The sequence below is a fragment of the Anser brachyrhynchus genome, assembly GCF_964034855.1.
Source record: "Anser brachyrhynchus genome assembly, chromosome: 4".
Classification (NCBI taxonomy): Eukaryota; Metazoa; Chordata; class Aves; order Anseriformes; family Anatidae; genus Anser; species Anser brachyrhynchus.
The window spans coordinates 69,102,946-69,168,101 of record NC_137698.1 but is presented as its reverse complement, the minus strand read 5'-3'; the positions used below and the strand labels follow the sequence as shown (position 1 = coordinate 69,168,101).

The 65,156-nt window shown below is 39.0% G+C and overlaps 2 protein-coding genes across 2 annotated transcripts; one reads left to right on the top strand and one right to left on the bottom strand.

Moving 5' to 3' along the window:
- Nucleotides 1-4,829: 4,829 nt before the first annotated feature.
- LRPAP1 (LDL receptor related protein associated protein 1) lies at nt 4,830-14,046 on the bottom strand. Its single transcript, XM_080590266.1, has 8 exons — nt 13,807-14,046; nt 10,680-10,824; nt 10,214-10,338; nt 8,455-8,575; nt 7,381-7,539; nt 6,792-6,874; nt 5,899-6,075; nt 4,830-5,561 (listed from the first exon to the last, which is right to left on the bottom strand). The coding sequence occupies exons 1-8, from the start codon at nt 13,990-13,992 to the stop codon at nt 5,496-5,498; spliced, it is 1,062 nt and encodes a 353-aa protein (XP_080446392.1). The 5' UTR covers nt 13,993-14,046; the 3' UTR covers nt 4,830-5,495.
- A 4,352-nt stretch (nt 14,047-18,398) lies between these two features.
- LOC308194378 (uncharacterized protein) lies at nt 18,399-44,456 on the top strand. The gene is made up of 8 exons (XM_080590267.1): nt 18,399-22,171; nt 22,680-22,767; nt 24,322-24,449; nt 25,712-25,768; nt 25,845-25,894; nt 28,065-28,188; nt 37,878-37,986; nt 43,985-44,456. The coding sequence occupies exons 3-7, from the start codon at nt 24,415-24,417 to the stop codon at nt 37,966-37,968; spliced, it is 357 nt and encodes a 118-aa protein (XP_080446393.1). The 5' UTR covers nt 18,399-22,171; nt 22,680-22,767; nt 24,322-24,414; the 3' UTR covers nt 37,969-37,986; nt 43,985-44,456.
- Nucleotides 44,457-65,156: the final 20,700 nt, after the last annotated feature.

The window sequence follows — 65,156 nt, the reverse complement described above, 5'->3', positions numbered from 1 at the left end:
TTTGGGTATATTGGCTATTTTTTTTTTTTAATTCCAAAAAATCCAGCACAGCTATTTCTACAGATGGCAATAAAATGAGAAGGCAAACAACTGCTAAGAACACCTCTGAAAAAAAAAAAAAATCACAAATGGAGACTTTGCTTTGCAGTTCTGCAAGGCTCATTTCTCCGCTGGGGAATGAGGGTCAGTTTGCACAAGACCTGAAGCAATCGGAACAAGGGATTAGAGACACACCAGCAAACCGTGGCTAATGCAAACATTGCCCAAGATGTATGCATCCTGTATAGATCACGGTTATTAGCTGTTTGAAGAAGGGCTTGGAAAAAGGCAACTTCAGTCTTCCAGGCTATATTTGCCTGTGTGGATGCTATTCAGATTGTTGGCATTTTATTTATTTATTTATTTTTGTGTGTGTGAGAATCTGTGCCTGTTTGGTATGGACTAGGAACAAGGTATAATCTGAAAAATTCCTAACAAAAATCAGGTGAAACTTGCTGCATTTCCCACTGCCAGCAGCCTGCTGTTGAACTGAAACAAGCAGTAACTTGTGATTCCTAATCCAGTAACTCATGATTTCTCTTGCCATGGAAGTCTCTTCTTTCGGAGATGTCTGGTTTTGCACAGAGTTCGTTTCACTCCCCCTTTGGTTTCTTCAGAATGGAACAAATACTAGATTGGCAATGGCCCCACGAACTGGTGCGGATGAAGACTGTTTCACTAGTGGTCTACTGACCACTTGCACATCCAGCAAGGTAAGTGGGAGTCCCAGAGCATGGATCTCAACTGAGGTTGGAGAATGAACTCTTTCCCCATTGAAGGACATTTGGGTAATGGTTCTGATTCAGATGTCTTCCTGAACTAGAAACTAAGAATTTGAATTTGATGCTAGACACCCAGATCCGATGCCAAGCATTGCAAATTATTTGGTTTCATATGTGGGCTTCCAGTTCTCAGCATGTTTCCTAAAATAATGTGGTTCCCTTCCCTCTTTGGAGTAACTGGCCTGGAAAATTGTAACTGCAGAACATTATATATCAATTTGTTTTAGTAAGAGGTTTATTTCAAAGAAATTCAACACACATTTTGCCCTTTAAAAATCACCAGGTTTAAATTATGGTAGATCCATTCTTGACAGGCAATTTTTGAGACTATAAAAAATATTGTTAAAACAGATGTGTGTAGCTTTCTGGTAAGTTAACACATCAGTGAAGTAACAAACTATCTACATGTTATATTAACATACCCATCATTTTTATGTTCACAAGTTAACCATTAATATCTGTGTAGTCTTTTCTTTTTGATTTAGGAAAGCACTCTTGTTGTGTGGTGGGATAATAAAGGTGAGGATTTGGATATGTGAGTGCATTAGGGGGTATTGATAACATTTGAGTTACAATCATTGCTGTGCTAAATATGACTCAACTTGAAGTATTTCCTGAGGATGAAAGTTTATAAATTTATTTTGGCTCAACTGGATGGATTTTTTCTATTTTATGACTGTTGATACTAGCAAAAAATCTTTTTTTTCTGTAGATTAATGACCTGCTTCCTGACATGTGAATGGCCTGAAATTATATGTTAACTGTGTGTTGTATTTGAGAACATTGATTCTGCTATTTAGAGGCTTTTTGTTAGATAACACAGTGTCTACGGAAAATGCAGTCTTAGTCTTTCATAGCTCCCTGTTCTGTGTTACAGGGATAGATCTGTTTTTAAAGTAACACTCTACTCTACGTCTTGACATATTTCATGACTTTCTAATCTAATTAAACACTATGGAAAGAATAATTATATTTTAATATGCATTTAGAGCTGCCTATGTACTACAGGTAGATTTTTGTATGTGAAACAGCACCTTAAAAAAAACCACCACAAAAGCCAACACCAAAACAAAACCCAAACCCAAATATACCTCTGAAAGCAGTAGCAAATGATGACAGGGACGGTCTGTGGACGATGAGTGTGTTGCAAACCAAGCATGAGAGCTGTGTGTTACCTCTGTGTAGGTTACTCCTGAGCTGAATGGCTTACAGCTGAGCTGCCAGTCTGGTTTCTGGGCACTGCAGCATGTTGGATCCCTGGGGCTGGGAGGTGTTGGCACCTCACCTGCAGCTTATGAGATGCAAATGGTCTCTACGTGGTGAATTTAGAAACTCTTGCTATTGCCTGATCTCTTAGGCATGAAAACCCCTTGGGAGGGGAGCGGGGACTTTGTTACAGCATTACATTTGCTGTAGTGGATGTCCATTATTTGTCATGGTTGGATGATGTGATCTGAGCTCCTTTACCAGCACACAGGACATGGTGTTTAAGAAAGGCTTGGTTATTTTTGTTGTATGCAATGCCTTGTGTATTTATTACCTGTTCACTTCCTACCTCCCAACCTGCTTAATAAATAAAATCTGTCCTATATGAAATCACTGACACATTTATTTAATTTGAGGTTCTTTTTCAGGGCAGAGTTTGACAGTCTGTATAAAGGACAAAACGTTCCAATCTTTTTTTTTCCTAATAAATACAGTTCTTTTCCTCCCTCTTCTGCTCCCACTTTTGTATTACAAATTGTTTCTCAGAGTGGTTTGAAAAACTGTAATTTGAATAATTACAAAAGAATCAGATAAAATACCAATTAAGGAAAAGAAGCAGAAAGTTCAACCACTCAGGAAAAGCTGTTAGAGCTTTCCTATTCAGTCGTCTTTTCCAGGCAGTCTCACCTATGAACTCACCTATGAACTCACCCTGCACCAAGCACAGAACTGTATACTTGAACTAGGCAGGATGTAGATCTAAATATTTCATTTATACCTTTTTTTTTTTCTTGGCTTTGAATTTTTGTTACTTTTTACAGAAACACGAGTGGTGATTCAAACTATTTTTAAAACTTCTTACCATCTCAGACTACCCACTCTTGTTATTTTTACCACATGAAATGTTTTGATGGCTTAAAAACTGCAATAATTAACTGATGTACATATGTCAATACGTGGAAGGCACAGACTATAGAAAAAAGGGAAATCAGACTTTATAACTCACTAGCCTGTGCACTGTCTCCAGATCTCAAAAAGTACAGAAAGCATCAAAGAGCCTTGGCAGGAACGGAAACCATTCCTGATGGCTTCTTTGTGCTACTGCACAGCCTGACTCAGCTACAGAGTATTTCAGGAGGAAGTTGGATTTGGGGGCTGCAACAACTGCAGCTTAGTATTTTTTCTCCTCCAGGTTTGTATGAGCAATCTTTGGGTCCAGTGACTCATTTACAGCAGCATTCAATAACTAAAGCGAGGCGACTGTACTAATCCCAATCTCCAACCTGTGCCATTAATCACCTGTGTCATGTTCCTAGTTTTAAATTACAGTGACATGTAAGTATATTGTCAGTCTCTTGTACTTTGAAGCACTTGCCAAGCACTCTCTCTCTCTCTCTCTGCTGGAGCTTACCTGGCCTTTGAGCCTGATCACTGGTGGTACAGCCATCAGCTCTGTTTACAGGGAGTGCCTTCCCACCAGGGCAGCAGCTGCTAGCCTGATGAAGCAGCTGTGCACTCAGAGAGCCATCACCACTGCTGCTCTGACCCCGGTTACACGTTCTGTGAAGCCAGCACCTTCTACTATTCCAAAATTCTTCAGGAACTCTTCAGAAAGCATATTCTATTTCAGGCACACCCCAAAGGTGAAGCCCATCTTTGTGCTATATGTTCTCAGGCAGAGCATACAGCTTCTCTGCCCTCCTTCAGTGCAGGCTGAGATACTGAACATTGCATTTCCCCTCATGCGACGGGTTTCCACCTGCAGGAGCCTCTGAACACACTTCAGTAAAAGCTTTTTCCATTCACATACAACCCAGCTAGCATTTTATCACTTGATCCAAACACAAGCAGGTGTTAAGTCTGAACATAGAACTTTTCAGATTTCGGTGCTTGCTTAGTTCCTTTCCTCTGCTGATGTACATAGTGCATGTGCTCAAATTATTCTATTATTAAGAACTTACTGACTCACTGCTACTATTAATACTAAGCCCGTGTTTCTACTGATGGTATAGTTATATATATATATATATATAGAACTATATGCTATAGTTCTCTGGAATATAAGTAACAGCTTACACTAAAACAAATGGTAAAGAAAAAAAAATTGCTTACTGATGCAACATAAGACATTCAGGATCTCAAAGCAGGACTGCTACCACTGTTTCAGTTCAAGTCACTTGCACATTATAGAATAATCTTTATATGCAGAATCATCTTACTTTTAACCCACCATGGACCCAGGACTTATCTAAGTAACACACACACTGGTTGATTCTGATTGACCATCTTTTTGCTATTTCTCACAGAATAGGTATGGCAAGCAAGTCTTGAAGATAGTCTCCTCATGTGACATGCTACAGCTCCGCAATGTGTGTGACTGAGCTTCTCAACCAAGTAGCTGTAATGATTTACCTACACAGGACCTTTGCCTTAGCCTTGTTGCTGGCACAGCTTCACGTGAAACATTCCTTAGAACAAAAGGGTCAGCATTAGTATTGTAGAAAATTTCAACCCAGGTGGCTAATCTTTACCAACAGAATGAACTGGTCTTGAAAGGCAAAGTGATAATAACCTTTACTGGAGATTTTACTGGAGTATGTACTCAGAGACAAGCTGCTTAAGAAAGCCTACTCTATTCAGAATACGGAAACACATTCTTGTGGCGCAGAACTACTCTTCCTGTCTTAAAAACTAGTGTATGAGTGAACCTTAGTTCCAAGCAATACACATAGATCTCAGAAAAAGGTCTGAATACTTGTCACTGAACAGGAGGGAATTTAAAAAAAACACACCTCACAGGTATCCTGTTTTGATTTTTAATGACTAAATGTAACAAAACCAAGCAACAATGAATGACAATTGTACATATACATTCAGAAACTTCCGATGTGTTAGTCTGTAAGTTGTGTGAATGGACCTCACTACTTTTTTCCTCCTTATTCCTCCTCCCCCTCTCACATTAAAGATTTATATACAATGCAGCTCTGAACCACTGCTCAAGTCAATAGAAATATTTTAATTACCTTCAGTAGGAAAGTCATTAAGTCAAACATGGAAATAAAATACTTCTCTGACCTCTGTTTTAACGTCCCGTACCTCAGTGCTTGCTTTCATTTATCAGAATACCTTAACTGATTATAAGATTAGTATTTTTTTCCACTATCACGAATGTTCTGAAAGTTCACACGTGTTTCCTTTTGAAATGACTACTTATTTCAAACGCTGTTGCTTGATTCATGCGTATGATTTACATGATCCAAGATGTGCAACTTAAATTTATAATGTAATCATTTAATTTAATAGTGCAAATACAAAATTAAGTGGACCAAATAAGAAGTTTTCTTACAGGACAACCCTCTTCAATCCTTAGTATTTCAGAAACACGGCTTTGTGAATCCTGTTCAGAAAGAAAACCCACCATTATTTGTTTTGTGTTCATAGATGGATCCCACGAAGGAGAACAGATGTTTATAATTCATTGTGTTGAAGACCTTGAGAGATTCTGCTGGATAAGTCTTGCAAGTGCTTCTTTACCTAGCAGGGAAACAAAACATAGAAAACAAATTTTAATAAGACCATGAATAATGATGAACAAGTAAATAAATTAATATCATGTATTCAGAGTTTGTTATCAGTATTTGTGATGACAGCTTTCAGGAAGGGCTGAGACCAGGGAGTTTTCAGGCATTTTAGAATTAGGTCTATAAAAACAATCGTGTGTATCTTGTAATAAACATGGAGCACAGGTGTGCCTTAACCTCCTGCTCTTAAAGCCGTTCACATTTTATGAGAAATCAGCACTGGATAATTGGCATTCCCTCTACTACTGAGTTAAATTTTCAACACGTATGTATGCTGGATTTATACATACCTTATACCCAAGCTCTTTTGTTTTTTCTTCCAGCATGGCATATTTCTCTCTATTTCTGTTCAGATGTTCCTTATCTCCAGTTCCCTCTACGTGTTTCAGTTTCTCGTGTGAAATCTCTAGTTGTTTCTGGTAGTGATGGTGTTTCTCGATTTTTGCTTCAAAGTGTTTCAGCTCCTCCTAAGACAACAAATACAAACAGCTTCACAGTATTTTCTTTCCAAGGCTCCCTCTTCCCTTTCTTTTATTGCAAGACATCCCTGAATACTATTCTACTGAATTTGGCACCGAAAGTTTTTCAGCTCTCTGCTTCTTAAGAATGTCTGGACAATACGTTATCACCACCACCCAGACATCCAGTTTTGAAGGAAGATGTTGAAAACAACTTGCTGCGGAGACCTCAGTTGGAGACCGCTGATGTCTCTAAGGTGCTAGGAGATGACAGCAGTGAATATCAAATAAAGGTTTATGTACTCTTACTGTTGGAATAGAGTTCTTCTTTTTGCTGGGGCAGATACGAAGGCAAAATTTACCTCTTATGCTACTGTAAAATTCTGACAAAAACATCTCACTGAGGCTGCAGACTTCAGCAGACCTTCCTCTGACACTTGTAAAAGCAGGGCCAGTGAAATTAGTGTAATTAAAACACAGTCGCTTCTTTTGTAGCCCAAGAGAATTGGGCATTGGGCTACACATGAGTAAGTAAGATGACACTTCCATTTTGCTGATTATAATGGAACCATACATATGACTAGTTTCATATATTTCAAACATTATGATAAAAGATTTTTTTATTTGGTGTCTAAAGAGCAACATAGAAGTGACTGCATTAAGAGTAACATGGAACATTTCTTTAAGTGGGAAAATAGCTTTCCATAGGAGATCTTACTACTTACCCGAAAAGATTCAAGTTCTTTCTCAGTGAAATTGGCTGATTTTGCCATGTCCCACAAATCTATCACCCTTGGTTCTTCAAATTCTAAACAAACACATACCACCAAATGAAAATTCAGACAACGCCTTTATGCCCACCTCCTATGCATGAGTGTTCTTTTGCACACACATACAAAAGGATACACTAAACACTGCATTAGCAACATGGATGAAAAGGGAGAAAAATCCAAGCACTTAATTTAAAACTATAGCATTATAGCAAGTATTTTTTAAAAACCAAAAAAACCCCAAACCCTAGGAACTGAATAATGGTGTTTGCCCTGCATGTTGTCTCATCTGCCCTCCTGGTACAGAAGGCATAATATCCCTTCCCATGTGGGCATGGAATACAGAACTACGCTCTTTGCAGGTTGTTGCTCTCCTTGTATTAGGCTTTTAGTGTCAGCTTGTAAACAGAACAGCCTGGCTCTATCTTTTCAGCTCTTTGTAGCAACACCATGTACTGTGACACTGAATAAATCATTGCTTTCCCACTGATTTTTTAAAAAATGAAATTGATACCAAATAAACATAAAAAATACTGTATCATACCACTGGTTGCGTCGTATCCCTGGTGACTGACTTTTCGCAAACGCTCAAATCCCTGATTGATGCTTCTTAGCTTGTCTTTGAGCTCTCTGTGTTTGTTGTGCAAGATTTCCTCTTTCACCAGGTTCTCTTCAGATGGGTTGATGACATTTTTGTGGATATCTGTTGAAAGAGGAAGTGTTATTGATTGTGGGTCAAATCCTGATAGGTCTAAAGCCCTAGAAATCCTTCAAATCTGGGGAGAATAAAATATGATCAGCATCTGAGCTGAGTATAATAAAGCATTGACACTAGACTCTGAGAAGCAATAACTCCATTTGCAGGTTAATATTATAATCAATGCTCCTCAGTGCTCTGGAGGGTGCTATTACAGAAATGCCTTTTACCTCTTATGACCACCAGCCCCAGTTTTAGTAAGGCAATGTTCTTATTTTCCTAGGCTAGCAATATCCCAAGAAAATGGGATAGATATGGCTGATATGTCCCATGCCCTTCCCCCAGGCATTTCTTGAGCCAGTCGGGATATCCAATGTTGAAATGACTTCCAGCAGCTTCAGCTCTACAATGAAAATGTCAGGCTGCCTGTGAGCTTTAGAAAACTTTGGCTCTAAAAAAATTTTTGCTTGGATAAGTACAGCAAACTGGATTCAGCTCCTCAATGCTTTAACATGTGGCCCAGTGCCAAAGATATATATCCTCTTGGGCTCCCATTAGGGAGATAAAAAAATGCATATTCTGTAGATTTAGGACCACATTTTGCAGCAGCGTACCTATGCTTACTGCACAATTTCTAGTAAACTACAACAGCCATCATTGGTAGTCTGATGATACCGTCCCTGCTTGAAACACAGGCAAGAATCAGAAAACTGAAATGGCAACACTTTCATTAGCTTGCAAGATTTTTGGCAGCTAATGCAGACCTAAACCCAGCAAGTATCTGGGAATGTCAGCATCTGCAAAGCAGTTCTGGCAGAAATGTCACACTTAAGGAGTTTCAAAGAAACTTGGAAACAATGGAGGCAATGGACAGAGAAAGAGTTGTACTGATCTCAAAACATCAGACAAATGTTCAGCCACCTTCTGTTCTGCTCACGGTCTCTAGCAGAATATTGTATTCATGGATCTTTTCTTTGTGGTGCTTAAACTCTCGCCAAAGCTTATCCAATTCCTCGTCAGAGAACTTCCCAGAGGTCTTGGCCTGAAAGAAACATGAACTCATTATATTTCCCTGGCCAAATGCTCTGACATGCAGTCATCTATCAAAACATCCCACCTCCCACGACATTTAGAAAATTATTAAGCCCATCTTTTCTGTAAGATCTTTTGTTTTGAACCCCTGTGTATTAGTATGAGGGCAGGAGATTTAGACATGATGGGGACTTAGTGGCTTTAATCATATCCCAAGGAAGTTTGCTTCAGACCTACAAAGCCAGACTTGCTATGGACTACGCAGTGAAAAGCCTCTGTCATTTCTATTCTGTGGAAAACAGTTTGATCCATAAATAAGGGCTGCGGAGATGCATATGCAACCATAAGGGAACTGTTTGAACGAGGGCTGCAGCATGATATTAAGCACAGTCTTAACTCAAGAAATCTTACTCTACTGGCAAGTGAAGATTTTATCACTACCATGCTCTGCAGTGATTTGTTTCTCACAGGACTACTTTTTAGCAATGAGGGAAGCACTGGTCAGACAGCTGGAGCACCACACACAATTCTGGTGACATACTTCCTGCAATGTATGACCAAAAAGTGAATGTTTTTGATACTTACACAATCCCAACTCTTTTCTTTTTTGCTTAGGGAATACTTGTAAGTGATGCACTTTACTGTTCCCCAGAGCACATGACATCACGTTCCTTGCCAGAGCTGCATGTAGTTACAGTAACATTTTAAAACCCAGCAAATCTCTTTCTCTGCTTTGCTACCACCACACTACCCAAGTCTAAGAATTCTTTGCTGTATCTACTTGTTTCTAAAAACTGCATTATCTCGTTTTTGTAAATTACTTTGCCAGTCTTAAATGCCCAAACAGACCATACACTTTCTGTTTTTATGCATGAATGCAGATCCTGGAAGGTTTCATTTGAATACCACGTTGGTTAAGTCCTTATTTAACACCCCCCAAACACCTTTCTAAAAATTCCATGAATACGTTATATTTTAAATGTATAATTTTTAAAAAAGACCAGAAAGAACAAGAAGAAAAACAGGAAAAAAAAACAAATAACAAAGAGAAATCATGAATTTAGTGAAATTTGAGGAAGAATTGTGTTCATCTTTAATGGAGCCAGGGGTGCAGAGGGGCAGATGCAGATCTCTGCTCTCTGGGGACAGCGACAGGATCCAAGGGAACAGCATGGAGCTGAGACAGGGGAGGGTCAGGCTGGGTGTTACGGAAAGGTTCTGCACCCAGAGGGTGGTCGGGCACTGGGACAGGCTCCCCAGGGCAGTGGTCGTAACACCAAGCTGCTGGAGTTCAAGAAGTGTTTGGATAACACTCTCAGACATGGTTGAATTTTTAGGTAGTCCTGTGTGGAGCCAGCAGTTGGACTCGAGGATCCTAGCAGGTCCCTTCCAACTCTGGATGATTCTATGATCTTATCCTCCATGATTGCTGTGGGTGTTTTTTTTTGGCAAAGAGCACCTGCCACACCTAGTGACCTGGATGCAGGTGGGATGCCCTTAGTGCACAACGATCTGAGCTACAGAGCACAGCAGCTTGGCCAGTACTTAAAAAACAGAGCAGTAAAGCTACCCAGTTCCAAATACGATGGCACTCAGAAGAGAAGAAACACAGATTTTCTACGTGACAATTCCTGGAAATTTTACCCACCTTGCTCCATAATTTTTCCAGTCTTGGGTCATCCAGTGTATCACTTTCTGTACCGTCTTTAATGTAGTTGGTATCGACTAGTTGAGAGTCCTTCTTTCCATTCATTCCATACTTCGTCATAATGACTGCACGGGGAATAGAAGATACATTAAAACCAGCTATGGATGTATGGAAGATGAGAGGCTGGCTGCTACATCCTTAACTTCCAGAGCTGGATTTTGCAGCTTACAGCGGAGAGGCTAACGGTTTAAGACACACAGGCCCCAGGTTTAACAACTTCTTCTGAAAACACCAGGAGCAAAGGAAGCTGTTAGCCACCTGCAGTTCCCTACTGACCTCCAAAGAACTGCTGCATGCTCAGCATCTCGAAAGACAACTTAGTATTTAAGGGTTCAAACACACAGGTGTCTAACCATATATATATTTGATGCAAAGCTTAAACCTCTTCTGCAAAGCTGTACGTTACCATTTAAATTGCGTCTAAGCTTGGCTTCTTTCTCTCCGTCTTCATCTAGCCCTTCAGCCTTCAGTTTTTTCCAGCTTAGCTCATCCTTTTCTTGTATTTTTAGATCACTGTGCAACTCTGCCAGTTTCACAGCAGAGAGATGAAGCTAAGGAGAACAGAGAAAGGTTTGTATTCAGTTATATGGAGTCATCTTTTGCTGCAAAGTTACCTTAGAAGCCGGTACAGCACACGTAGCCAGTACAACACAGCATTTGTTTCTTTTACCCTAATGCTACGCATCCGAGTACGCAGGTCTGAAGGTATGAGCCACAGCATTCATACATCTCTTGCCTGTGAACAGGGCTATGCCCTCTGCATATTAATGTTAACAGACTGTGATAATGTAGCCTTCTCTCTCAGCTCTTCAGCTATGTTGACACGAGTGAAATTGTGCAGGGGTTAAAAAGTTGTATCTTTCTTGCAAGTTCCTTCAAGTAATATTTACATGGGATTTTCCCCCTCTTTTAACAGGACTGCCTTCTGAAAACAACCCTATTGTAAAAATGCCCAGTAACAATAACAAGGAATATGAAAGAAAAAAAAAATTAACCTGTTGTTCCCCTTTCTTATCTTTGTTTAGATTTAAATTTGAGTCAGAGAATTAAATCCATTCTGTTTCACTAATTCACAAAATGCACTTATGACCAAACATCTCAAACAATGTGCCACTGCCACCACACAAGCTTTCTCGTGGACCACTTTCTAACCTCAGCTTTCTAACCTCACAGTTCGATTGAGTTGGTAAATTTTGTCAGTACAGTTTTGCAGACTAGCAGGACATTGAGGATGGCCTTACAGGTCACAGAACTACTTTATCTCAATTTTTACTAGAAACAAAGCACACAGTTTACCCAGATCACTTCTCAACATGGCTTATGCACATTAAAACCATAGAAAACCTGGAGACATTCCCTTCCAACATAACAGAAGAAAAAGAGCAGATACTGAAGGAAAAAAAAAAGAAAAAAAAAGATTTAAATGTATGATATGTCAGCTTGAAATTTTGTGAAATACGCAGAGAAAACAGGAACAAAGACTATGACTAATACACAGTTGGCTAAGCGGCACTGCTGTAAAATGAGCCAAAATGTTCAAATTTGGCACTTCAGTTATTCACTTTAAAACAAAGAAATGACATAAATCATATTAAAGTTTAAAACTTCTTGCATGTGTGTTGATAATGTGAAGGTGGGGTGAAGAAAAGCCCAGAGAAGAGCGGTAATCAAAAACGTGCTAGCAGCATGACTTCCAATGGCGTTCTGCCTGAGCTCTCCCACTTGTTCTACCTCAGGTCCCCGAGCAGCCAGCTCCTGGGAGCTTGGATCCAGCTCTGAAACAGCCAGGCTCATCTGTCCTAGAATAAATGTATTTACTAGTTGGTGTTTTTTTTCCATTAAGATCAAATTGAAGAATACAAAAATTCTAATTTTCTGTGAGAATCCAGGATTTTTAATAAACACAGACTCAGAACTCAGTTTTATTTTTCAACATAAGAAACTGATGTTTAAACTGATGCTACTGAAAAGACAGCCATTCATCTGGCTGTTAGCAGGTTATTTGAAAATAATTCGGAAAAATGTCATAAATGTGTTCCTGCACTACATTCCTTTTGACAGGAATTTAGGAACCTATGCACGTTCTTGTTTCTGGTTTCAGTTTAGTCTGTTCTAGTACATTCAGCGTCACAAGACAACTTAATTATTGCAATTTTTAAACCAAGTTTTTCTCTGTATCTTGCACTTAGCTTACTGAAATAACTTACCAAGATTTAGAGTGGCTAGAATCACAGATAAATATAAAATTTATAGAACATACTAAAACTTCTGAACCCTCCACTACTAAAGCCTCTCTATACTCTAATTTACCGTCTACTTTTGGAGAACTGTTTGATAAAAGCTAAGCACTTAGCAGAAACCAATTTAGTTATTATTTTTTATGTGCTAAAAACAAACAAGCGAACAAACAACCCTAAACTTTAGTCAGGTACTCATTTACTTTTCCAGAGCAGGCTGACCTGGACAGCCAGAGCGTCAGTGCTGCGGTGGTCACAAGTAACACTGCTTTGCTCAGCAGAATTGTGTCCTGATGTTCTGGGAGGAAAAGTGAGTAAAAAGTTTGCTATTAATTGTAAAGGAAATGACTAATCATCTCACTAGTTCTGTACTCTAATGTCAGCAGTCAACTAGCGTGGACTTAATATGCTCTGTTTTTTGGCTAACCCTTATGAGATGCCAAACACAGCCCAACAAGGAATACCCTGCCTTCAATCCAGTAACTTAGGCTAGGGAATGCCCATCCAGGATTAATTCCTTTGCTTGAAAGAACTGAGCTCTTACCAGCCACTACCCTTTTCTGCATGCTCCACAATACTGAGGGCAGGAATACGGGTGTAACTAAATACTTTTTTTTTTTTTTTTAGCTCAGAGTGAAAGAAACTCTAGTACTAAACAGTCACAGTTAAGGCTCTCACCTGAGAACAATGATACCCATTTGCTGGTCCACCTGCATGTGATTTGGTGTAAACGAAATATAGGTGATATAACCAGCTAGGTGAGAGGTTTCTACCCTCCAGTGAGCTCCTGTCCTGTGCAAAGCAGGGACAAATGCCACTACCTTCAAGCAGGGCAGAGTGAGCGCATCATGGCCATTAAAAGAGGTAATACATTCAAGGTGCAGGTGTAGGGGACATCTGAGATCCTCCCTGGTACCTGAGGGACTTCACTCTCCATCTTCCTCTTGCTAGCATGACCCTGGATATAATGATGGGCTGACACGCTTCTATAACACAGGTATGCACAACAGAAAAGAGAAACGAGACACCTGAGAGAAAACCGCGGGGTCGGTTTAGGGACGGGGCGCTGCGGCTCCTGCTCCGAGGTAGCCACCAGAGGCAGCCAGGCCTAAAACCCGGGCACAAAGCACAGCACCCCGAGGTCTCACCTGACGGCGAGGGTCCGGTGAAGCACGGCCAGATTTTTTCCGGGAGGCCCCGGGTTTTCTCCTCCGGCCGAATCGCCCTGCTCCAGCCGCCGCGGCCGGCCCCGGCCCCCGCCATCCCTCCCCTCGCACCGCCGCGGGCCCCACTCACCCGCTGCGCCTTCTCCCAGACCTGGTTCAGCCTCACCACACGGAACTCCCCGGTCTCCCGCCGCTTGGCCCCGGCGGCGGCGGCGGTCAGCCCCTCGTTGGCCTCCCGGGAGTATTTGCTGGCCCGGGAGCTGGCAGCGAGGAGGAACGCGGCGACCAAACCTACCAGCGCCCGCAGAGCCGCCATGTCGCGCAGCGCGGGGAACTACAAGTCCCGAAATGCCGGGCGGCCCCTGAGGGGCGGCCTCCGCCGCTGGGTGGGGGGCGTTTACGTCGGAAAAAGGGGCTGGAAACTCATTTTTGTGGTTTTTTATTTTCCATGTAGTAGTTTCAGAGAGCACTTTCCTTTGCCCAATTCGTACAGTGGCCGTGTTGTCCTTCGCTCAGCGAGGTGTCATTATCAGCTGTGTGAGGCAAAGGGGACAATGGCAGGTTTATGCACTGCACATTTGCTTGAACAAAGTTTTCTGCTATTAGCACAGTATTCAAGAGTGTACAGAAAAAAGAATAGGCCGCTGAGGAAGTGTGGAAACCAAGAACAGCGACAGCTCCTGAATATCCCCGTGAGGGGGAAGGACTTAGTCCTCCCTTGGAGGTGATAGCAGAGGGCAGCCCTGACTAGCACAGCCCTTTGGCTTTGGTGTGGGGAGAAGGAGCGTGGTTGGAAACATAATAACGAGTAGATTGTTTTTTTTAGCAAAGGGGATCAACTATGAGAACCACCCCCAGGTTGGTGGTGCTTGTTGAGGGCAGCTCTGGGGCAGGAGCGCCTGTTGCATGGCACTTGCCTCCCATCACAGCACTTCCTGTACACTGCAAGCAACCAAGAGGTATAGAAGGCCATTAAACATTTTTGGAGGGGATTAAGTCTCACAAAGTATGTAATGCTGGGAAGATATCCAATAACTAATCCAGGATGGGTATAAATCCTTCCCTGGTTATTAAAAAAAATCCACTAAAATTGAACATTGCTATGACGGAAGCCCAGGGGATGTGCACTGAGATGCAGGACACACTTCATGTGGATGTTTTTGGGGGGAAGGTGGTGAAGAAAGCTTTTTCTTCTCTTGTCTTCTCTTTTTGATAAATCCTCTGCACACTGCAAAGCTTACGTATTATAGGGTCTTTGGTATAGCTGGACATTTCTGTATTGAGTTTTGTTTAGAATGGTACCAGAGCCTGGCTGGTGGTGGAAGCAAGGTTCACTTCATTAAGTGGACCTCGTGTGTGACCTTGAGCAAAGCAAAGCATAGCGCTGTAGTACTGTCAGCACCAAGCCTTCATGCATTATAAATCAGTACTGTGAAAACAAATAGATTGCGTGAACTATAATGAGATTTCTGAGAACGATGCCCTGAGGAGGAATTTTACTGGACTTATTTTTGCCTCATAAGCAATATAAATCATCTTTCTTCTCTTCCACATTTTCTTAAGTTAATTCTCAGTTATATGGACCTAGAAGCTGTTGCTGTAAAACTGAATTGCAGAAGCAGGCAAAAGTACCACAGGCTTGCCTCATTTATAAAATGAAGAATATGTTGTTTTCTTGAACATTGTAGTATGTTATTGAAACGATGGTGGGAAAACACGCCCATCAGATTTATCCAAATGTTCTAGGCTGCTCCACATCAGTTTTAGGTTCTAGAGCTTGTTTTAGTCTCATTATTACAGCATATCTACATATTGTTGAGTCATTTTGGAACAGATGGTTTCGTATTGTCTGTCATTTGAAGTATTGATTGAATTTGTAGTCTCTCTGCAAAGAAATTAGACCTCAATGCTCTATAAACTTTTATAGATTCCCACTATTTTTCTTGTATTAAGCTTAGCTATGGGTAGCTTTGTGCATTTGTTTGCTTGAAGTTTTGAACTACAATGGGAAAAATTTTAGGAGTAAGGAGTGCAGCAGTGCAGCACTGTTATTTTGGTTATGATAGCCTGTAAGGGCACTGGACAGTCAGATACAACATCTGTGTAAATTGAGTATTTAGTACCATCACTTTGTATTGTTGTGTATGTGTTGGCCCAAGTGCTTCACTCCCGCAAGTAAAAAGCCAAAATGATTCCACTGACTTCTGTTTAGAGACTTGGGATTTGTTGGTATAGATGAGGCCAAACTCATCACAGAGTGCACCTTAGGGTAAATAAAAAACACAGTGGGAGGTAATGGAAAATCAGCTCTATTATAGTTTCCCTTCCTTGTGCACTTCGGGTTAAATTCTCCCTTCATTTTTTCCCTTGCATAATAGAAAAGCAGCTCAGCTGAATCCCTGGGACTGTGCCAAAACTGATACAAGCAGTGGAAGTGTTAAGCCTATTGTCTAGGAGTCTATTGATTGCATTGTCCCAAAGGACCATTTCTGAGTTGACAGACCATAGCTTTTTTTATTATTATTTGTTCTTTATTATCCTTATTAAAAAAAAAAAGAATAACAAAACATGATGTAGACCACACTCAGAAGTCCTCCTTCTGCCCTCTGCTCACTTGAAAAACAAAATTAGAGAAATTTGGAATGAGGATGACACTGCAAAGCAGTAGAAAGATCAGAGAAAGTTTTGGTTAAAAGAAAGTCTCATGGCACTTATGGAACAGTTCAGAGCTCCTGGTAGAATAACAGAGAGGAGGGCTTTTAAGCCTTATGTTCAGAGGCTTGAAGGTGATCTAAATTGCATTCTTCTGAGTACAGTGTTGGGGGAGATCTTTACCTTTAAGATTCAGTTTAAGAGCTGGATCTGTTGGTCCTGGTTTCAGTTTTACCAAAATCAGTTTACCACAGAATTTGCCCATTCACATGTTCTGTGTACATCTAAAAATATAAATAAAAAATAAAAACTGCCTGGCATTTCAAATACTCTGTTGCTGAAGTCAGGGAAAAAAAAATACAAAAAACTGTTGTGGCATTTCTCATCTCCATCTTCTATTCAGTCTGCTGGCCTGCATGCTGAGCCTAGCAAGCTAAGATGCAGAGAAGGTAGGGTAAGTGTTGTGGGTTTGCAAAGGTGCTGTTTTTTCCAAATACGCCTTTCCTCAGCCTTCCCAGGACCCTGTCGAGGGTGTACTGAAGTGATGTCTGGGAACATTTTGCAAATGTTAACCTTAGCCAAAAGTCTTCCCCAGCTGGAAAACAACATGCTTTTTCCTCTGGAAGACCACAGATATTTCAGTGTGGTAACGTGGGCCCTACAACAAGTTTTTAGACTTCTTTTTCATTGCCACACTCCTACCCAAGTTAAATTTTAGCAAAAAAACCAGTACTGTTGCATCCTTTTTTTCCACCCACGTAAGATTGATGTGAAATATAAAAGCTTGTTTTATGCCTCTCAGTCCTCTCTGTAATGAATGATTTTCTTATTCTTGAGAGTTAATAAAATTCTACCAAATGCATTGCTTCTTCCCAACCACAGCCCTCATCACATGCATGGCAAAACAGTTCTTCTGGCAGTGGGCTTGCCTTTTCTACCTTTCATTTTTTCAACCCTGGTCCTTTCTACCTTTGCCAAAAGCAGCACTCTGTATGGTTCATTCTCCTGTAACAAATGCACTTCGACCCCTCAGTTCTCCAAAATCTAGCCCAAATCTTAACTTTGCTAATATCCAGGGCAACGGGAGACTTACCTCTCCCAGAGTTCTTCTATGTTGTTGTCCCACTGCATTTAATCTTTCAAAGCCCACTCTGATCAGTAATAAATATAACTATTTGGAGAAAGTCCTTGTTCTCCAAAACTTAAGCTGTTTGTCCATCCTGCCAGAACATAAACCAAGACAGATATATCTATATTAAAACAACAACAATAACAAAGAAAACACAGCATGTGTTGAACTACCTTCCTCATTCTAGTCATCTGTGCAGCCTGCAATAAACATTTTTTGAGACTACTTCTAGAAGTGTTAGCCTAACCATAACAACAGTACATGCAAATAGACCAAAGTTATATTTTCCATTTTTTTAAAGGTTAGTATGTCTTCTAAGCCATATTTCTCACTCTGCTTCTCCAGACATCACAACTTAAGAGTTTCAAGGTTGTAGTACACACTGAAGACTGGTTTGTACCTGAAAACTCTGAAAAACAATATTTTCACAATTTCATTGTCGTTCTAAGTTTCTGAGGTATGCAGCATCCATAAACTTAAATACATAAAGGTCTAATTTCCCAAACCCGTTGTTCCTAGTCTGAGCTCAAATTATGATTTATTATTCTATTAGATTTTTAAAGTAATTACTAGCTCTTATTATCACTCCCTCTCCTTTGTTTCTGAGGGTTAGAAGATCCAGCAATAAACTGACTTCTACTTTTCTAATTCTCTTTGTTTCTACTCCTGTCTTTAAACCTAACCCTCACTGTAGACATAAACACAACCCCAGGCTAAACATATCCATTATCCCTCCTCAGTGATCTTTAGTTTTTCAAGTATGCATCATACACCAGTGAAATTTCACTAGGGAAGTTTAATTTCCCAATGTATAATATACTACAATGAAAGTCCTAGGTTGCAAACCTCCATCTATTGAAAAGTAATTCCATCAGAATATTTTATCATCGATACTCTAGTCTGTGCTCTTGTGATCCGAGTAACTTGAATTCAACTAACTTTCTGCTTCTTACTTCTCTATACTTAAAAACATGGAAAGGTCTTACACGGATTTAACAGAACCTTAAACATAATCTCAGGATCTCTATAAAGACCAAAAATGAATGTAGCTTTAGTGTCTGCAGACCCAGACATCACCATTTATCATAATTTTTCCTGTGCAACGTGCTCTAGGTGATCTTGCTTGGCAGGGGTGTTGGACTAGATGATCTTCAGAGGTCCCTTCTAACCTTGGCCATTCTGTGGTTCTGTGATCACTTTTGTAAGAGGGCAGTATCTGACAATATATCTATTAAAATCATGAACTCTTATTTTTCTAGATGCCTATCCAGTCAGTAGTGCAAGATTAAGCCTGAGCTAGACTTAGTCAGTAACAGTTATAAAATTGATTTAATTACTTTAATATCATATACCGTTGTCTCTGCTGAGAAGACTCATCAGTGCACTGGGCAACAAATTATGTCCTACTGCTCCTCTTTAACCTAACTCCTTTAACACGTCCTTTCTTGTATCTGTCTTGGTAAAAAGGGCATGTACACTTGTCTTTCACTTCTAATTTAAATGATCTTAGGAAATTCGTATCTAGGAAAGGCAAATAATTTTGTAATTGTATTATTAAGTGGTTGAGTCACCATCCCTGGAGGTCTTTAGAAGACGTTTAGATGTAGAGCTTAGAGATACAGTTTAGTGGAGGACTTGTTAGTGTTAGGTCAGAGGTTGGACTAGGTGATCTTAGAGGTCTCTTCCAACCTAGATGATTCAGTGATTCTGTGATCTTTTTTTTTTGAGGCCATTCTCCTTTTTAGTAAAAATAGAAACTGCCTTTTGACAGACCTTTTATCTTCTTTGAGCTAATATAATAAATAGATCCTTTGTGTTCATATAAATTTGACAAGTGTGTCCAAACTGTAAAGCGAATGATAATTGGCTCTTGTCTATATGTATATCTATATAGTTTTAGTCCCATTCAGAAAGATGCACTACAAAAGTCAATGAAAGATTTGGGGATGACAAGCAATTGTGAATCCTACATTTCTTGACTAAGAATAGTTATCAGGCCTTTATTATATCTGTGCTATAAATGCTCTTTTCCTCATTTACAAGAAGATTAATCTAGATGTCCAACACTGTTTAGTGGTTTCGTAAATTAACCACATCATAACAGATATCTTTGACAGATTCTCAACTAACTTTTTGTTCCTACCCATTTGGAAGAGAAACAATAGTGTTACACATTTCTAGAGAATGTAGTACCAACCTAGAAAAATAAGGTCAGGTAATGTCTAATTCAAAAGTTTACCCAGTTATAGATTTCTATACAGTTGTTCTCATCTATGAAATCTAGCATTTTATACTATTTAGGCAGCTTTTTTTGAGTAGTCTGCTTTATATCTGTAGTAACTTCACAGTTCCCTGATTATTAAATATTACAGAATAAAAATATGAGAATATATGAATGGGTCTCCAAATAGTCAAGCTTACCTGTAACTTCATCTGTGATACTATAGTACCTTTACACATACCAAGATAAGTCCTGGTGTATTGGGGTATTACAGTGGGTAATAATACAGTTTTGGTGGTAACCACTGTAGATCTCACCCCCCTGAGCGTCTTGAATTTTTCTCTTGGTTTTGTGTGTTAATTAATAGAGTTTATCCAAGGCCTGATATAACTAAAGATCCATCCAAATGTGAAAATCAGCTGTTATTCTGCAGGAGAGTGTACGTGCTCTTTAAATGACTAGATTCAGTCCCAGAGCAGTGTAAGAAATGTGATAGAAGGGTAAAACTGGCTCAAAAGTATCTGTCTATCCTATTCTAATGATGGCTGCAAACCAAAGCTCCCCGCGGTACACATCACAGCAGTTAGCTATAGACTGATCTTGTGAAGAAAACCACAAGTGTACCTTAATACCACTGCAGTCTTGCTGGCTCTGCTTGGCTCTGCAGGATTTTATTTGTATTTAGGATTAGGTCTTAACAGTTCAAAAGCTTTTTGGCCATATAAAGATCCAGGTCTATGCTGGTAAAACACACTTGAGTTAATATTGGGTTTTAATAGCACAGGAACCTTTCAAATCAAGACGGCTTTGGAGTTTCCCGATTGTCTTTGTTCAGTGACCCAAAACAACATCTATGTCTGGTGTTTGCTTCTCAGTATAGATCTGCAAGCACAGAGGGATCCTATTTCTTGTTTTACTTTCTTTTAGTAACAGAAGAGAGAGCATCTTTCTGGACCTTACACACGCTTTTTCATAGAGATGTATAGTTCCTTATATACTCATTTGCTTTACATTAAAGAGCACTTATTCAGATTTGCTTTAGGTTTTACAGGGCTGGAAAACCTAAATCATATCTGGACTAACTGAGCTGAAATCTCTCATTGAAGATACAATCCTGTTTGTCAAGGGATTAAGCCTGTTCCTTCACTGGGTTCTGTTCTGTAAGTCTCTGACTTATGGAAGATTCTGTAAGAATATATATTCTGGTAAGATTCAGCTTCTAGACATAAATTTTGACTACTTCAGCCAGGTTACCAGTAGCTGGATTCTTTTGATGTTCCCTTCAGGAGTCTGCAACAGCTCACAGTGATAGGACGTCACAGCTGTCTGAAATGCATTCATTCCACAGAAGGCCTGAAGGCTTACATCTGTACCTACAAGAGCATTGTAAACCTTCCTTCTCTTTGCAAACTCCATTTGACGAGCAGCCCTCATCACAGCATCTGTCTCTCTGATTCTCTGCATGGGTGACTCTCAACTCCCTGTCTAAGCAAACCCAGATAATGTGTCCTTTTCCAGTCTCTGACGTTTTGGGTCTGCTTTGTTCCATGTCTGAATCATAGGAAAACTGTTGTGTGAATGAAGCTTTTTTTTTTTTACTTGATCCATTAAAGTTAAATTAAGCTATGCAACTGTTTTCTTTTTCTGAAACAACTTCTTTTATTTTCCTTGGATTTAATTCTGTGCATTCAAGCAGGAAGTTAAACAATGTCAACCTGAAGAAAATGAATCCTATAACACGCAGAAAAAATAGACAGGGGAAATGGTTGTTATTACATTAACATCTTACCTATGTCTTTCATGGAATTACTGGAACATCAAGGAGAATTAACCAGCTTGAAATTTATTTTTAAATGTGCTTTCTCATAAAGTGTATCATTTCTCCCATGCATTTAATTTTAGTGATAGAAGAAAACAAGTGTTGGGATAATGTTATTGTAAAACATCTCTCTGGAGTAGGTAATTCTTTTATGTGTTAACAGTTTTCTATCACTATTATCTTGTTGAAATTGCTTCCTTAGCTAAACTGTTTAGGGCTGTTGCTAAAGATGAACGTATCAAAACCAGGTTATGAATTCTGCCCTTCTAGAAGAGATCATTCTGTCTGAATCAAGTGAACCTCGAGTTGTTTTGGGAAGAAATCTACTACTTATTGGCATTCTTATCTGTTTGTGTTAGTCCTCCTTACTACAGCTCTAGATGACTTCAGGCTGCTGTGGTGGATTCAACTTTCCTTTTTATCCAATTCCCAATGAATGCTTTTAGGGGCTCTTTCTTCATGACTGCTGAGGTGATAATATGGATCTTGTAGTTGGAATCTTGACTTGTTTTAATGAGTGGGAGTTTAGGGACTGAATAAGCTTGAGATCTGGAGTGAGAGACATTTTCTCAAGCACTCATATCAGAATCCTGGAAACCCTCATTGTTTCGTGATCCTTTTGGTACCACCATGGACTTTACTATTCTGTTGTGTGACTGCTTCAATTTTTAATAGTAAGTATATAGGTAAGTTTTTTAAATAGAGATTGTGCTGTAAATTATTAGTATAAAATAAACAGTAAGTGCACAAAAACCCACCCCACAATCAAACTAATTGCTGACAGGTGTCTCACCTGCCAGTGAAATGCAGCTGCTCTCTGAGGTGGAGCCTGTCAGTGCAACTCGTGTTTTGGTGTAGTGCAATAGAAAATGCAAGAACAGTTTAATGAAAGAGAACATGGAATAACAGAAAGGATTCTGAAAAATGCCAGGTGTCATGTCCTTGAATACCAAGTGCTGCATTATTCTCTCATAAAACTATAACAAATAATTGACTGGAACTCTGTTCCTTCTGAATGATCCTTTGGGGAATTCAGCAGTGCAGAATAGAAACAAACCTGACAGATGTGCTCCTTTACTTCAGGTTTCTGTCAGAGCAACTGTATCTTTTTTATTGGGAACTTAGTCAAGGGCTCCTTAAAGGTATTTTTGCCGTTTAACTTGATCCTTCTTTTTCCTGCAGAAATGTAGGACAGGAATCCTGATGGCTTCTATGTTGCTGACTGTCACTATGAAGCGTGACAACAGGAGGTCTTCAGTATTGAGCAAACGTATGTGTTTTTATTTGGCTATGTTGCCACCTTGAATAGTTTCTGTCTCTTGCTTCTTTTGCTTTTTCTTCCTCTTCCCATCTAACTTTGGCTATATCATTCCTTGTTTAGATATGTTCATGAGCTTCCTTCAAATTCTGTTATTGTCACAACACAACTTTTCAAGTATAGCTGCATAATGCATGCCTTCATCCCTTTATTTTCCTCCCATTCCCCCTTCATTGCCTATATACTTTTCAAATTTTAGCAAGCAATAGCTATACCTTTCAAAGCTTATTTGAACTGCCACACTCTTCTGAGATGCAGAAGGAAGAGTTGTATGTCACAGTTCTGCATTATTCAGATGTAGCTCGACATCTTTTTAGTATCTGTTGAACCATACAATAAACATTTTATTTTCTGGGTATTTGTTGTCAGACCTCCCACAGTGGGGCAGCAGTAATTTTCAAGTTACTGTTATGTGGGGGTTGAATTTTTGGTGAGCAGCCTTCAAAGCTGGCTTGCCATTTCAGAGTGTTATGAGCTCTGGCATGAGCACTCAAGAGTGTAAAAGGAGTAGTTTTCATTCTAATTACTGTTCCTGAAGTTTCAGCTGTTTAGGCAGAAGAAGGGTCATGGGAGCTGTAGAAAAATGAGCCAACTAAACAGATGGGATCTTCTAGTCCAGCTGAAAGAAATACTCTTCCTCCAGAAAAGACAAAAGATTTTAGAGCTAAAAAAAATTCTACATCACCTGCTATGTTTGAGATCTTAGTGCTTCACAATAAGCATCAGAGAAATTCTGCAAGGAAGGAAAAAACACAGTTCAGTTAGGATTTCACAAGCCAAACACCGATTTTTAGGGTGTCTTGTTGTCCATATTGGCTATGAGGCATTCAAATGAAAAATATCTAAGTAGCAGTGGCTGGATGTTTGCTTGGGCGGAATGAAACAAGAGGACAATAATTGTAGAGGGAGATGAGATTACACCAGTCCCAAGAATGAGAACACTTCTAATCTTTTTTTTAGTTTATAGTGCTATGACAGCCTGAAAAATAATGTACAAGCCAGAGAAAAAGACTTGTTTCTTGCCTGATATATATGCGGTCCAAGTAGAGACATGCTGTGGAGGAGTGCAGGTAGAGTTGCACTACAGAGCAAGAAGTACTGAACAAATACAAGATAACTGATCAGTGTGAGCTATGAGAGGGATGACAAAGTGACTTTCTTTGCTATAGTCTGAGTCAAAAAGCAGGAAGGGAGGCAGACAAACCTGCACAAGCTGGAGGCATCCTGCTGTTGTACCCTGTTGTTTCAGTTGGATTCTCCTGCTTCTGCAAGATGGACTAACAACAAAGAAATCAGTGTAATTGTCAAGAAAATTATTTTTGGTGGAAAAGTGCTTAAATGAAAAGAATAGTTCTGCATAGTGTTAAATGTAGCATAACTAATATTAAACACTACAGATGACATATTTACCAGCCAAAAATATAAATAAATGGAAATCTAAATGTGAGCCACTTAATCATTTCTATTTGTTGTTTTTTTCCTCTTTTTCTTTTTTTTTTCTCCTAGATAACATCCAAATAAAAACTGATCAGGAAAGATGGAAAAGTAAAGTGAACAATCCAAAATGTGCTGACCTTGGGAGCGAGAAGGAAAATCCAAATGTGCCTGTTCACTGGTACAAGGTTAGGAACAAGGTACACAAAAGGAAATGGAAGAAGTCTTCAGGGTTCCCAGAATGAAATTTGAATGTCTGTCTATTTCCATCTGTACTAGAGGATGTTGCTGGAAGATGTGGCCACTAATCATCTTTGCTGTAACACAGCAGTGGAGCCTGAGCTGGAAAAATGCTGTTGTTTTTATACCTCCATTTAGAAGACATTGGTTATCTGCCCAATTAAACCAAATGCTAATAAACCTAATTTCTCTAGCGTTGTCTTAAGTGGCACATATCTATAAACATTTATTACACTGAATTAAGTGTAATAAGTGGGCAATGTTCACTGTGACCTCGATAAAACCTTTTCAAACATTCTGCTTCCAGGCTGCAGTTCTGCATGCTTGGTCTGCACAAAATGTTTTTGGAAGGGAAGCATAGGTAAAAGACCATTTAGTATACTTCCAAGAGAATAGGAGTTATTCATTATCCTGCCCTCTCTCTAAATATACCCAGCTGGGTATATAATCCTTATTTTCCCATCATGTACTATAGACTCTTCTGGAATCTAATACTAGCAGATACCATTTCTCTTAAGATTAACAGTAAAGTTCATTTATCAGAAATAAATATTGAGCAGCTAGGAAAATTTGCAGTCAATACTTATCCAAAAGGAAAGTAGATTTTATTTTAATTGGAACAAAATTTTGTTATAGATTGTGCATTGTTAAATACCTTGCAGTACATAGACTATTTACAGCCAAGGCAGAGTAATTAGGTCATGGCCCAGGGTTCCTATTCGTCCTCTGTTTTGGGTAGTATGTTCTCCAGAAACATCCTGTTATTTATTTTATTTTTTTTTGAGGAATTTTGAATTCAGATGTATTTATTGACTTTCCTTGGTTGTATGGATTATTTGCAAGTGAGTCTCCAACTTCAATGGAGAATACAAGAATCATGGAGCAGGAAATACTGAAATACATGTATAAATTGAAGCCAGACTTGATTGACTCCTTGTCTTCTTGGAGTTGATTTTAACCTATTAAAATTCATAGGGGACTTCCTTGCTATCACCGTATCATAAATCAGTTTCAGAAAATAGGTCTTTGCACCCTTCTTAAAATTAGAGTTAGTGATAAGATTTGACTCTTATTTTGCTGTAACAGAGCATTTGATCACATGGGATTATTTCTGTTCCATGCCACAGAAGAGCCATGAGGGTCAGGCATGAGTAGTCGTGGTTTAAAGTTTAAAGTAAAATCACCATAATTACTTTTAATAATCTCTTTACACTTGTTGCAGCACTGACAATATCAGCGAGGAGACTGTCAGAAAAATACCGTCTGTGAGAAAGAAAAGGTAAGTTATTTTTGCACGTCATAGCTGGCAACTATAAAAGAAAGGTAGAAATCCTTATCTTTTTTTTTTTTCTCAGCCCTGACAGCTGGACAGAAAAGCTGAGTCATATTAACTGGCTATTGGCAGGTAAAACAGATCAGGTCAAGCACATTCCATGAACTACATCAAATGCAATTAATCTTCACAGAAACTGTAACTTGATTTTTAAGAGCATTTGGACTTAATAGTGAAAAATTTAGACTGCTTTAATCTACACCCATCCTGTCATTTATATATATGGGTCCTTTGTTGCAACAATTTTCTCTCCAGGCGTATGGCTGATCCAATACTTAAGAAGTTCAATTCCTATGTTTTTTACCTGTGAAAGTGCAAGTTCATTTCGATAAGTTGTACTGGTTGCCTAAATTATGGGGATCTCAGAATGCTGTTTGTATTCATGGGTGGGATGTTCTCTTCTGCTCTGCATGCTAATTCTGTAGCCTGGTTTTCCTTCCTTTTGCTGTAGGGAGCCTTGTGTTGCTCCCTGACCTGCGTGTGTCTACACTGCGTTCTAGTCTCCGTCGTCAGGCTTTGTGTGTATGTGTGACTCTAGGGACCTAATCCAAAGACATTAAAGTCAGATGGAATCTGCTTGCTTAGATGGATTTGCGGTAAGGTCTGGAAGGCCCATGCTTACTCCCAGGGAAGGGTTAAACAGCTGTCTCTTAGTCTGAAAGTGGGCAGGATATACTTCTACTCTGGATTAATAAAAAAGCAAATGAATCTAATGTAGAAGAGGACTGAATAATCGATGGTGCACAGAAAGACATGCTGGTGCTATTAAACATGACCACCAAAGATGACAAAGATAATCATAACATTTTATGTGAATAACATCATCAGGAGAAATGTAGAGCCAGAGGGACTGGCATCATATCTACTTCTTACTCTTTGTGTTCAGCTGCTACGCCATAACATGCCAAACACAGCTCTGGATCTACATTTTGGAGTGGCTTGGAGGTGAGCTTCCCAGTTCTGAGTTCTTTTCAAAAAGATTGCCTGTTGTTTCTGGGGTGATGCACAAGAAGCAAGCAAATAAATAAATAAAGGGGAAGTGAATCTCTTAAGATTTATTTCTTCAGAATAGTCTTTGGCCACAGGAGGGCAATACTGTTCTATAATAAATTTGACATGCTTTACTCACTGAAAATCTAATTTGCAAACAGGTAGCTGAGAGGAGAATAGGATTGATCGTGTTTAACAGTCATTGAAGTCATATTGATCAAAAAGCGGATTTACGCCTTAAGCTATGTTTATAAGTGTCGACCAGCTAGTGCTCCCAACACGGCTGTGAATTTCATCTTTTCAGGAGAGCAAATTGCAGCACAGACACTGAGAGCTGCAATAAGATTTAAGGAACTGCTGCTTCCCTTTCCTTGGTTTAAATTGCTGCTGGTGTATGCCCTCCTTCCTACCACACTGTGAACTGGAGACCAGACCAAGAGGTGGCACAGGCAATGCAATAGTAAGTATGGCAGCCCCTCATGGCGCTGGTGGAGGGTTCTTTGCCCCTTGTCCTGCAGCTGTTTCAAAATGCCCTAGAGACTTTAACTGAGCACAGTAAGAGTGTGTGACTCTTGCTAATACTGGTAGAACTATTTAGCTGAGAAGCATGGGTCTCATTTTTCTTTCTTTGCTTAAGAAAGTTTGAAAATTCTTTGTTTTGCCCAGAGGCCGAGGGCATGTTCTTCTGTATTAAGATCCAGACATAGGAACAGGACTCTAACTTGTTAGGTTATTAGGGATAGGATTAGTTGGTTTACACTGTCTGAGAGTTTAGTGTGAGGATGATGTTTGTCAGAGAAATTAGATGTTTCTGTGAGTACCTTTGGGCACTTAATACATTACTTAAGTACCATACATTACTTCAAATACTTAAACATTAACATGAACATAATTTGTAGAGTTTGGTTATCTCCTGAATTTGTCTGGGTTTCTCCTGAGTCTGGAGACAGTCAAACTCCCAAACTAATAGAAAAGAACAAGAAGGCTTCTCAGGGCAAACTCTCTCATCTATGTTATTAGTATGTCAGGAAAGGTCTTCAAGAAAAGTTGAAATCATATTAAAAGTTAGAAAAGCATATTTATGAAGGATAGATTGCCAGCTTCCAAGCTAACCTTTTAGGTCAACTGGAAATGAAAATGTTTCACGGAATGAATGATCTACTACCCTTTTAGCTTCTGTTTCTGAATAAAGGCTCAACGAGGTCCTGTTTGGAAGGACAATTCTTCTGAGTTTTTTTCTTCTGTTTTTCAGTTTGCAGTTTACACAGTATGTCTGACATGCCTGCAAAAGTGGAGACCCTTGCCCTTACCTTCTCTTTAAAAGTTGTTATATTTCCTCTGAATGTTTTTAAGGAAAGAATGAACAGTTGTGTAAGGTATGTCCTAAATGCAAATTTCTTTTTTGTGGTATTTTAATTTTTTAACTTTTTTTTTGTTGGTTTGTTTCATAATCCAGAACATTGTCTTTTGTTTTGCTAGAATAAATTTTATTGCTTTTATTTTTAATCTCATCTAACAGGAACCAAAGCAAAACTGACATTTTTGATACATTTGCATTGGCAAAGGGGTAAGGAACCCAATAAAAATTGTAAGTTCTTTGCAATGCTTGTAACCCAATTTGGCAATTATCTTCCAAATTGTTGAAATCATTTTGGGAGCTGGTATTGTCAAGTGCTGAGAAAAAGAATGGAATTCCTTCTGGAGAACAACCACCACTCTCCTTCAGACAAAGGGCAGGCAGTGATGAAGAAGGCCATGAGGTGATGAAATTAAGTTTTACCAGTTGAGTAAGAGGTTTTTTGGGGTGGGCGTGGGGGGGCTTAGGGGGGAGAATCTACATTTTGCAGTTGAGACACTTAGATAAGACTACTTTTATTCTTTTAACATGTCACTTATTTTGTATATACGGTGAAGATAAAACAGCTGGAGTCAGTCACCCACCCAAGTCAGTGGTGGCATTTTTGTATGTACTTGGGTAAATCCCTTTCTCAGTTACCTTCACAGTCCCTTTTTCTACTTGAATCACTGTATTCAAAGTCCCCTACACGACTTTAAAATCTCACCCTTAAATATTGAAGATGAATTAGATTAGCGCTTCTTTGAGTCACTGAGTGTCAGTTTTCTAACACTCAAAATGTGTGAAAATGGTCTTGTTAAAGATGATTTTTGTTACTTTCTGAGATTTTGTCTACTCTCTGCTACACATACATTGTATTCCTAGATAGATCTACACATATTGACTCTTGGAGGAGTCAAGTGTCAACTGAATGTCAGAGAAATTGCCTTTACAACCAAATCTGTTAAGGTGTGGAATAACCTCATGAAGAAAGCAAGATACTTTGTGAACTTTAGTGTGAACCAACCAAAACAACAACGAAAACCACGGATAATGTTGTCCTCCACGGGGATGAAGAAAGTGGCTAAGCATTGATAGTACTTTTCTACTTAATTAGTGTTTATCATTTTCTTCTGCTTTTTAAATAATTCACAATGAATATTACTTCAAAGGCTGATTTCTATCCCACTTCTGAATGTTAATAGGCAAAACCAACTTCTTTCATTCTTTTTACTCTTTTGCTTTAATAGTATCAACTTATTTTTCTGGCTCATCATGGAAATATTTACTGATTTAGAGGCTAAAAGAGACCATTAAGATGGGCTCATCTGACCTCTTGTGCAAACCAGACCAGAGAACTGAACTCCATAATCTGAGCATCAATTTTTCTTGAGATGAAGAATGTGTCTTTTAGAAAGACAGTACATTTTATTTCAAGACTTTCAGTGACAACAAACTCACTATATTATCTGGTAAGTCTTTGGAATGCCTAATTAGCTTCACTTCAAAATTGTCTTCTGTCTAGCATGGATGTAATTAGCATCAGATAGCTGCTATGGAATCTAGATGTGTCTGTTTGGTTGCTCAGGAGAGAGCACCTGAGAACAACAAAGAATAGTTTGTCTTGTTTCTCCTGGATCCTGATGCCTTTAGCAATCTAGTTGAACTATCCACAAACATTTTTGGTGTAAGCTTGGAAAAACCACACCCAACGTTATAGTCTGGTGTTTGGGGGTCTATGTTATGAAGGTAAGTAGGTCAGAAGTGTGAGAGGTGGCAGAATTCACAAAGGCTAACGTTAGCCAAGACGGTCCAAGTCTCTCTCTGTCATCAGTGAAAATAGAATGGTAATTCCTTCCAAGCATCCAAGTTAGAATATTTAAAGACCTTGCAGGAGACTCTATAAATATTCCATAGTTCCATAGTGTCCATATTGTACACTTCTTTTCTGAGAGGTTTAATTTCTTGCATCTTTTATTTATTTATTTTTTTGGAGTCCTTTGGCTATATGTGGGGGGACTGTTTGAAGAAAATGTCCTTCTGAAGAGAATGGATTGACTTTCATTGGAGAATCTGTCAATAAAGAAAAAAATGATTCAAACATGAGTTAAGAGTAGCTTTCTTGTCTTTGCCAGATGAATTCCTAGGTGGGGGTGCATAGGTTCTTGTTTACAGTTGTACATTAGAGGATAGTTGTGTTGATGTATGTCAAGGACATTGAAAGTGTGTAATAATCAATTACATGAACTAAAATTTCCTCTGACCTCAATCTGGAGGGATGCTGTGTACCGTTTAGTAAGGCTATTGTTTAGTGAATATTTTTTTTTTCAGTTTTATTGTTGTGTTCGTTTTTGTCTTATGCTTTCATGTCATTTGATGATGGAAAAGCACAGTATGTGTGGGACTGTTCCTGAGCTTTAGAAAGCACAGTCACATTTCACTCACAAAAAACATTGTGACATTCAATCTGAAGAAAAATATTGTTCCTAAACACTGGGGCACGTGAATTACAGATTTTTGTTGTTACAAAGAAGAGTGTGCTCTAATCAGTTAACTGTTCAACACAACCCAACAGCTTAAAGGAGCAGAGAGGTTTTCAACAACACTGCCAGCGCACACTGGAGGGACATGATTTTTCTTTTGCTTCCAGCTTTCCCAGAACTGCTGATATTTTACACCAAAAACTTCTCATGTCTCCTATTCATTATTTAACAGGATGCTTTTTAAATCTTACGTAGTCGCTAAAAGTTCCAGAGCAGTGATGCCTTTGGCTATCTAATGTATAGCTCTTAATTTGGTTCTCGTTTTGGATCACACATAGAACCATACAGGCTGACAACTGCTGTCACCCCAGATAGATCACAGAATCATAGATGAGAAGAACCCCTGAAATCTGAAGTGGAGGAAAGTTATCATAGAATATCCGAGTTGGAAGGGACCCATGAGGATTATCAAGTCCAACTCCTGCGTCCCCAAAGGACCACCTGAAAAATCAGACCATGTGTCTGTGAGTGTTGTCCAAATGCTTCTTGAACTCCAGCAGGCTCAGTGCTGTGACCACTGCCCTGGGGAGCCTGTCCCAGTGCCCGACCACCCTCTGGGTGCAGAACCTTTCCCTAACACCCAGCCTGACCCTCCCCTGTCCCAGCTCCATGCCGTTCCCTCGGGTCCTGTCGCTGTCCCCAGAGAGCAGAGCTCAGCGCCTGCCCCTCCACTCCCCCCGTGAGGGAGCTGCAGGCCGCCATGAGGCCTCCCCTCGGCCTGCTCTGCTCTGGGCTGAACAAGGCAGCTCTGGGCTGCCTCAGAGCCTTGCAGGGATGTCACAAGAGTCCTGGAATAATGGGTGCTTCAATATGAGACACAATTAAGGAGAAATAAATAAAATTGACCATTTGAATTGGTATAGATATTGAAGGATGCGTGTTCAGTTGCCAGCTCTGTGACAGACCTGCTATATACCTTTATCAATGCCTTTCCTAAGTTTTTCTCTTACCCGCGGTTGTCTGTTTAAAGGATGAAACTTTTGGGATTGGAGCCCTCTGATGTGATTTGGTCAGGCCTACTCTTTGTTTGTGGCTTCTAGGTCTGTCTATAAAATAAATACTAACAGGTTGCTCTGAGGCTTTAGAGAGACACAACTCTGTATACTCTTGTACAATTGATTTTTTTTCCAGGTGTTATTGTCATCACAAAATGATGCAGCTAATCCACCGCTGTGTGAAAGGCTGCTCCTTGGTGATATACTGCAATAAGGGGTGCTTATTTCTATTTGTTAGTTATACTAGGAAAGCCAAAAAAAAAAAGAGGAAAAGCAGCTTAAGTTTTTAAACCTATTATGCAGTATTCCAAAAGGTCAAGTTGCTTTTCTTTTAAAATACAATTTAATTGAAAATGGACAGTAGCCTGGATCTTCTTCAGGCGTAATGAAGCAGGCTATTGATATGCACCATGAGTCCCTGATTAAAATCAGAAGGCTAGGAATGTTCAGCCAATTAGGCAATTTGTGAGACATTGGCCCAATTAGTTTGGGACCATGGAGAAGCAGGTACACAGTAAGATACTTTGTGTATTCCCTGTAAACAAACAAACAAAAAAAACTCTACAAGGTGCTGAATGATGTCCAGGCTAATAAAGCCAATTAATTGGCTGAACTCTCTTACTGCTCTTTATTTTGCCTCCAGAAACATTTCTCTGTAATAGAAATTTACCAAGTAGGTAAACATAACATTAGGGAAGCACAAAGTGGTTTTTGTTTGTTTGTTTTATTTTTTTATTTTTTATTTTTTACCTCATAAAAGGAGATAATTCTTCAACTGTTTTATATATTAGGATTTTGCAAAGAACTGTTTCAGAACATGCCTTAAAAATGAAAAAATCCAAAGACGCTGGTGAAATTCCTTGAATGAGATTATCAGTAGAATTCACTTTATAGCTTTTCTATGAATTACAGGAATGATATGAGCAAGAAATTCCTTTTCTTGCTCTCCATTGTTGTTTTCTGGTTGTGCTGCATATGCTGTATCTGCAGACAAAGTAGAAGTTACTCATTTTTGCCTACTGAAAATAAGCGAAAAGGGACAAAGTTACGTTTTCTGCAGAACATAATATGAATACGTATTTTGCCTATTAAATATGCCATAGGATGTCTGAGACCATTAAAACTTTCCTGTCTGGAGACAAGCGGAAGTTTTAGAAATGTGAGGGTTTTTTATGTGGGGAAAACACAAAGGCATCCCAGCACAAACAGTTTAGGAAGAGGTCTACATCATCTCCAAGATTATGTTGGCTTTATTGACACCTGAATTATTGCTGTGAGATATTAATGAAAAGACTAGAAACCGAGAGCTTAGTTTAATATCTGGAAAATCCTCTAATTCTGTGTTGTGAATATAGCAGTTTCTGAACACCTCCTTTTACAAATCCCTGGTTAAAAAAATGACTTTCTTAAAGGAGTACAGAAGCTGAAGGACTTTTGGATCATCTTAAGCAGGAAATATTCACTGTAGAATATGATTACAATTACATACAGATAACTCTCCATGCATTTCAGGTTCCAGTTTTGTCATGTACAGATCCTTGTGAAGTACAAAGACACATCCAATGATGTATTATTTGGTAAGAATATGCCTTATCATAGATCTACCCAAAGTACAGAAAAATCTATCATTAAGTTTGCAATGCTGGAACTATTTATTTACTTAGTTATATTTAAATAGATGTATTTTATTAGGGAGGAAGGAAATGATTAATTAGCTCTCAGCTAGGAGACATGCACAGGGTATTCATCAGATTTGCCAAATTGGTCACAGCTGCAATTGTTTCTAAACTGAAGAAAATATTGTTTGACACTGGCAAGTAAAGATAGAAAAGTTTCCTTAACTTTGTTAGCAATTCAGTCTCCCTGAAGGAAAAAAGTACATTGCAGAGGCTTTAACCAAAAATCAAAGCTTCGCATTGTTTGGTTGGCTGCTGTTACAAAACACGTGCTTCACAGCTCTTGAGTGTTTGAAAAACAGGTTGATTTAATCATTGACTCAGGGGCTTTATTCACATGAAAAAGGGAATTAAAGTTCAGCTACTTTGTTGTGGACTAAATATTAATCCCAAGGTGACTGGTACTGAGGTGCCTAAGAGATAGCACTCAATTACTGAAGGTGTTGAAGGTTTTTTGGCAGCCTGGTGCCTATTCATTGCACTTGTGCTGAACAAGGAAGCAACTGGAACAAAAAAATAACAACCACAAATCCTTCAGGGAATGTATCAAGTCAGAATTAAGTTTACTTCTTTTGCCAGCCAAAAATTTCTGGTGGAAAGTGTGATTTCCGTAAGTAATGCAGCTGCACAGTGAAGTCTGACGTTGCCTATGAGGTGTTTATGTTACTAGCAGCGGCAGTAAATTAAGGAACATTTACCTACGGCCCAGTCAGCTGGAGCCATTGGCAGTCTGTACAGAGAACAGCATGGCTTTGCTGCAGCTAGCTTTGTGCTGGAAAGTTTCCCTTCAGCTGTAGTCCATGAGAAAAGGCAGTTTGCAAGGAGAACAGAAACGTTCGCTTTGCAGAGGTGTCCCGGCCTGAATACAGGGCACAGCTCTCAATTCCTCCTGTTGCACTTCACTGTATTTAAAGTAATGAAATGCTTTCTAGGCAAATAAGTGTGAGAATGAGTTTATAGCCTCCAAGCAATGGTATTCCCCTGAGAAAGGTCAGTGCTAGACTCCAGTCACTGAATACCTAATAGAAAATACTGAGAGCATGTGTTGAGGAAGGGGCTCCTTTTTCTAAATTTTCAATTATTCCTTCAAAAGCCTAGACTTAGTAAGAAGATCTGAGGAAGCCCTTCTTTTCTAAAGAAATTGTAAGCGAGCAGTGCCTTAGGGTATCTTCCTGCAGAATTAGGAAGGGAAGACAGATTACTTACAGCTTAGGTGTGTACTGACAGAGCAGTGAGCAAACAGGATCATGAGAGAGTGCACCCTTCTCTGGTTCAGCTTTGTGATTTGACTGGTTTTATTTGGGAGTCTCGGCCATACTGCAAGTGGGACAGGGAGTGGGCTGTGCTACCTTGTGACCTGAGTGGGGCTAAGACCTGGGATGGGTATGTGGAGAGAGTCCTGGCCATTTTGGGCACCCTCGGGGTTAGATGGAAGCCGAACGTGAGTTTTGAGGGGCCAAATTTTGGAAGGAGGCACCTCACTGATGCAGTCCCAAAGGAGATACAGGGAGCCTGTCACAGATTGGGTGAATTGCTCCACAATCAATAATAATTACTATTTTTTTTTTTCTTCTACCACATATATACCAACTAATTTCAAACTTATTATTCTCTTTTTATATTGTCTGCAGCTCAGAAAATTTTGGAAATTTTTGTTGTTGTTCAGAAAATCAGAATCTGTCTATTTGTAGAGTTAAATTTGTATTTTGACCAATTTTTATTGCTTATTTCCTAAAGGTCATGCTGTTCTCACATGATGTACTGATTCTCTTCAGTATAGTGTCCAAATTTTGGGTCACCAGGAGACTTCATTGACATATTTTTCTTTTAGTTGGTATCCTTTATGAAAACATTATCTGACATCAGTCCCAAGACTGATTCTTTAAAAATTCCAAGAAGTAGAGAGCTGCCTTCACTGTCAGCACTTGGCTTTCTCCAGTTCCTTACTTAGAATTTTTGCCTGAATCCTTAACTCTTGATTTTAAGTCAGTACTACTGGCTTTACACCATATACAGTGCTTTACTGAAAGATCATATCTATTCTATATCTTATTTTGTAATTTTTGGGTCTTAACTTTCAAGCCCATATAATCTCTTTTTCTTTAAAAGACACCTGACACTTACCAAGTACTTTATGCTTTACCTTGATTGTAGTCATAAGCTGCAAAAGAATGCCTGTGATTATTTATCGAAGCTAAAGTGTTCTTCAAAGCAGAAACTGCATCTTTTTCATGTAAAAACTGTGAGTTCAATCAACCAGATAATCATGTTTAGGGTTATGATAACAGATGCATAGCGTCTATGAGTCACTCATATTTTTTTTTCTGTCAGATCCAAAATTATAGCTCACTTTTGATAATTTGTACTCCAGAGTCATGCCTCCAGATGAAAAAGGTGAAGGAACAGCATCTGAAAATGAAATACCATGTGGAGAACATGACAATTCGCTTTTCCTGTCTTGGAATTAGAGTTTAATTACAATCAAAGAACTCTTCAACGTAAATTGCAGTTGCAGATTTTACAGCCACATGTGATGGTTTATGTCTTGCAAGTAGTTTCATGGAATGATTCGCATCAGTATATACTCAATTTGGTAATAATGCTTGTCTAAGAAAGGGCTCTGACTGAGATGATGGGCAATGTTTTTGAAATCTCTAGGGCTCTGCTAGTTCTGAATTTGTTTTTCCTCCAGTTTTCAGATGTGTTATTGTCCCACAGCTGTGCAAGTCTGGGAGCAAATGTCGGCTTTTCACATTTCTCAATCAACCTCAGTGGAAAAATCAGAAAGTGCAGCTTTAATGAATTGTCATGGCAAACAGTGCAGTTTCTCTAGTCGAGTAGTTCACAAAATTTGCACACTGTGTCCATAAGAAATCTCCATGCTTCTCTGGACAAAATGATATTGAGGTATACAGATAATTGTGTTACACTGATAGTAATCTTGTCCTACTTCAATATCACATAGTTTTACATTTCTGTGATAAGAGAGTTGTTTAGGATACACTAGTTTCAACTGCTTGGCCAGCTGGAAATGTTCCAGCTGTGGATTTAGGGTCTTAACTATGCCAGATGATGGGTACATCTGAAAATGTCCTCTTTTCGAAAAGCCAAGCTCCTTTCAGTATAGTAAAGAAAATAATCTAAGCCAGAGAAGGCTAAGGAACAAGAGGGAAAGCATAAGCAGATGCAGGTAAGATTAAAAATAAAATGCAAGTATAATAACCCTGATGGATTGGTTGCATGTAGCAATAAAGGTATAAATTAATACATTTTGTTTCAGTCTCAGATACAAAGGAAAAGTAAATTTTCATTTGCATGTTTTACAAAATGAATTGTAACTAATTTCATCTGGTCAATTTGAAGCTCCTTTCCCCCCCTCTCCCAGTTATGGGACAGAAATCCAGGACTAAATGTTTTGTTTCCACTGTGCTTTTGATTTCATCTGAATCTGTGCTTGCATAATATCATTAATAAAGAGCTATCCTATGTATATGAAAGGCATTGTCTTCCTATTAAATTCATTATACACCTGTATTGGTGAAATTGTATATATAAAGCCTAACGTTTGTCTTTACCTCATCTTCAAAAATGGGCTAATACTTAATTCTTTTTGTAAGGTTTGGTGAATAATAATTTAAGGGTACTCACTTGTGGATCCTCAACAAAAAAGCATAAAAGTTGGTTAGCCCCTGTGCTGCATTTAAATTTCCTCTGTTGTTTAAAAATCTCAAAGCTTTTTATAAACATTGTCAGTTGAATGTTCAGAATGTGGGGAATTGCAGCCTGTTTGCCTGAAGGCTATTTCAAGGGAGAGCTCGTGCCCAGCATCTTGTCTCATTCCCTCCAAGCTGGGAAAACACCCAGATACCCCAAATTCTACCCCTCTGCTGCCTATCATAAAGCGGTGTTTTCTTCACGTGCCTTCAGAATAGGTGTGCTCTGTGGTCCACCTGGTCAGTTTTAAAGTTGAATAATTTTGCTTGGTCTCTCCTTTCAATGAACATCTCCAAAAGGACTAGTATCATCAAGATTGCCCTAAATAACTCCAAACCGATAAGCACAAACATAACGTGATTTGGAAGCTCCAATTTAAAGATTGCTTTAATAGCTTCAAGCTGATCACAGCCTTTTGCAACTACTTGTTGTATGTTAGTGTACAACAAATATAAGTGCTTTCCTATTTCTTCACCCACCTGTTTTACGTGAATGCCTCTTTACAGCAATTATCTTTTATACAAAAGCAATGCATTTCAATGCCCTTACTTCAGCATGAAAGAAAGAGAAAACATGCCAGTATGAACGCTTACATTGTCACAGGAGATGCTGGAATAAGGAGTTTGATTTAAGCCTATCAAACAAATCTTGTTTTAAATAAATCTTTTTTTTTTTTTTTTAATTCCTTGCAGACTTTATGCTCACTTCAATTTACTTCAGAGCAGGCTGTTTAGTAGTAAGTGACATCATGTCGGAGAGGTCCTCATACAAACATAAATGATTGTTCTCTGTCTGCCACAGGATTTTGAAAATACCTGTGAAAAATTTGAAGGGCATCAGCAGCATTTTTGAGAAGAGAAGGGTGTTAATCACGCATAGCAAATCCAACTAGAAGCTCTCTTCTGTCTAGGTAAGTGACCAGCCTCGAATTGGAGGGGAGGACCAGAAAATGTACTGATATCATGAAACTACAGGGTTTCTTCAGGAAGGTGAAAATGCCATACAGACAGCTTTTAAAACACTATATTGGCTTTTTAAAGAGGATTCAACAGTGTTGAAAATGAGATATGTGAATGGATTGCTTTTCCTGTGATGCTTCAAAACCACAGTTTTCAACCCTTTGACTGGAACAAACCTGCAATCATTTTGCTTCCTTGTTGGGTCTATGACTGTCAGATGTTCTTTAAAAAGACTATTTGGCAGATTTATGAAACAACACATATAAAAAAATCCTAAAGGTTTCAGTGTAGTGTCAGATTGCTATGTAAGCTACTGATCAAATGGGCTATTGCAAGCATTTCATGGCACATTGTGCTGTCTTCCATGGTATCTTTCTGAGTCTAAAACTAGACCCTTGGGGAAAGATTCAGGTATGTGTGTTAATATTCTCTGCTCATACAACAGAAGTTTCAGCAGTCGGGCTGAACCTGCTTCCATAGCAGGTTTCAGAGCCTGTGTTCAATGTGGCAAAAATAGGTTGCTGACACTTTGTATGCACTAAGAGATGTTGATTTTACAGAAATATTAAGTGAATCCATTAATCTGTTATGAGCAATTGCCCTCCTGGTAAGTCATACATTTTCCCATTTATTGTATTGTGTCCTAGCCAACTATTGCCCTTTCAGAATAACGTGCCAAAAATCAGCTCAGGCAGAAGTTTACAACTCACAGAAATGGGGCCTATTAAATTCATAAGAGCTTTGGAAACCAACCTATACAATTCTAAGTACATCAGAATTCCAGAAAGGGAACAATCATTATAATTTATGTTATTACTATTCAACCAGACAATAAATGAGGCCTCAGATATATTTTAACTCTTCATAAGGTTTTAGACTGTATTCTCTTTTAGATAATAGGCTTTACGGAAGATCAATATGAAAACAAATGTGCCAATTATTTACACCAAATAATTTGACTTCTGGGAATATTCAGAGATTTCAGAAGAGAAAAGTCACAGCAATAGCACATTAGATCACAAATGCTGTTCTGTGTGTAATGAAACGTTTTGTTATCATTTAAGTGTTAATGTAATTCACAGAAACGTGCTTCAATGCTTAAAATATGTACATTGTTATAGTTGCTTTTAACCAATTCAAAAAGGAAAATGAGGAATGCTTATGTCCATTAATAACTATGCAAATATGATTATAATAAAGATGTAGTTTCTAAAGATGTAATTTATTTCTTCTGACTTGGTATGACAAAGATCAAAATATATATGTATTGTTTTGAGTTTTAAATAAATAGCCCTTTTGTTGTCGTTAGGTAGAATGCAGTTGTCAAATGCATAAGGTTTAAAGCAACATAGACATTTCATGAGGTCATGCTGTCTAGTAATGTAATTTTTATCAATTCTACTAGGCAGAGTTAACAAATTAGAAAATCTCTGTGCAATATAAAATTCTTCACTCCTGTCAGTAGTTATTAATGTAATTCTGTTTACTCTTTCTCTTAGGCTTTTGAACCTCTAGCAGGGGTATACACTTTTTGCCATCTTGAGATTCAGTCAATAAATTCCCAGTGAACATCGTTATACTGTTAATGCATTTAATTATCAGTTATTTGTTATTTCTTTGCCTAAAAAGAATAGCTTATGACAGTACATTTCATTTTTTGAGATGAGCATAAAGATTTTGGATTTTAGTGGATTACACAGTGCTTTTAAAGTAAGTATTCATATAGTTTAGAGCAGTTATGAAGCTTACACTGTTTTTGGTGCACGCTACTCTATTAAGAGTGGACATATATTTTGACTCATATACTCAATCCTTTAGTTCTTCAACCTATATAAAAAAAAAAAGAAAATAGAATGTCTATGTAGATGCCAAAGCCACTTCTTACCATGAGAGACCTCTGCACTCCCTGGCAATGTGTGCTGGGTCTGGCATCAGAAGGCAAAGAAGAGGATATTTTCTATAACATGACTCTGTCCTCTCAAGAAGAAATGCACTATAGATCCACAGTGTAGAATTCACCCATTACCATTTTATTTTGTCTTGCAGAAGGCAGCAAAAGAGAAACGGACTCTATTCTGTGAGTCACAGTGGCTGCTATGCACTATTGTACTTATTCTATCACTTCTACTCAAACACTGTTGACTGTAACCAGGACTCTTCTGTCAAGCAGGCAAATAACACCGACAGGCCTGAAGCCTGGATGTTTGAGTCTAATTCCACTTAGGCTAGGTATGAGGACCACTGCTATATTTGTATGAGTATGTATTTGTTTTTTACTAAAACAACTGAAGACAAATACTGAGTAGAGTAATTTATGAATTGCTTGATGGAGTCTCCATCACTGGCAATCGTAAGTGAAGAATGGAGATTTTTTCTAAAGGGCTCTGCTTTAGGCATGGTTACATTGAGGTAAGTTTGATAGTCTACCTTATGCAGAAAGTTAGAAATGGATTTCACAAAGGTCCTTTCTGGTCTTTCAGAGTAGGAGCACCCTTTTTTTTTTTTTTTAAATCATTAAAAGCAAAACCAACTCTGCATCACTAATGAAATGATTGCTTATAATGTTAATGACTTTGGCTTGATGTCTAATAAACTCTGCCATTTTCAAACTCATTACTGATTTGCCATTTGTAACAATTTGCAACAATGAGTAACAGCATTGTCCAGGACTCCATTTTTTTTGGCTTTCTCCTGTAAGCATCCTTATGTCCTGGTGACTCCATTAACCATAATTTGAATGTTTTCAATCTGTCTGATAGAGACAACATTAATTTTTAGGTAGTGCTGAATTTTTTAAATCAAGCTGTTATACGGCATAAAATGAAATGCTTTTTAGCAATCTGAACATATCATGTCAACACAATTACAAGATTGAAATCTTGTCAGGGACCCTGCCTTCTATCAGATTTACAGTTTCTAGCTTTAGTGAAGAGAAAAAAAATTCTAGATAGCATTTCAGTGTAATGCTTGAAGTCAACTAAAGGATTATCCATCCTTCCCAAAGGGTAGACTTTCATTTGCATACCTATATCCATGCAATGTTCATTTTCAGCAAGAGCTTTGACCTTTCCTACTCTACTGACAGATGAACTGGGAGTTAGGTTTCATTCCTCATACTTTAGTTGTATCACAGCGACAGGACCGTCCAGGTTCCTAGCTGATGCAGAAGAATGTTGCAGGCTGTCGTATATACCTGTCAGAAGTTTTAATTTCGTAGTGCTCCTTTGAGTGAAGACAGATTTAGCAAAAAAAGTCCCGATTCAGAAACATCCTGCTTGATTCTTAAGAGCTGTAGGGCATGAAGTCTTCCCAAAGCTGCTACAAGTGTGTCTGTTTCAGAGCTAATACCTTTTCTGTGAACAATTTCTGCATTGATAATGGAGACAGCACAATACAAAAGGTTTGTGTTCTGAGAATATTCTAGACCAGCATCTCTGCTTTTGCAAGTTGTCAGAGCTTAAATGACTCCAGCGGCACTGTTCCAGCTTCAACAGCCTGGAGCTTTGGCTTTGTTTCTGATTACACTTTATTTATTTATTTATTTATGTTTCCCTCATCTAAACCCCCCATCTAAAAGATTTTGCCCCTTCCCAGAACCTGCAGGTGTTCAAATGTAGCTATTACAAACATTCAGCTATTTACTTCTTTACACTGAATCCTAATCTCTGAGAGGAATTCACTGCATCTTGTGGCACCCTATGTGTAGTGCAGAGATACTCTGCTGCATTTTGTTTACGGCAATGTCTAAAATTTACAGGTATTTTTTTACTCTTCATTATCACATAAACATACAAATATCCCGGTGAGTGTCTGCATGTATCTGGGATATTCAGAGCAGAAGTAATTGTATTTTCCTGCCTTTGTACTGACAAGTGTTTTGGAGGCACAGAGATTTTCAGTCCGTGTTTAGTTACCATTCAGCACAATCAGCATGTTTTCCATTTAGCATTATTTATGTAATACACCCACAAAGGCAGATATATCCTTGCTATCTGCTTCCCCACACCACAGACAGTAGTGATTAGTGAAAAAGAAAGCTACCTTCTCTTCTTAAGGGACTTTATATTCTACATTTCAGACAGGATAAAAAAGTAATAAAAACACCTCTCCAAAACAAAGAAAGAGACACAAAGACTCACTACAACCCCATTCTGTCTCAGGAACAAAACCTTGGAAAATACTCTTTTTTACCCAACCCAAAATACCACATCAGCCAAAGGCTAAAATTTTCCTGTGTCTGTCTCACAGGTAAAGTGAGTTGCCTGTTTCATGGAATCACAGAATTGCCTGGGTTGGAAGGGACCCACAAAGATTGAGTCATTGAGTCTGACTCCTGGCTCCAGTTGTGTAGAGAAAAATAATTCCTGTGTAGCTGATGGTTGAATCAGGTTTAGGTAGACCTGGAGTCAGTGGAACAAGTCCAGGGTGCCAAAGACTGGGAATACCTACATGTTTTCTATTAGCTAGTGAAATTTGAAGGAGTTCAGCAGCTCTGAAAACCAAATCATGTTTATTAAGGGCTTAAGTCCTTCTGTTAACCAAGGAAATTAGAACACTTCGCCATATTTCCTCACTAGGAAGCTTGCTTGTTTAACCCTATTCCATCTGCGACCCCAAGCTTATGTGAAAAATACAGCTCCGCTTTTTCTTAGCAGATACTTTTCTAAGTTTTTTGAAAAACCTCCAGTGATGTAAAGTCCACGGTTTTCCAGGCAGCCTCTTCCAGTGTTTAATTATCCTGAATGATAAAGCATTTTCTCCTCTGCAGCAATTTAAGCTCATTACTCCCTGTCCTATCCTCAGTGGACTTGAATAACAGTTTGCTGTCTTCCTCTTTGTTGTAGTTTTAACATGCTAGAAGACCATTAAGTTTTCTCACTCTTGCCTTCTCTATACACGACCACCCCAGTCCTTTCAGGTTTTCTTTTTTATACCTTATACACAATTCTCCTCTTTATACGATATGCTATTTACATAACATCATGTTTGCCTATGTGGTGGCAACGGGCAAATAAAGTCAAGTGCATGGAATTATTAGGAGAAATCTTGCCATTTGCCTTGTGATGTTCACGGTATGTTAAAACTGAGAGCCAACCCAAGCTGTGTCCTTTATGCATGCCCCCCATTATCCTACTTGTATCTCTTATTCTCATCACCTGGAAAAGGGCATGAACAACATGGGCACCAAGTTTGGAGAGGTATTCATGATAGTTCATACTGAAGTGCTAGGTGACTGTGAGGAATGGCAGAAAGAACAAAGAAGTGATTCAGTCAAAGAATGTCAGATAGAATTAGGTGCAGATAAATTGATGAACATAGAAAAAAGTTGTATGAACTTCACATAATGGGCTCCAAACTGGCATTAACACTCAGTGGGAAGATCAGAGTTTGTCGTGATGGAGTTCAGGGAAGGCAAATAAGAATCAAAGGCGTAATCTGACTAGAATAGAGAAGGTAAGGCTGAAAGCCACAAAATCGCAGCAGGCTTGGAGAAATAAGATGGAGACTCTTCTCTGGCTCTTTATACAAGAAGTAGGAAGCCTGAATGAAAATTATGAGAACTGTGTTCTAATCAGAGAGGAAGAAGTGATTCTTCACAGGTCTGGTTGAAGACCTTTGAACATCATTGTCCAGGATGTTGTGGCTCCTTTAGCATGAATTCAAAGGGCTTGAATATATCATAGGCACAGAGGGAGACTGGACAATTTCATGGAAGCTTCACTGACACTAAGTAAACACACAGAAAAACATGTATAGCCCAGGAATCCCCTAAACTGGATAGTTGGAACCTGGAAAATGAGGGAAAAACATCCCTGCACTGAATTTTGTATCTGTCTGCTGTGGAAACAGAATACTATGCCACGCAGATCTTTGATCTCATTCAATACTACGTTTCGTACTACCTTGATCTCATTCAAAATTTTTTTTTCTTTTTTCTTTTTTTTTTAGGTGCAACCAATATTTCTTCTTCAGAGGAGATGAATATGAAATTCTGGTCTTGATGAAGACTGTGGCAACTTTCTCACTGGTGTTAATAGATGGTCATTTAGATGGTCATTTCATTCCAGGATTTTCAGCCACAATAAATTATCCTGGAAGCAAACGCTGTAGCAGAGGAACCTGCCACGATGTTGAAATATCTGAGAAGATAAAGCAAACATCAAGATACAGCACAGTATTAGTCAGATAATCCCAAATGCATAGAACAAACATACAGAATGACAGTCACAGAGAAGGACTTAACTAGAGTAATATTTTCATTTATCAGGTTTGAAGTTGGAGGTTTTATACTTTCTCCCAAAAGTCTAGAAACATTATTCTGGAAATAACAGTTTTCAGAAAATAAAATTACTGTGACTGTACCGTGGTAATATTATCTTGTTCCTGGTTTGAATTAGACCACTTGAAATAGTCTTTCAATAGTCAATAGTCAATAGTTTTGACTCAAGTCAAAAGTGAAAGGTTTAGGGCAGAGAATAACAGATGATTCTGGAAATGATTTTCAGAGAGCTGTCACTGCTGACCTGTTAATGGTTTTATTGTGGAAGGCAGATATAGCGTTACATATGGAGAAACTCAATTAGAAGTTTAACTTTATTTTTCTCTAAAAGCCCTTTCCCTGTTCCTGAGGTGTGACAGCCTCGTATGTTTGTTCTGATTCTGACATTGATCTCTGCAGTTTCATCTATAATCTCCTGCAGAGCTGTAACCAAGTTTCCCTGTAAGGAAGATTCAACATTCATGTATAACCGTATGGCACAAACACTGTCTCTCCCATCCTGTGGGTATATCACTGGGGAACAAATATTGTACAAAATTACTTGAATTGTCACAAATGGTACTAAATACAAGAAAATGCTGACTCACAACTGCTGTTTGGATGCTTTGTAAAAATCTAAAGTTTTATGAAATCATAATGAGATCACATCAGTTCCCAAATAGGGCTCTGGCTCTACAAGAAAATATATGAGTATTTGAGTGCTTAGACTGGGACTTTAATTTTCCAGTTAATCCTTTGCACAGCACCATAAAACTGTGAGTTATATAGTTAGGTGTATAAAGTGAAAATACATGCAGAGATATGGAAAGTAAGCTGCTGGTGTTATTTATTGCTTGTTCTATAGCAATGTTTAGTACTACAGTCAAGGGACAGGGCCTGGTTTGTGAGATGCACTGTATTCACAAGTAACAGGAAGTTTGACTACTTGGAAGACAGTAAATATTCTCCAATAAGATTTTCAGATTAAATTGTTCTCTATCTGTATCTGGAAATGTAGTCGCCCATTTAAAATAAGACAGAAACATCAGTTAAAAAAATAAAACACTCATCTATTCCTAGCTGAAAAGTTTTGAAGGGAATGGAAATATTAGTAAAAGAAAAGCCTTCTTTAAATAACTTAGCAGTATTTTTGTTAGGAAGCTTAGGAATTCTACTTTTCAGTATAGACAGTGATCTGCATTCTTTCCCATTTGGCTTGGTTTTCAGTTCCTTGGGGATTCACATTCTTCTTGGGGATTCACATTCTTCTTCCTTCCCTTCCCTTCCCTTCCTTTCCCTTCCCTTCCCTTCCCTTCCCTTCCCTTCCCTTCCCTTCCTTCCCTTCCCTTCCCTTCCCTTCCCTTCCCTTCCTCCTTCCCTTCCCTTCCCTTCCTTCCCTTCCCTTCCCTTCCCTTCCCCTTCCCTTCCCTTCCCTTCCCTTCCTTCCCTTCCTTCCTTCCCTTCCCTTCCCTTCCCTTCCCTTCCCTTCCCTTCCTTCCCTTCCCTTCCCTTCCCTTCCTTCCCTTCCCTTCCTTCCCTTCCCTTCCCTTCCCTTCCCTTCCCTTCCCTTCCCTTCCCTTCCCTTCCCTTCCTTCCCTTCCCTTCCCTTCCCTTCCCTTCCCTTCCCCTTCCTTCCCTTCCCTTCCCTTCCCTTCCCTTCCTTCCCTTCCCTTCCCTTCCCTTCCCTTCCCTTCCCTTCCCCTTCCCTTCCCTTCCCTTCCCTTCCCTTCCCTTCCCTTCCCTTCCCTTCCCTTCCCTTCCCTTCCCTCCCCTCCCCTCCCCTCCCCTCCCCTCCCCTCCCCTCCCCTCCCCTCCCCTCCCCTCCCCTCCCCTCCCCTCCCCTCCCCTCCCCTCCCCTCCCCTCCCCTCCCCTCCCCTCCCCTCCCTCCCCTTTTTCTCTTTTTTCTTTTTTTCTCTTTTTCTCTTTTTTCTCTCTTCTCTCTTCTCTCTTCTCTCTTCTCTTCTCTTCTCTTCTCTTCTCTTCTCTTCTCTTCTCTTCTCTTCTCTCTTCTCTTCTCTTCTCTTCTCTTCTCTTCTCTTCTCTTCTCTTCTCTTCTCTTCTCTTCTCTTCTCTTCTCTTCTCTTCTCTTCTCTTCTCTTCTCTTCTCTTCTCTTCTCTTCTCTTCTCTTCTCTTCTCTTCTCTTCTCTTCTCTTCTCTTCTCTTCTCTTCTCTTCTCTTCTTGTTGGGTAATGTTGGCTTGTGTTAATATGAATTCAAGAGAATGTGACTCCAGGTCAAAGTGCACAAAACCTAATACTGTTATGAGATCTGTCAAATATAAAAGACTCTTTCTGTTGATTTTAGTGGGAGATGAAGGGTCTTATATGGCACACTAACGTGTTATCCATACAGATGTGCTTTATATATAAACTTGAAGAAGTGGTGTGATACATGGTTCTGTGACTGCTGAGCAACCAAGGTGATGCTCCTTTCTTATGATATATTTTGTATATCAGGTATGATGCAAACTGACATTCCTTGGGCATTTTGTCCAATACTGCAAATACTTCTGTACATTAATATGCTTTACATCTCCAGTAGTATTTATCACACATTTCTCACAAGCAAGGAATTATTTGCTGTTGTGGTGTGTCAGCAGTTTATGAAGAAACCAGAGGGGGGCCCATCAGCCTATGTTTGGAGATAGGTTACAGCCAAAGCAAGCTTTACTGGGAGTGGGGCAGAAGAGAGCTATGCAGATATGGCCACGTCAGTGAACTGGGACCGAGTATTTTACACCAACACAGGACTAATGATGAAAGAAGCAGCTCCTGTTTCCTTACAAAACATTAACCTCTGATCTTCAGAAATCACCTTTCACTTATCTTCTTTTCCAGCTTCACCTTATCCCTCCACAATATATTGATTCACAACAGATGACTGTGAAAAGATGCAAAAGTTCATCTATTCAGTTTATCCAGAAGAAGGTTAAAGTCAATATGTACCTATGTGAGAGAAACTGTCTGATTGTAGGTGACTGTAATCTAGCAGAGAAAGACATAACAAGATCCAAGGTTTGAAGGATAAAACCAGAGAATTTCAAGAGAGAAATAAAATTTTATTTATTTATTTATTTGAACCAGTGAACAATGTAGTTCCAAGAACATTTTATGTAAGAAGTATTTCTTTTAACCATAAAATTACTAGCTTTGAAACTTAAGTCAGGTAGCTACACAGAATAGGTCACTCTTTTGTCTTCTTAGATTTCATTGTAGATTGTTCTTTGTATTACATTTAAAACATATTACAGCAAAAATTAAAGTCTGTCACGATGTCCTATCAGTTCGAATTTCTTTCTATTTAATCTTTCCAGGGCAATGACCTGTCTCAGCTATTTGTTTTTTGATATTAATTTTGAAAATGTACACACAGCTGCCAAGTAGAAATACTGGTAAACACGCTCTAGTATGGATAAATAAGATAGATGCATTAGAACACATTTTTTTTTTTTGAGTAAATACATACTTCAGAGGGCTTTAATTAGAAAAACATGATCAGAGGGCACTGGCAGAGATGCAGCAGAGTTTTACATAGGTCAAGAGAAGGAGTCAATGGGAGAAATGGCCACAAAGCAGTGGTGATTGGTAGTGCTTTACATGGTTAAGTGTCTTGAGATCATGTAGCTAATGTGTAGAAATGTAGTGTGGAAGAGCTAGAACAGAGGCTCACCCAATGGCCATGACTACCCAAGCAATGCGAGTGGTTCCAGTAGTTCTGAACGCTTCCATTCACCTTTTCCTGCAGCCCAGGACATCACTGTTGCTCTGTCAGTCAAAGCCTTATGGTTCTCTCTGCATGTCATGGCCTCTGACAGATTCTTGCCCATGTTGGCCATCTTCATGGAAATCTTAAGGCTTAGCACTGTCCTAGCTGGCTGCTAATTAGAATAATCAGTCTTCCTTCACTCCCCCTTATTTTTCTTATACAAAATTTAACTCCTGTTGGAGTCTGTAATGGAATATCCCACAGAAGGAGGTTGTACAAATGTTTGGGAGGAGATAAACCCTCGGGGCTGGCTAGCTACTTGCTGCAGATAGATATCTATCTGCTGCCTGTATTTCAGTATATCACTTTATGTCTAGATATCTAACTATAACAGTATAAATTTATCACTCATATATATCAACTAGGTCTAGCATTACAGTAGAGCATCTGGGTAAATCACACTGTAGATATAGTTTAATCTGAAGACTCTGAAACTGTTTAATTTGAAGGCTCTGAAACTAGTTCCTTTCAGAGCAGTGATGCTGGAAGAGATTGATAAATTGTATGGCAGTTCCTAAATTCTTTTTCTTTTTTATATTTTTCTGAATTCTTTTGCAATAAGTGTTTTCTAGCAGACCAAGGTGCATTCACCACTGTTATTTTTTATCCTATTAAAATGCACATTCAAGTGTCTCATTACGTAATAAGTTTGCTAATCTTCCAAGAAAATCATATTTGAATGCAATACATATTTTTTATTTTGTAGCTGTGAAGAGGAGTTCATCCTTCATTCTGTTGTAGCATAGCAGTGTCTTGCAGTCTGCCACCCCCACAAATAAATGATGAGACTCACAAGGCTCTCACTCCTTCAAAGTCATTTACCTAAGTTAACATGTACTGTTTAAAAGAAATGTTATAGCTGGTAGGGTTAAAATTGTTTGTCTTTCATGTTTTTCACTTTTCATAAGAGGCACCAAGCTCTTTGTTATGCAAATCAGTGTCTATGCCAGTGATGCACTGCATATCTCTCTGTACCACTCTTCCTTCTTACCTTTGTTCCTACCTTCATATAAGCTGTTTTATGTGGGAATAGAAATTTCCAGGTGGTATCTCTGAGTGGTAAGCTAGCTTCAATTGCTACAAGCAATTGAAGATATACTGGATGTATAAAAAGGTGCCTGACAAATTTAGGGCCACATTTATATGTACCTTGGGGCAGCTAGCAGGAAATAGTAGCACCTATATGGCACCTATATTTTATCCAGTGCTTTTTGAGGGCAATGCACGTTACAAAGGTGGTTAGCAAAGCTGTAATGAAAACTGCAGCTGCTTTTTTTGCCTCAGTAACTTGTCCACCCAGGAAGCTACTAATGGAGCAGTTCTCCTGCACTTAATCTTGTCCCTTGAGGTCTCTCCCTCCCTGTAGGGAACTTCCTTCATTTCACCTGGAAGAAAACTGTAGGAGGGAGAAAAGAGTAAGATATGAAAGATGACAGAACTGAAGAGGCAGCTGTAACTGGCTCACCTAGATCTTTATCTTAGCCTGGCTGAAGTGTACCACTTACATGCTGCTTTGAGAGAGCACCAAACCTAGATCTCATGGTCAAATTATACAGGTGATCAGAAAGATGTTATTCTGCCATGGAAAGTGGGCACATGACTGAGGTATTGCAGAAGGAGGCACTTTTTCCAGAGCATGGTAGATATTGGCTTTATGTAGTTACGAAGTGCCTGGTCACTCAGGAAAATCAAATATGGCTGGGGACCCAGAGCAGAGTTGGTACCCAGTCTACCATACCTTCCTGGGGCGAGGAAATACTGGTTTTGCCAAAGCCTCCACTTCTGCCTGGACAACTCAGGATATCTAATTTATTATTCTGACCATTGATTTTCCTGGAAAATAATAATAGGCATGGGATTAGCATCCCACTTGAAACCACTGCAGCCCAAAGACAGGCAAGCTTTTGCTAATGAATAATGCATAAGTAAGTAAAATATGTATTTCTAAACCAGTGAAATTTTCCTTTTTTTTTTTCTTTTTCTCCCAGATATCACTTTTCAACTCTTAATACTGCAGGCACTTAAAATAGGTATACTCCATGCCATAGACTCTTTTCACTAGGAGAAATCTTTCAGAACAAAATGAAAGATGTATCAGGAAGTAATTTTTTTCTGGTTGGCTTTTTTTAATATTATTATATATATATATATATAATTTTGTTAATTGTCCTCCCCACTGCTTTTCTTCTGCATAAAAAAAAAACAAAAAAACAAAACCCAACAAGATTAAAATACATTTGCATACAACCTCTTTACATATCTTTTTATTCCTGTTTGAGTTGACATTTCTTCCCGCATGTTTTGCAGCATCATTCATTACTTCCAGCAGCCTCTGAGGTGATGCACAGTCTCTAACTCTGCATGTATTTTTTGAGAGCTCCAGTGATAATAAAATTTCATTGAAGGTGGTGATTCTATTTTCTTAAGAGAATTTGCTTCCAAATGTTTAATTCCCTTCCTCTTTCCTGTTTTCATTACTTCAAGGTGGGCATGAATGTGAATAATCTTCAGCTGGTGTGCAATGGGATGCTGTTGGCAGTGTCTGTACAGTAGGTTGAGGACGAAGGGTGCAAGCACAGTGCTCAGCATCCTTCCCCATGGTCTGGAAAATCCTCTTTCAATACACATTGTGCTGTGGGGCTTATGGGAGAGAGTCTGCTCTCCACGGTCCCCATGATAATTTTCTTTGCACCTACCTTCACTGTTACACAAAGCTTTCCAAAAAAAGCAACAGTTTATTTTATAAAACAAGACCAAAGGGAGCAAAGGGAGGGGAAAGTGCTTTCTAGGACTTTTTTCCTCCTCTGCAGAATAGGAAGCTGCTGCTGTGAGTGCTTAAGTCAAAGAAGCATTGATCCGTTCTTGGATCCTCAGTTGTGGTGTTGTGGAGATGCAGGCTAATTTAGGCCTGTTTCAGTGACCCAAGGATTTGAAATATGGGAGGAATGCCCAATTTCTTCAGTGAGCACTTCCTGTAGTGGTTACCGTTTTCCCAACTGCAAGCATGCCATTCTGCAGTTAATAAGAGGATAAAGAGTCTCAATCATGGTCAAAGGAGACCTTTACGCAGCAGAGATTTTGGAAAGTGCTGAGCAGAGTTTGCTGGCTTGTAAAATGTGTTCTTCCCAATGCACTCATGGCAACATTATTTCCAGGATTGTAGCGGATGATGTATTATTCCCATAACAGCAAAAATAATACCTAATTGAGTGAATCATGATGATGCAATTAAGGTATTAAAATACACTACAATAACAAAGTGGATGGAGAGTGATGCTGAAGCATTTGCCAGGTATTTAAGATAAGTTATTTCTATATGTACAGCTGTTCCCCAATTTATTGATCATTGGACTTGCATAGTGATGCACATATGCCTTTTGCCATAGGGAAAAATTGCATTAAATCTTCATCCCTCAAGCAGACAGCAAGACTAGAATAGAAATGTTAGCCTGCTTTTTCCTATCAGCTGAGAAAACAGCTGTTCACATTTCATAACATATTTCTTGCAGGGATAAAAAATACTATTCTTCTGGAAGGCAGAGATGCATCTATTGACTGCATGTTAACACAGGAGCTTGTGAAGCCCTACAGCCAGTGACACTAAAAATGACCTTCTACCACCCCAGGTATTGGTCAGAGAAAATCTATTATATATCAGATTCCATGGCCGCCTCATTTTTTATCATTAAATATATATTATCTTTAATCTCCCCTTTTCACAAAGGATGTTGTGAAATATATATATATATATATATTTGTTCTTCTTTAGGTTCATGATCATATGGTGTGGTAAATTCTTTATTTTTCAGCTACAGTAATACCTTCAGCAAGAAAGTCTTAAAATGAATATGTGTGATTTGGAGAGCCAGAAGTGTCAAGAGCAACATCTGTACTTGCTCTAACCATAGTAATATAATATGACTCATACTGGACAAACTAAAATGCTAAGGACGGGTCAAATAATTATGTAAAGAAGGAAAATAGGTCAGAGTAAGCAGCAACGTATTTTCTGTTTATGGATTGTAGATGAACATATCATTGGCCTCAATATAAATACAAAATTATATGCTGAATATTGTCTCTACCCAGAGGCAGCTAATAAATGTTTTCTGATTTCTTAATACAATTTTTATGTTATCAGACATATCTCAAACTTTTTCTCCACATTCTCTAATTAAAAGGAATACATTTTTAGTATTAAAATTGAGTACCTGTGGAACATATATTACAGATTTGCAATTTGCTTTCTTTGAATATTTTCTTACCCCATTTTTCAGTCATAGAATAGCTAGAATATTTGTAGCAGATAAACACAAGAACAGGCACACAGAACAAATTCATTTAGTGCCTCATGGCAAGGCTACTAAAGGAAATGGCAGTCTTTCATATCCACCTTGATGGGCTTTGATTAGGCCATTCAGGAACTTATTTCTGTAGGTTTCATTCAGCTCTGCAATTTCTCTTTCGGATTAATAAACAGATCCAGAGGGACAGCATTCACACATCACCCACAAAACATCTCATTCAGCTGTTTCTGGAAGCTGCTACATAGCTTTTTGTTTCAGATTTGTTGTTGAAATCTTTTAAAATGTCATTGCCTTCTGTGGCACTAAGAATTCTGCAGTAAGCAAAATGTTATGGAGTAGGTATGCTAATTCCCTCACATTCCTGCTTTCATGCCACTGATGTAGGCGAGTTCACCCTTTCCGTGTCGACCATAGTTTTTGTTTCAATTAGCAAGACAGTTAACTATCAGAGCATATAATCCCCAAATGTATTTTTTTTTCCATGTGGCTCATTGCCTCTCTGTTATCTGCTAATTAGAAAGGTTAAGCAAGGGTTTTGTTGATGAAATGCAGCCACTGCATTTCCTTCTGCCATTTCAGAGAAGTGTCTCCCAAATTCAATTTATTGAATTCAATTCAATTTATGTTTTGTAGTCATTTACATTAGTCAAGCCTGCAAACTCATTTCTCACCAATGAACCAAACCTTATGATCCTTGGGAGCTTGAGAAGCTATCTGTGGTGAACAGTTCTGTGATGACAGCTTGCTTTAATCCGTCATTCCTCCTGTGCAGGTTTTAATACTAAGCTACTCACAGCTGTTTTTGCTGGACATTTTTTTTTTTTTTTTCATAAAGGCCTTCCTTACCCATGTCATCATTTTTGCAAATGATTGCCATGTATTTGGCAGTATGGTAGTTTTCTTCCCTGTGTTTGTAACATAGCGTTCAGAATTCAGTGTTTATGCTGAGCTATTGGTGAGTTAAGCAGTGTAAGCCACCCCTAGTTATGTGATGCCCAGGGACCTTTCACGAACACATCTCAGCTGTTTATTCCTGAAACCCACTGAGGGTTGGACCACTGACAGGCAGAAGCTGCCATCTCATTTGCTGACTGTATTGTTTTATTGTTTTCAAATGTCTGCACCAGGCATGTTTTTGTCTTTCATCCCTTATGTAACACAATGGTTCTAAATTCCTGGGGCAGTGACCATCTCTTTTTTTTTTTTGTTTTAAGTGGAAGTCCTAGAAACGAGGAGACCCAACTCATCACCAAGGCTACTATGTGCAAGATGATAGATTCATAAAATCATAGAATGGTTGCAATTGTAAGGGAACTTAAAAACCACCCAGTTCCCACCCCCCTGCCATGGGCAGGGACACCTCCCACCAGCCCAGGCTGCCCAAAGCCCCGTCCAGCCTGGCCTCGGGCACTTCCAGGGATGGGGTATCCACAGCCTCTCTGGGCAACCTGTTCCAGCGCCTCACCACCCTCTGGGAGAAGAATTTCCTCCTAACATCTAGTCTAAATCTCCCCTCTTTAGTTTAAAGTCATTTCCCCCTTGTCCTATCACTGCACCCCCTGAAAAAGAGTCCCTCTCCAGCTTTCCTGTAGCCCCCTTAAGGCACCGTAAGGTCTCTCTGGAGCCTTCTCTTCTCCAGGCTGAACAACCCCAGCTCCCTCAGCCTGTCTTCATAGGAGAGGTGCTCCAGCCCTTTGCTTGTCCTTGTGGCCCTCTTCTGGACACTCTCTAATACATCCAAGTCCTTCTTGTGCTGGGGGACCCACAGCTGATCGCAGGGCTCCAGGTGGGGTCTGACGAGAGCAGAGCAGAGGTGGACAATCCCCTCCCTCACCCTGCTGGCCATGCTGCTTTTGATGCAGCCCAGGACAGGGTTGGCTTTCTGGGCTGCTAGTGCACATTGCACAGAATTGAAGTATTTCAGTTAAAACCTCTCTTGCTCAAACAGTGTTATGGACAGAAGATCTGGGAAATTCAAGTGGAATGTTTCAGCAAAACAAGATCAGTGGGATCCTGGGGTTGTTCTTGCTCTCATTCCTGTCTTCAGTAGGAGCTAGGCATGGTCCAAAAATTGCTGAGAAGTTTGCACTTGCCAACTTGCCAGACCCATGATTCCCCTCAAAGTGGTTCTACTTATTTATTTATTTATTTATTTTAGCAAGGTTTCAGCTTCTGCTCCACTGATCTTTCTTTAGGAGGAGCTGGAGAAACCCAGCCTTGTATCAGGCAAGGGGCAGCTGTACACCACCTCAGTGGCCCTGAGGTTGGGACCTTCCTGCTCCATCCATGGGGTCCTGCGGCCATGTGAGCTGCAAGGTAATTCCCAGCAGACTGGAGAGGTGTCAGGTTTGCAAGGAGACAGTCCTGGTCTTCCTTCTGTTCTACACAAATAAGTGTTGGTTATCAAACTGCATAGCCCTGCTTGTCTTGTGGCCAGGAAGTCTACTTGTTTCTTCCACTGAAGCTGACATAACATTTGCAGTCAGGGTTTTAGAGCTACTCTGTATATGTTCAGCATACAGTACAAAGACAGTGGAGCACTGGCTGACAGCACATCATAAAAATAACATAATAAGTCACCTATTAGGTCTTAATTTGTGGTATATTTTATCATATACTCTTGTCATACACAGTTCCTTTTTACTTGAATGAATTGATTCTTGTTGTAAATACTTCTATATTAGAATGGAGGGTATGTTAGATACACTTAATTTTTTTTTCCTCTGTGGTATTTTGCTCTGACTTTAAAAGTTCTTGGCATGAAACCAAAAGAGAAAACAAAACTCATAGGCAATATAATCCCAATGAGAAAGATAAAACTCTCTCCTTAGGAAATCTCTATTAAGAAGCTACTTTGGCCATATGGAGAAATTGTTATTACTCCCTCAGCACAGAAATAACAAGGTGTAATAGCTAAACAAAATGACAAATTCTTTCTATTTATTAGGAGAGAGATATTCTGCATTGACAGTATCTCCCTTACTGTTCCATTAAAATGGAGCAGAGAATAACATAAAAAAAAGAGATACCAAACACCCAAAATGAGAGAGATAAAGAACAGTAATTCTCATAGGAAAGAGACCCTAATGTTTTGTAGAAAGAAGAGTTGCTCCACTTGACTTCAGAGAAGGCTGCACTGTACTGGATGATGGAAAGATGCCAGTGCACTGTATTATAAAGAAGACTGTGACCTTTTTAAATCACTACAAAACTGCAGAAGATTAACAAAATGCCTTAGCACTTAGAAGGGAAAAATGTTTTTAATATTTTATGTGCCCTGACTTACAGCAGAAAATAAATCATTATCTCGTGTTGTAATAAAGAGTAGCTTTGTTTTCTAGAAGCAACCTACATCAAAGAAACTATATCTTTAATGGTGATATTGAGTAAAAATTAGAGAACGTTATTAAAGCTGTGTGTGAATGGCCAAACAGGACATTCCTGACTTCCTTTCTATTTGTCTTCCTGGGAGGATGATATTGTAGCAATAACAGATTTAAAGCAATAATGGATAAAAGCCAAGTAGAAATATTCAGAGAACAAAAGAGCTCATAAATCTAACAATATTGAGGAAATTATGAGTCTGATTCTGATTTTTTTTCTTATATTTGTGAGCAAAAATCAGAAGTGTCTTCTTAGCTACCAGTGGAGTCACCTGGGAATAAGTGATAGAAAAGCATTTATCTTGTAGGGAAAATAGGAGACTAAAATATCTCATGTGTTAGTTCAAATGTGAACAGAATAATGAATTATACTGCAAAATGAAGAAGATTGTTAACCAAAATGAGCACATTTTATAAGAGAGGGTGAAGCCACATTTGAAGTACTGCTGGGGGGCTGCACGATGTGGGGAGGGTTTACCAGGGTAATCTATTTCTTGTTTCCCATTTCTGTAGTTGTCACTGTGAAGGGGAGAGAACTTGTTCTTAGAAATTACATTTCACAAATGTTCTTCCTTTGACTGAACTAAAAAACTCATTTGTGAAATAGAAGAGATCTTTAGGACAGATGCAGACAGATCAGATATTTTCTGAATAGATATTATCCATCATGAGTACTGCATACACCAGACAGATTAGGAGAGGGAGAATAGACCCATTTTCTGGCCTCTTGGTCATGCTGAATCTTTTAAAATATCACAGCCTGTCGCCAGCCAAAGATTATCTTTGTTGCTTTGTTATTCTAATAAACAGCTTTAGTGGTTGGTTAAATTACTTGAGCCATTTCAATCAAATCACATCTGCTGTTTAATTTACAGAGCTGTTAGGATCATCCTCTAAACCCGTGGGCTTTTGAGCAAAATAAGCAAGTGTGAACAGTTCCCCTCTTCCAGGTATCATTCAGTAAATATTGCTGCATTATAGCTTTCAGACAAAGTCAGTAAGACACATTTAAGCAAGTCAGTTTATAGGGTTACATATAGAGGCATATGTGTCTGACCTTCACAAGGCCCTTTTTCTCTCAAGATGTTAAGACTAAAATGGGTGCAGTGCAGCTTTGCAGTCGCACTATGTTCTGACAAGGCAATGACATTTGTGATTACCTGCTTTTTGTTATTACTTTGATACATCCATTCACAGAAGGTGCTGTAGGATGTAAGAGAGGCCAGCTGAGACTGGTTTTAAATCTTCAAATGATGGACTGATGGGTAAATATCTTATTTATTTCAAATACTACTACTCTAGGACTGTACTGTCCACAGACATAATCCCTGCTGATACACTGCACCAGAGAACTGAGCAAGTGCAGCTCTTATACAGACTTTTTCACCTAAATGTTTGTCCTGTTGTTTGACCATCAGCTGGGGAAGTGCAAGAAATCATAGAATCATTAAGGTTGGAAAAGACCTCCAAGATCATCTGGTCCAACCGTCTCTCTACCACCAATATTACCCACTAAACCATATCCCCAAATACCACATCCAACCCTTCCTTAAACACCCCCAGGGATGGTGACTCCACCACCTCCCTGGGCAACCCGTTCCAAAGCCTAACCAAATGTATGGATGGAGCCCAGGGAGGTACCAGTTCTTGGGATCGGACCTTGCGTTGGTTGCTCACTGGACACTAAAGTGTTGCTATGCTGATTCCACTCCTTTTGGCTGTATATTTGAGATGAGCATGTGAGGGCTGTATTTCCAAATTATCAGGGCACCCGCAGCATCAAGGGAACTGAGGGGGTGACACGGGATCTGAGCACTGCATAGAGGCAGGCCTTGGTGTCCCTTGCAGTGCAGAAGTGAGTTTCAAAATCACAGAATCACAGAATCACAGAATGGTTGAGGTTGGAAGGGACCTCTGGAGATCATCTAGTCCAACCTCCCTTCTCAGGCAGGGTCCCTTAGAGCACATTACTCGAGACTGTGTCCAGAGAGCTTTTGAATATCTCCAGGGAGGGAGACTCCACAACCTCTCTGGGCAATCTGTTCCAGTGCTCTGTCATCCTCACAGTAAAGAAGATTTTCCCGTATGTTCAGACAGAAGCCTGCACTTCCTGACCTTACCTTTGAGGATATCATGGAAGACAGTGTCAAAAACCTTGCTGAAGTCCAGGTAGACAACATCCACTGCTCTCCCCTCAACTGTCCAACCAGCTGTCCCATCATAGAGGGCAATCAGGTTGGTTAAGCATGATTTCTCTTTGGCGAATCCATGCTGACTACTCCTGATCACCTTCTTCTCCTCCACATGTTTAGAGATGGCCTCCAGAATGAGCTGTTCCATCATCTTTCCAGAGACTGAGGTGATGTTGACTGGCCCTGGGTGCTCCTTCTTACCCATTTTGAATACTGGGATGACATTTGCTTTTTTCCATTCCTCGGGCACCTCTCCTGATTAGCCACGACCTTTCAAAGATGATTGAGAGTGGCCTAGCAATGATGTCCACCAGCTTCCTCAGCACCTGTGGGTACATCCCATCAATACCCGTGGACTTGTGGATGTTAAGTTTGCCTAAATGATTTCTAACCTGATCCTCCTCTACCTAGAGAAAAATATTCCTTTCTCCAGGCTTTCTCCCTGGTCTCCTTGGTCAGGGATTCCTGAGGGCTGGCTTTAGCAGTGAAGACTGCAGAAAGAAGGCATCTTACTTTTAGTATCTGTTAGTTTGTATATTTAAATGATTTATTTATTTATTTAGATTTAATTACCAGAACAACTGTTGTATTGAGATCCAGCCATTGCTTCTTATGAGGATATGAGTGATTAATTTGCTAATACTGATTAGTATTTGTGAAGTCAGAAAGGACTGAAAACTAAAATTATTTTCACATATAGGGTTGCAAAAGATTATACAATAGCAGTTTCCTCTATGGCAAGGAGATCTTCCTCCTGAAGAGGAACAGAATACTAGTTCCGTAATACTGGCATTCACCTTACATACGCAGTAGAGAGTGAACCCTGAATAAGTGACAAGATCATATATTCAGCATTGACTTTCAGTGATAAATCCCTTCGGTAACTCTGAAGTGCAAGTATTACATAATCCACTGTGTTTTGCCATGAGAAATTTGTTCAGCAAGTATTTCAGTATCTTTATTTTGGAGCTCTTGTCCAGCAATATTAAGCCATAGTCTTCACAGAATTGGACAATAGCATTCTATCACAGGAAGATCATTCCAGCTGGTCAGGCATGACTTATATGAAGAAAAAGAGTACTGTAGGCATGTGAGATGTACAGTGTTACTGATTATCTGATGTACAATAAGGTAAAGTTGCTATTTACAAGGCATCCCTCTCTTCTCCTATAACTTTGCTAGCAGACTCAGATATGCTTGTCTAAATGTATGCTTAGTTCATTTTTTTTTTTAAATTTAAAATGGATGTTACTGATTTCATACCTGAAGAGCAACTTAAAAACTAAAAGGCAATTAAATTTGATTATGTGATATCTTTACATTCTTGTGTCAATGGAGATGAAACATTTTGGTATTTTTCTTAAACCTTTAGGTCAAATATATTCTGAGAATAGTTACATTTCCTCCTTCTGAAAGAATTTTGCTCTTCATACTCAGTTAAACATGAGCATCCTGGCAAGCTTCACGAACCTGTGTGAAGATGGAAGATATTTTCTTTCAAGATGTCATTTCATCTATGTTGCTGTAAGTCTTAGAAGCTATAAACCTTCTATTGGCAATGGCCATTCAGCAGTCTTGCAGTCTGGTCATGTTTTTACATTCAATAATTTCAGTTGACCATATCACGTCTAATATAAAAGAAGATTGATTTTATTTCCTATATTAATACTTGTTAAAATCCCTGCATTTAAAAATACTTTTAAACCCATAAAGCATGAAATGCTCTCCAATTTCACTTCATTTGTATTGCTCCACTCAGTTCAGAGAGAGCACGGATCTCCCAGAACTCCACAAATTAGGATTTCAGTGCCTTCACTGTCATGTTTTGAAGACCTTTGTAATCACCTTATTTTTTCTTAAGTAAGTGATACCGAAACGTTGAGGGGTGCCCTACATATGGAGGTCACTCAGAAAATAATATTAATTGTTTGATGGATAACTATAAATGAAAGTATTATTTTGCTTTAAAATAAAAAACATTAAAAGAGTTTGAAGATGGCAAAGAGAAGCACAAAAACCTAGGACATTCCCGAATTAAAACTACTCATAAAAGCTTCATTTCACTAATGCATGTATATGTATTGTGATACCACTTCAATTACCATAGTTATGTTCTTCCCCACAAGACATCTCCAGTTTCAACATCTATTTGGCATGTTGTTTCATCTTCATCCTACCTGTAGAAATTCCAGTTTCTGTGCTTATTGGATGTATTGGCCAAGGGTTTTATGGTTGGATTTTTGGGTAGTTGTGGACAGTGAGTTGGAAGATTCAGAACAAGACTGTCACAGATGTAAAAAATCACCTGGGTCTTCCAACCCAGACAGAACCTTTCTTCCCAGTGCTGTGGGATCTGTCCCTTTGCAGGGACTCTGGTTAGACTGGGACATCTAATTCTGGAAAGGTTGAGTATTTTTCTTTCTTGCTTGCTTGCTTGCTTGCTTTCTTCTCCCCTCTGTCCCCAGATTTCCTTTCAATTATGGTTGTACCAAGTTTTATACTGCAGTGGGTCCCATAGTGCAAGATCAGGGCTCTAATGTCTAAAATGAGCAATCACTGGGATGCTACCTGAAGGTGCAGCATTGCCTCTGCTACAGTAGAGAGCTAAATGGATGCGCAGTTTGATGCATTTAATACCTTCCAGTGGGGAGGACAGAATGGTGGCTTCCCTCAAACAAGCTTATGCTCATCATTTGCTCAATAAACAATTTTTTACAGTGCTTTCTTTGTTTACATCCATGTTAACCGAGCATTCAATTCTGATGTGACAATGGCTTATCTTATGATTTCAAGTAACATATTCCAGAGGTCAGCACACTGTCACAGCTGTATACCTCTGGTGACCTCTCAATGCTCATTTTCTCTTGATATTAATATCAAGACATTTTAGATCCTCCGTGGCATTTTAAATGGGCCTTGGTGAGGGAAGTCAGATTATAAATGTAAGATAACTATCATGATCAAACAACCCTACAAAGTTCACATTCTGCTTGGAGCAATTTAAAATCTTTCCCAGTATATTCAGGTATGTTGGCCTTAGAGAATCTTTTGAAATCATTTATAATTCCTTTATATTTAAACTGATTAATTCAGCTTCAACCCGATTCAAAATGAGGAACTTAGCCGTGAGATGCTGCATCAAATGGTCATTAATATACCATTGGGACAGCAGAGTGGCAATTTTTTCATAGCCCATTTCAGCATTTTCACTTGTGTAGTTTTCTGGTTATTTTTTCTCTTTTTATAGCTGCTACAGAGACAGACTATCTGGATTTCAACCTGAAATCCTCTAGTCCAGTGCTGACAAATAGGAAGGAAGACAGCCTGCAGTAAGACGAGGTACTATGGGATACCAGGCTGGCAAGTCAGGAGACAAGGACACATTTCTCAGCCACTGACCTGCCATGTCTCCTAGTCTCTTAGAGCAATTTCTCCTTCCACTGTGTCTCATCTATTTTGTAAACTCTTGGAGCAAGACATAACCTTGTTTAGCATTTACTCAGGGTGTAGAAAAAGACAGGCCTCAATATAAAATATTCCCTGTCCAAACTGCTTGGAATAGAAATAAATATGATCAAAAAATGATGACAACAAAAGGGCAAGTACAGATAATAACTTTACTCCCAACTATTTGAGAAGGATGGGCTATTATCGTGTTCTGATTTTGCAAGACAGCCTGGCCATTTGATGCCATATCCCTGGAGAATAATAGTTTATGCCTTTCATAGTAAAATGTAGTATGGTTATATAACTGATGAACACAATGAATTTTAAGTGATTTATTTATGCTCTTAATAGAGGCAGAATCACAGAATTTCAGAATCACAGAATCACAGAAACACCGAATGGTTGGGGTTGGAAGGGACCTTTGGTGGTCACCTGGTCCAACCCCCCTGCTCAAACACGAGTGAAATTCAATATAAAGAATGATATTGTTTTTTAGGAGTAATAGATTCAAATAAAAACTGGGCTGTAGGGAGAGAAATAAGCTGCTTTTCCAGTTCAGATTCTATCTGATAAATATTTTTGGCCACAAAAAGTGAAGGAAAATATTAAAATATCTGAACATGACATCTCAGCGAATTTGAATTCAACTTTGGCTTTTTTTCAAGATGGCATTTTATAATTTAAATAAATAACCCAAATTAAATGTACAGATCTACCGCCATATCCTTGTTATCTTTGGACAAAACAAAACAATTGAAGCTTCCCACCTACTTTGATGCAGTTGAACAGAAAAACATAATTATTTTTCAAGAAGGAAGACACTTTTGCCCACATTAGTGAGACCAATTTTCATTCATTTTTCAATCAGCCTAAGTGACCATACTCATTAAATCTCCATAGTTTGTTTACTTCTAAAACATGTCCATATCTCTTTTCATTGAAGTGAAATATGACCACTGTAGCAGTCCAGTGTATTCCCATTTCAGATTTAGTATTAAGAAAATTAAGCAATTATCTTCAAGACATCTATAAATTAGAAAATGCATGTCAAAAACTGTTCTAAGTAAATAGCTTCATAATTGCAGCTATACAGAGATGTTTGACAATCTCATACTGACAAAACCCCAAGTCCCTGCAGAATTACTACAGGGTGAAAAGAAACCTGACACAGAGGTGATGAAGCACCAGCACTTTTAAAGCTGCCCCCAGTATGTGAACTGGTGACCCTTCTGGGACCGAAAGGTAAATATGGAATGAATTCATGCACTGTGATCTTGCTCTGAATATAATTATATCCAAGATGCAGATGAACCAAAACATGAATGACAGTGAGAGACTGAGGGATTGGGATATGCATGAGGAACCAAGCTTCATCAGCTCTCTCAATTTTTTTTTTTTTTTCACTTTGGCAGAATATCTGATTGGAATTAGTATGAGTGCCTTCCTCACTCCCACATTGTCAAATGTAATTTGGCATATGCTTGAATGGCTAAGCTTTTGAGACTGACTTCAAATCTGAGGTACAGACACCACCCGCTGGACACAAGAGGTGGTTATCTTCCTGCAGCTGATAAGCTGTGCTCTCAGACCACAGTGATGGGTGGGCAGCTACTGGGACAAAGCAGAACATCAGACCTCTGTCTGGAGCTGGTGGGCCAGGGCCAAGTTTACATTGGGATGGAAGTCAAAACCTTGAATTTGTCATTCCTGAGGAATAAGCAATGACCTGTTACCTGCCCTGAGGAGGATATTCCTGGCTGCATAACACAGGGAGAGATCCAGAAAATGTCCACACAGATAATGGTTCAAGAATTTTATCTTGCAAAGTCTGATGGTTATTGCATGAAATGAGAGTACTGGGCTGTGCACTCACCAGAGACTTGGGAGTTATTATTCTGAAAGAGCAAAGAATGACAGTATTATAGAAACTATTCTAGGAATAGTTTTGAAGCAAGGAACATGAGATAATCCTATTTATTTTGATCGAGTCAGGGCTGAAGACTGTTGTATTCCAGCTCTGAATATATATATTTTGCTTTGTTTTGTAAGATGGAAAGTACATGAGAGAGTTCACCAACCTTGTTCTGGGAAAATTCTTCCTCATAGGCTTTCTTTCTACATTTTCAGAGGGGACTTACTCAATGTTAACTATTAGGGGCCAAATCCATTAGATTGAACAATGAATAAGGAACTGTTTTGCTGCTTTCTTCTAGGAATTGAACATAACTAATACTATGTTTAAGTGTAGCAAGTAAATTATCCATTTGGTAGTTGTATGGTGTTCATATTTTCATTTACTGGCTTCTAGAGAGAGGCATGTAGAGTGGAAATCAAATCGTGAACAGGTGTCTGCAGATTTTCTTTCCCAGGGTACCTTCTCCATCCTTCTCTCCATGTTTGTTAATCTTTGTCCCACACTTCAGGAGTGCACCCTACTTATGTCTCTGATGCTGAGCGGGGGGGTTCTTACAGAGATGAGCTGCTAACAGCAAATGTCTCATTCTCTACTTGAAGCTTCTGGCTCCTATACCTCTAAAGGACATAACATTTCAGGCAACTTAATTTTCAAAGCTAAGCCAAGCCCTGCTTCCAGTCCAAACATTTTATGACTCTTTGTCTGTCTTGTACTTTCCAAGTCAGAGAAGTGACTTTAAACTTTAGCACTTTAAAGCTCTTTCACTCTAGCTACAAACTGTACAGCTTCACAGAAGTAAATGGGTCTCTGTAGCTGTCAACGCAGATCAGTTGTTTGATGTACCATAGTTATTAAACAATTCCTTAGTTATAAAGACCCTGTATAGACTACAGGGGCAGATTTCAGAAGAAAAGCAAAACACATTCTTGCAAAAATGAGGTCATTTGGTATTAATTAGTCCTTATGATTTTTTTTTTTTTAAGAAAAAATGAATAATAATAATAAAAAAAGCCTTTTCTTAGCAAGGTACTTCCCTGATAACAAATGTCTCATTAATTTTGAGCACTTTAGCCTGTATAAACTATTATACTTGAATAATGACCCTTTTATAAGGAATGATACTCATCACATACTCAACAAACACGTATTTATTAACCCAGTGAGCACCTTGATTATTTATGTTTCCTGCCTGCTTAGACTACAGAACATGTAGGTGTCCGGTGTGCAGATTGTTCCTCTCAGTATTATGCAGCGCTTCTGATAGTTTTTCTTTTGTTGTTTGCTTGTTTGGTTGGTTTTGTTTTTCTTTTTCCCCAGCCTCTTGTGTTCTGTGCATTTGGGTAGCCATTTGGGCAAAAACAAAATTTTGGTATATGGCTTCCTACAATGAGGAAAAGAGGCAAGAAATACAAAGTAATTAACCTGAAAGCTTTTCTTAAAGAAGCTGGAAAAAAAAATGAACAGGAAAGACAGTATAAAAGGAAGGACAAAAGAAGAGCAAGCACGAATGAATATTCATTCTACCGATTTTCATTTCACAGCTTTTATTGAGGATTTTGTCTTCTGAAGAGCTCTAAATAGCCAATGTTAAGAAAATGCTGTCATATTTTTCATATGCTAGTATGTGTTCGTATTTCTTGCTATTAGTGGTGATAGGAAGAAATGTGATCCTAAACTTTCAGTGAAATGTGAAAACCATTGAAAAAAGTTCTCTGGCTGATACTAGGCACAATTCTAGGCAGTTCTAGAGAACTTTTTTTTTTTTTTTAACCAAATAAAGATCTGTAATAAAACCTCATTATCAGCCTACTGCAGTTTTTTATGCTAGTGAAGAGTCTGACAGTTCATGCA

What these genes read in the sequence shown, in the direction of transcription:
- LOC308194378 (XM_080590267.1), top strand. Translation starts at nt 24,415, where the DNA reads ATGTGCCTGTTCACTGGTACAAGGTTAGGAACAAG. An exon ending in CCGTCTGTGAGAAAGAAAAG is followed by an intron (nt 25,769 to 25,844) that starts GTAAGTTATTTT and finishes TTTTTTTCTCAG; the next exon opens with CCCTGACAGCTGGACAGAAA. An exon ending in TATTAACTGGCTATTGGCAG is followed by an intron (nt 25,895 to 28,064) that starts GTAAAACAGATC and finishes TCTGTTTTTCAG; the next exon opens with TTTGCAGTTTACACAGTATG.
- LRPAP1 (XM_080590266.1), bottom strand. Translation starts at nt 13,992, where the DNA reads ATGGCGGCTCTGCGGGCGCTGGTAGGTTTGGTCGCCGCGTTCCTCCTC. An exon ending in AAGAACTTGAATCTTTTCGG is followed by an intron (nt 6,076 to 6,791) that starts GTAAGTAGTAAG and finishes TTGTTGTCTTAG; the next exon opens with GAGGAGCTGAAACACTTTGA. An exon ending in CAAAAGAGCTTGGGTATAAG is followed by an intron (nt 5,562 to 5,898) that starts GTATGTATAAAT and finishes TTTCCCTGCTAG; the next exon opens with GTAAAGAAGCACTTGCAAGA.